This window comes from Melanotaenia boesemani, chromosome 8 (assembly GCF_017639745.1).
Source record: "Melanotaenia boesemani isolate fMelBoe1 chromosome 8, fMelBoe1.pri, whole genome shotgun sequence".
Lineage (NCBI taxonomy): Eukaryota > Metazoa > Chordata > Actinopteri > Atheriniformes > Melanotaeniidae > Melanotaenia > Melanotaenia boesemani.
The window spans coordinates 11,473,050-11,533,997 of record NC_055689.1 but is presented as its reverse complement, the minus strand read 5'-3'; the positions used below and the strand labels follow the sequence as shown (position 1 = coordinate 11,533,997).

Genomic DNA, 60,948 nt, shown 5'->3' with positions numbered 1-60,948 from the left:
CGTATAAACGTAACACTCAGAACAACCTGGACAAATCTTAGGCTTAAACAGTCTGTTTGCCAGTGAGCCAGTAATGCAACTAACTTGTTTACTGTATCTTGTGTTTGTGAAAGTAGTACCATGTACTATAGGCAAAGGTACAAAGGAAGTCAACAGGCTTTGCAGAAGACTTTGAAAACCCTCTTCCTGGAAGATGTTAGCCAGCTAGATCATTTTCACTGTGGCTATATTACAGTCTGTGTGTTTTTGCTTCTGTTTTCAGTGTTCCTTTATGGTTCTGTGCCCCATAATTTCTGTGTTAGGCCTTCAAGTTCATGCTTGGTTTTTCTGTATTGCCTTAATATGTATTGAATTTGTTTTTTTTATCTCTCATGGTTCACCTTGGTTTTGTTAGCTAATTACCACCACCATCATTAGGTCTTGGTGTAAATACTCCCAGTATCAGATTTACCTTGCCTAACATTGTATATCTTCTGCAGCTACCAGCCTTGTCCTATGCATGAGTTCCGATTCTTGTTTTATTAAGTAACTTGATCTCTTGCCGCTGCAGCGCCTTTTTGTTTTCTGAATTCTCTGCTTCCCATATGTTAGTCCTGCATTTTTGTCCTCCACCTCTTATCTTGTGACAAGCTGTTATAGTTATGTTTGTATGTCAGAAATATGTAATAAACTGTTAACACGGAGCATTACAGCATAATGTTGTCTTGTGCCTTTTTGTCAATCTTCCAGAGAGTACAACAAAATAAACAGTTTTGATACATTTCCGTCAGATACAGCAAACAAAGAAAAACTGCTACAAATTTTCATTTTAATGGTATTATAGTAGCTCGGTTGAAGACTTGCTTGTATTATTTAGAGTATCATGAGGTATCTAATCATCTGAATGTAAAAGAAGAAACCAATCTCCATTTTTATCACTAGCATATAGCATCTCATCTAACAGTGAGAGTAAGTCCTAAAATTACTGAGTAAAATAAATAAATAGATCGACAGCAGCTAGCACCTGAAGAGGCTAAGCTAACACAGTATGCATATATACTTTGGGACAGTTGTCTTTTAAAAGCACAACCTGCTGAAGTTTTAGGAAGATTTGTATGCAGACAAATGGTAAATTCTGAAAGTGAAACAATATTTTTCCTATATTTGAAGACAGGGCACAAAATCATTTTACACAAACAAAGAAAATGACTAAATCTGGTTAATGCAAACATGAAACAAATCATGAGCTGGTGTCTCAGAAACAAATCTCTTTATGTTTGCAATTATCTGTCTCACAATATAAGCCATAAATCAAGCTGTCTGCCTGTCCAGATAAATAGTATTATCACCATAAACCAATGATAACACAGATACAGGTGGCACTGGGTTCATCCTATTGTACATAAATGGGGATGTTCTCACCAGCAGATGGGGTTTCTCTTGTGGAGAACAAAGACACACACAATCACGAAGAAACTATTTATTTACAGCAAAACGACTTGTAGGCACATATCAAAATACTAGATTCATTCTTGTTATTTCAAACAGAAGGAAGACCTTGGTGTGAACTTGTTAGAGCTTCATGCTTGTTAATTTCACACACACTTTGGAGGGAGCTACTCACTGGTTGGTTGGCTGATTAACACCAGCTTTCCAGTATTGGAGTGTGTTCCCATTACACTGAGATTGCTGCAGCCTCTTGTTAACCCTCATTGTTTAAAACAACCCAGTGATTCACCTTCAAGCACACTTATAAACCTCTTTGTCCCAAACCTCTTTCACTATCAACAATTATGTATGTGTGTGCGTGTGAGTGAGTGTGTATCTCTGTCCCTCTCACTAGCTAGGAAGTTAGCAGTAGCCGCTCCAAGAGCGTTTCAATATCCTCTCACGCTAACCTGATTATTAATTACAGTCTGCCTCTAGCTGACCGAAGCCCAAACACTGTCTGGCACAGTTTCCAAGGAGACCGACACAAAGTCATTTACAAACAAGATTCAGCAGAAATAGAACTAAGTACCTTCACGGTGCAGCAGTTGCTCAGTTTGCAAGTCTATTCATGCCTTTAGTAACTATGACTTTCAAAGAATTTAATTAACATGCACACCGATCAAATGTATTCAATTGTGTTGCATGTAAGTAAAAAGCATTAATGTCTAGTTAGCCCTCTTCTCAAAAGCCTCATAACTGGCTAAACACACCAGATGAAGCCCATCATCTAGTTGGAAATTTAGAAGTTAATCAAAGTGACACTGAGCCAGGAAGTCAGTCCTGCCTGAGCAGAGCAGCACTCAGCAGTAATGAACCTGGAGCTGTGCCTGCGGCGAAGCTGAGGGACATTATGCTTCAAATGGGCTTCTGGCAATCAGCTCTGTGTGTGCGTGTGTGTGTAGGCGTGTGTGTTTGGGTCTGTACTTGTAGCATACTTTTGTTGAGATGGAGCGTAGATAAGGCACTTGCCAACAGCAAAATATGGTTTTTAATGCTACACAAGTGTTTTATTCCAAAAATCACCATACAAATTTTATTGGCTCACATATTTACACAGTCTACTAAATGTTTACTAGACAATGTCCCAACTGACACACCCATTAAAAGAGGTTTCTGATTTTCTGAATGAAAAAAAGGTTATTAAAAACGCTAAATGTGCCTAACGTACAGAATCTCTTTATATATATATATATATATATATATGTATATATGTGTGTCCCCTACACTAGAGAAACGGCTCTAACAGATGCCTGGAGAAACAGCTCAGTCCAGGAGTGCGCAGTCCTGGGAACAGCTAAGATACTGCGCAAGACCCTCAAGCTCCCAAACCTGGTAGTGGAGCCAAGTCTAAGATGAACAGCCACCCACCACACCCAGGTGGGATAACTCTGTTTTTTTCCCTGCCAATTTAATATTGTGAATCTTATTGAGCTGGTGTTAAGATTTACCCAGTGACACAAAGCAGTCTGAATAATGGTTCAACATAGTGAATGAAATCTAATGCAATATTAACTGTTTTCTATGCATGAAGATTGAATGCTTCGTTCAAGCTTACATTTACAAAACAATCCATATGAAGTGTTCATTAAAATTTAAGCACAATGTTTTTGAGTTGTGTAAACACATTAAAAACATTAAAGGGGAATTAAAGATCTATTTCTTATAAGAAAAACAGAAATTTAATGGATATGAACTATTAAGCTAATTTGATAGTATTAAATAGGTATTTATCTAAATATAATATTAATTTAAAGCTAATAATAGAGCATTTAATAATGGGCATGTTAAAGTGCCACAAGTGGAAAAACACAAGTGTAATTGTATTAAAGTCTTCTGTAGGCTGTCTCTATGAGTAAGCAGCATGGCAGTGTAAAGAGACAGCCTGCTTTAACACAGCTACAACACTGTTTTGGATGTGTTGCAGCCTACCTTTCCAGTTGTTTGATATCACCTTGAAACACTCACACGGGCAAGAAGAGAGTCTCTGACCTTAAGTTTCCACAAGTGAATGGATGTTACAGTGGCTTATATAAGATGCTGCCTTTGATATTGTCACTACAAAGTCATTTTTCTTGTTCCTTGTCAGCCCCCCGATGAGTTTAGAACAGACGATAGTCAAAACCAATATGCTGCTTAACAATGGGGTTGGAATAATTAATGATGGTAGCTGAGTACAATGAAAGGAAAGCAGATTTGGTTAATTTAGCTTCTGTCCACAAGGGGGCATGAATGGAAGTCACTTGTCCAATTGTGTCTGTACATGCGGACAGATGGAGCAGGTGGCAGAAAGGGGGGGTTGAGGGGGTTATTGGGGTCACTCCTTTGGTAAAAGAGATTAAATGGTAGTAACTAGGGAGGCTAATACTAATATACAAAGTGAGAGGAATATGTTGAGTGTGGGATATGGAGCTCATGGCAGCATAGAGCTGACAGGCAATAGAGAGGATTGATAACTCCTGGGAGACAGGTCTGATGAATCACAATTTAATATGTTTTAAGTGTGTCTTGAGGTTTTACTTGATGAAAGAATTAAACTTAAAAAACAGGTGTGAAAGCCTGTAGTGTAGAGTAAGTTAATGTTAGTGTATATGTGGGTGGAAGACTCAAGGTAAATACATGTTAAGTTTTACTGAACATGATGCATTTTATGGATTTCTGTTTAGAGGTCACTGCGTTGGTTTTAATATATACACTACCGTTCAAAAGTTTAGGGTTGCTTTCCTATTACATCCCATGGCAAAGTGACCCCAAATTTTGAACGGTAGTGTATATTAATTTCATTGAGGAAATAATGTTTTACACTCCCATTTCCCAAAAAGTTGGCACACTGTAAAAAATACTAATAAAAACTGAATGCAACGATTCGCAAATCTCTTCAACCCATATTTTATTGCCAGTAAAAACATGAACAGCATATTAGATATTGAAACCGAGACATTTTACCATTTCATAAAAAATGTTGGCTTACTTTGAATTTGATGGCAGCAACACATCTAAAAAAGTTGTAACGGGGTGATTGTTACCATTATGTAGTATCTGCTCTTCTTTTAACATCTGTCTGGAAACATCTGGGAAGTGACGAGACTAGTTGCTGGAGTCTTAGGATTGTTGTCCCATTCCGGTCTGATGCAAGATTGTAGCGGGTCAACAGTCCTGGACCCTCGTTGCTCCAAATGTTCCAAATGTTTTCTATTGATGAGAAGTCTGGTCTGCAGGCAGGCCAGTTCAGCAAACGGCTCTTCTCCTGTGAAGCCATGCTGTTGTGATGGATGCAGTGCGTGGTTTACCACAAGAGACTTGATATGTTGCTCTAAAATTTCTATGTACTTTTAAGGATTGATGGACCCTTCACAGATGTGAAAGGTGCTCACACCATAGGAACTAATAAAACCCCATATTATCAGAGATGCAGGCTTTTAAACTGTGCACTGATAACAAGATGGATGGTCCATTTTATCTAAAGTCTACAGGATATGGGCTATTAACTATTAACATTTTTTTTTTCTTTTTTTTGCTGGTTTGATCTTTTAATGTAAAAATAGAAACAAACTGTTTGGGGATTGTCAGAGTGTGCAGTAAAATAGCTGGCACAGCCCTAAATAACCTCACTGATCTGCACAAGGTGAGGTCAGAGAGAAAAGCCAGACTGATCCTGTCAGATCCAGAGCAGTCACTACAGGACCAGTTCAGATGGCTTCCTTCCGGATGCAGATACCTGTTGCTGAGGTGTAGGACTAACAGACTAAAAGATAAATTTATTCCTGCAGCAATTAGGTTTTTAACTAAAACTTACCGCGAGGCATCATTCCGTCAGTGTGGTCCTCGTCTATGGAACAACCTGCCTGAGGGTCTCAGGACTGCAGAGACTATTGATGTTTTAAAAAGAGGCTCAACACCTACCTTTTTAGCTTATCTTATTAATAATTTTACTTCATTTATTTACTTTTAAATGGATCTATCTTTACTTTTTCCTTAGTTGTTAAACTTTGTATTTTATTTATCTACTTATTTATTTTAATTCCTCTTTTATTGGTCTTATTTGTTGTTACAGTTTTAGGTTGAGTTGAGCTTTTATTTATTTATTTATTTTTTCCACTCCAGTGTTTTCCTCGTAGGGGTTCTCTGCATTGGGAGCTATGTGTGGTTGTTGCCATGGGGACTGTACTTGTCAAGGTAGTTGGAGCCCTGCACTGCAGCCTTATGGCTGTGGTGTGAGCCCAGTCTGCCCCTGATCTGGATCATTCCCAAGGTCACGGCCTTTGTGGTTGAGTTGACTCTTGGTGTGGATGGACTCCAAGAATATCGTTTCCTCACCTGGTTCTAAGACATTGTTTGTTTATACTGTAATCTTTTAGTTAGTGACAGTTTATTTTAGAGTAGGGTCAAGGGGTGGGGTGTGGGACTCCATGTCCGTTTAGCTTGTGTGTGAGAGAATATGATTAAGTGTGTATGCTTTAATTTGTTTTGTGATAAACTTTGGGTGTGCGTGTGTTTTCATTATTTAAACAGTTGATCTCATTATGTAAAGCACTTTGTGCTGCTTTTATGCATTATAAATACTTTATAAATAAAAATTGATTTGATTTGATTTAAATGATCTGTTGTGATACGTGTACCTGTTGTTTTTATTATACATGTTGTTCAACAGGCTGTAAAACTAATTGCCCCCAGAGGATAATAAAGGTTCTTGAACTTGAACTTGAATCCTCAGTTTCCAAAAAGATTTTCAACTGTTCATCTGACATCAGAACAGTTTTCCACTTTGCCTCAGACCACTTAAAAAGAGCTTTGGCTCAGAGAAGACGGCAGTGTTTCTGGCTCATCTTTCTTTATAGCTGCTTCTTTGCATGATAGAGCTTATATTGCATTTGTGAATTGCACAGCAAACTGTGTTCCCAAACTGGTTTCTGGAAGTTTATTTGGTCCCCTACCCATCTTTACATCTTAAAAAATACTCCTTTTTCACCCAGTCGTGTTACTGACCTGTTGCCAGTTAAACTATTTAGTTGTTAAATGATTCTCCAAGTTTTTTTTTTCTTTTATTTGTGCCAGTTACTTTTCCCATTCCATCTTTTTGAGTGTGTTGCCATTAAATTTAAAATTTGTTATTATTTACCATGAAATGGTTTATGTAACACAGTTAGCATAAAAAAAAAACTAGCAAAATTTGTTTTTCATAACTTCTTTTATGTTCATCTCGTTTCATTCTTATTTCATCTCTTTCTGTCATGTTACTGTTTTAATTCCCTCTCTAAGTTGTTTTGGTCTTCCTGACTATGTAGCTGTGGTAGTAGAAGTTACTGAAGAGAACAATGAGGCTGAGAGAATATGCCAACACAACCCCATTCATGGAGTCAGGGAAATCGCAGTCAGCAAACAGGTTGTAGGCGGTGTGAATGGTGACTGTAAAGAACTGCAGCTGGTGAAAGAAAGAAGAAGAGAACAGTAAATGGCACATTGTGTGGGTACTCTGAGGTCTAAGAAATTTTCAATTTAGTGGAAAAAAAATAAAAAAATAAAATAAATAAATGTTCACGTTTACAGAAAACGATTTGAAAAGAAGGTTTTCTTCTGAGACCTCTTCCATTTCAGTCATATTTGTTCCGGTGGGAATATAAAGTGCACCACCTTTCAAGGAGTCTGTTAAATCTTCCAGAAATTTGATTTGCCTTTTTTGTCTAACAGTCCTACAAACAACAAAGTTTTCTTGGTCTTGGTCAATTACTCTTCTGCTTTTTCTCCATCAGTTTTTTATTTTTTTTTTATTTTCACAGTCAGTATAAAAGCCCATGTGACTTTCTGAGACAAAGCTTGAAAAATAGTATGCAAAGCGTTGAGATGTTGTCTAAACCCCTATTTGGGACTGTGTTTTCTTGTTTTTTAATCTCACTCCCACTGGATTTCTGACCATTAGCCTACTGCCTGCCCCAAAGCAAATCCCAGAGACCTGATCCCAATCTAATACCTTCTTGTGTGAGTCAGCTAACAAGCATGCTGCTATTTATAGCAGCAAAATGCAGGAGAAGTAAAGGTACAAAACTATTGATATTTGTTTAATTAAATCCCCTCAACCCAAGCGTACTGCCATTAGCCACAATTAGAAAGCAATATAAATGTCATTAGTTTTCTAAGTCAGGTAACAACAATCAGTAAATAAGGGCTAAACATAAGTCTAAGGTAAACAAGTAGTAAAACAACAATGAACATTGTGCTTACTTTCTTTTATGAATGCATGTAAACATAAGACAAAAAGGTGGCAAAGTCTGAAGTGTTTACAAGATAGCAGAGATGCAACTGTAAGCTAACGCATTTGCTGACTGCTATTGTAAAAGAAGAAAAAGAACAAATGGGGAAATAAAAAAAAAACTCTCCAACTTCTGGTCCACCATCAGCCTACATTTAGTTCTGTTTTAACTAGCATTTTAGCTTAATTTCTTATTCAAACACTGTGGTTTAAGCTAGCTGAAAACCAAGTTGTCACTGCTGGACCTTCAGCTTCCTTTCTGACCATCCATGTCCACTCACAGCAATTTTAAAATTTTCCACTCCTGTGAGATTTGCAGCCCTCTAATCTATTACCTAATATTGACTGAGAATAAGTCATATACCCAAAAAGCTGATTAGTTATTCATTGGCTGGATAGGTTATCTAAGAAATACAGTAAAATGTCATGGGCTGCCTAAACTTTTGCACAACTTACTATTTTTTTCACTGCTGCTAAAATATTGTATAAGAAATTAAGAAATAAAAGGAACACATACAAATACACAGAAACATAATCTCTAATCTCAAGATCAACTCAAGTGTTAACTAAACTGTGGAGCCAAGTTTGTATGGCTTGGGGTCCAGCTGTAAGGTCAGTGAGATTATGGTCACAAAATGCGAGTCAGGCACCACAATGACCTATATATGCTGCACTTATGCTGAAAAGAAAAAAAAGGCTCTCTGTGGGATGCATTGTTTCATCATCCAAGCTATAAAGCTGAAAGCAGATGGTTCTGTTAGCTGAGGAGCATCCGTGCTGCTAATCTGACCAGTTAAACAAGCAGCCAGTCGGAACAATGGCAAACCAACCAGGAGGCTTCCACATTAATCTCATCAACACAACATACTCTGAATACTTGGATATTTATCCAAATTTAACAATAATATAGGATGCTAGACATTACTTTAAAAAAAAAAGTAAACATTTATTTGATTAAACACTTATAGGCTTTCCTGATGGAAAATTTAAGGAGAAACACACAAGGAATAATTATTTTAACCACGTTGTTTTCTATTTCTCATCTTTTTAAGAGTCGTTTCAGCATTACTTCTGTGTGCAGCAATCTTTGCAAAGTTTTGTCAATTAATAGCTCTTTATCATCTAAGTTAATTTTAAAATAAAGCCTTGATGAGCTCAGCGCTCTAATTAGCGCTGTTGTGTTGGACAGAGAAGTCCAGGCTGGGGCTCCACAAAAGAAATATTAATGGTGTAAAGGGTAAAGTAGTCTAATAATCCTCCTCACGCCCACACCCGCTCCCCCTTCCGTTTGCATCACCCTCTCCCAGACAATTGCCCCTACATCCTTTACACAGTCACATACTGACCAGCTGCAGGGAGGTGAGGTATCGTTTCCACCACAGGTATTTAGACACACTCGGCCCCAGAGCTGCCAGCCCGTAGTACAAATACATTACTACATGGACGAGGGAGTTGATCAGACCGATCAGGAAAGCTATGGGTCGACATACAAAATAGAAGTCACATCTTACAATCTTATACTGCATGTTTCAGTTTGTGTTCTTCCAGAGGACGTTATCCACACAATTAGGTTGTACTCACACTGTCCTCCAGCCACATATTTTACTCCAGCCCACCAGTTGAAGATCATAGTGCCATGGTGGTAAACATGAAGGAAGGTCAGCTGGTTGTTCTTCTTTCTCAGGATGAAAAATATCTGCACCACATAAAAGGAAAAAAAGAGCACAGAAAGTGTGTGCAGCCATATTTTTAAATGGAAATAACACATAAAAGAGTCTGGCAATCTTAAAATTTGTGGTTCGATCTTCAGCTTCCCCATCCCTCATGTTAAAATGAGCCCAAGCTTACCTCCAGAATATCCATCAGTGTTTGAATGAGATGCAGAAAAAGAACTGAAAGAATTTGTAGACTAATAAATGCTGTATGAGAGGCTCTTTTCTATGTGTAAAGGTGTTTTAAGTGATTAATGAGAATAGAAAAGCTCCATATCAGTGCACACCCATCAGGTATAAATACCAATATTTGCATTTTTCTTTACTTTTTGCTTCCATTTATTTTTAAATTTAAAATATTACACATTCAAATGTATTTAATTTGTTCAAATGACTTTATATAGGAGTATAAAACAGAAAAGAATTATCAAAAAACACAATTATTTATGCAGATATTTTACTTTTCGACCATTTAGATATTTCCGAAGTAAACCAAATTGGAATTAATTGATCTGAATTAAATTATACTTGTATAAGATGAGGTGGGAAAACGTTTGTTGTAAATTGAAGCAAAATAAATAAAATTTCACTTTTAATGCCAAAAGTGAAACATAAGCAAAATTTGGAGTTCAGAAAATAGCTTGTTCTAAATATTTCTTTCTTCTTTTTTATATACTTACAGTGTCACTGAGCTCTATGACTTTGGAGAAGTAGAACCACCAGCACACTCTGGCCATCTACGAATGCACAACACACAGAAAATTAAAATGAGCCTTGTCCTGGGTCACAATCAGTCATCAACCTCGGCATTTTAACACTTATATTGTATTTTTGCATCTGGTTCTACAGTTCACTCTCAGTTGTTGCATGAAACAATAATCTTTTTAATGTGTTTTAACTAGAAAACCTTAAGTTTATCATTTAAAAGTACACAAACACTGAAACAGAAAGCTGCATGAAGCATTGTGTAGAAATATATGTTAATTCTGTTACAAATGAAATATGAGTGAAGCCATATAAGGAAAGTATTTTTTTATAAGGACAGTGTTTTCCTCATGGGGATCCTTCATGCAGGTGGCTATGCCTGCTCGGTCTACAGGGTCGTTGCCATGGGGATCGCCCTTGTCTGGTTGGCTGGGGGTCCTGCACCGCAGCCCTATGGATGTGGTGCAGACCTCTGCCTGTCCTTAACTGGGTGGTTTCCAGTGGTGGCGGCCTCTGTGGTCTTGAATGGGCTGGCTCCTGGTGTGAAGAGATCCCTAAGATATTGTTTCCTCACACTAGTGTCAAGCTAGATGTTTACTTCCTTAATAATATGCAGTTGAAGAGACAGATGGGTGGGTGGGGGTTGGGGGGGGGGGGGGGGGGGGGGGGGGGTAGATTGCATGTTGGATGAATAAATGTGAGAGAGATTAAGATCAGGAAGGTGTTTTTAAAATTGCTAGTTGTTGTGTGTTTTTATGTAGAGCACTTTGTGCTGCTTTTTGTATGAAAAGTGTTTTATAAATAAAATTTGATTTGATTAGGACCCATGTAGATGAGGACGTACCCTCATGGCCAGTGGGCTGTCACTGTAGTCGACCGGCTGGCACAACAAACTGTATCCAGCTAACCAGGAAGATGCTGTAAACTGCAAATATAAAATGTATTAGCAACAAAAAAGAGAACTTACTTCCTGTTTTAATGGATTATCTCCAAATGGACCAATGCATAAAACCTAAGGTGTACAGCGCTATGAATGATTTTTGTGCCACTTAGGGAACCTGAGCATGCATGAAGTTTTGACTTTTATACTTCATTCATGTTGGGTTTCTAAAAGTCCAAGATACTCTTTGTTTGGCTAGTTTTTGGCTCATTTGGGCTAGTCTTAATCTGTTTCTTTCTTTTTATATGTCAGCTCCTTTCTAACGCAGGTTCCCAAAATGCCAGTACTGGATACCCCTGCAAATATTCTACACAGATTTCCTGCCCATCCAATTCCCTCATTAAAATTCCCTCTGACTGTGCATTAGTTACCTCATAAAACATGTAGGTAGACAGGCAAACCATGGCAAAGTTGTAAACTATCAGGACAGGTTTGAGGTTGATGGGCTGCCTCCTCTCCATCAGCTTTGGCCCCACCCATATAATGATCAAGTAGCACAGGAAAATGCAGATAATTGGCACAGGAGAGTAGACCAGCAGCCAGTTGTCTGTCCTTTTGTCTAGACGGGGAAAAAATATTGAGAAAAGTGAAGTTTTTATTCAATATACAGTTCTAAAAATGAGAATGATGTAAGAGAATAGATAAGTAAAAACTTGCCTCCATTTTCCAAAATATTTTGGTAGAATAACTGGATTTTCTGCCATGTGGTGACAGCCTTGTTACCCTGAGATGAAAACATGAGTAGAAGATACAATCAATAACTACTTTTGATAGTTGCAAAATTTGTATTATGTAACTGATATGTAATCATTTAATTGATATAAACATGAAAATAATAAATAAAATATAAACGTGAACATTAAAAGCTGCATCCGGCACAGAGCACCAGTTATTACCAATATATTGTTCATTTATAAGACAGCCTTCGACACATAGATTGTACCTTTCAGTCTATTCACAGCAGCTAGAGGGAACCCATATCTGCACACAGTGAACCAGCAGGTGCATCTGCAGCCTACTGTGTGCAGCAAACAAATAGCTCCCTCATATTAAACGTTAGCCTACAGTACAGACGAAACACAGATTAAATGCCCCATGCATGGAAAACTGTGTTGCAAGTGTAGAATAGTATCACATGCATGTAGAGCTCAAAGCACTTGCAGTTTATGCACAGCGACCATGAATTAATTTTTCAGGGTACCCTACCAGAGTCCTATGCAAGTGCGGCTGCCCAAAGTACCACACCCCCTAGTAAAATAACACATTTCTGAAGTAGACATGCTTCTGAAAACAGATGTGAATGGAGACAAAGATAAGGGAGGATCTTCACAGGAAAGCCTTTATTAAATAAAACAGGAAGGGAAAAGAGCAAATCCAAGCTCACACATCATGTCAGTCTCTTTAAAGAACTTTTAATCTGCTGAAGTCCCCGCTATGTAGGTGGGTATTTTGATGGAGGAGGCTTGTCAACCCTCAGTTTGAGTAAAGTAAGACTTACTATAAAGTGTGATGGCACTGAGAAGACTGAAGCCTTTGCACCAAATAATGCTGTTCAGGATCAAAATAACCTCAAGATGACAATGAGACGTGACTCTGTTCATCATAGTTTTGCCCTTGCACTGCAGCATTCAGACTGCAGATTGATGTCTCTGGAAAGGGCACCACTTCTACAGGAACAGCTTCTTCAGACTGACACAGAGTCCACATTGGGAAAGAAAGGTTTTGCAGTCAAATTATCTTGTTTTGGGTCAGTAAAATGTCCTATATATGTCATGCGTGCAAAGCAGGATGACATGTCCGCCTGCAACTCATGACTTTACACTTTGTTCTTGAGGGGAGACATCCTGGTGGCTCACTGATGTCCTTAGCTGGATAGATGTTATTTTACATTTTCCTTTGATCATTTTCATTTAAGCAGCATGCCACTGCTGTTCTACATACATCTCATTAAAATGAGTAATTGCCACATTACAATTGTGTTATACTATGTAGGAGCAGGCTAGAGTTTCTACAGTCTTCATCAGAGCCTGCTGACAAGTCAAAAAAAAAAAATTGTATAAGCAGAACAAAGTAAAACAGCATATGTTCCTAAACTGTACCCTTCTTAAAGGTCTTATTGAGGAAATACACCCCACTGCAAATTTGATTAAGCCATCCGGTGATGATCTGGATTATATTTCAGGGATTATATTCACTAATCCTAACGTATCTCTTGATAATGGATAATAACTAATAATCCTCAGGATGAATGGTTGCCTGATGTGGAGGAAAGGGTTATGGCTTTCCAAAGATGAAAACATGCTGTAGTGCTGCCATCTAGTGTCTGCAGATTAGGTCTAAATGCAAACCATGACTGTTATCCTGTCCTCCTAGTTGTTATTAAAATTATTAAAATGCTATTCTTTTTCTGTTTTGGGGAAATATCTGTATGTACACAATCTGGAGACTGACATGATTTAAAAAAAAAATACAATAGAAAATTAAGTAAATCTGCTGTTTCCAAATACCTCGTGTTGCATTTGTTTCAAAGACTGGGTAAAACATTTCACCTTGTTAGTTAACAAGAAGGACACAGTAATGAGAGATCGATCCTGCTCACTCTGCTGATCTCTGGTTATGTCCACTTTAACACAGATTCTGCTTAAGCTCAAATCACAGAGTAAAATCAAACATACAGTATTTTTTCCCCACTGCTCAAGGTAGAATAAACCCCCATTTACTGTATTGCCTGAAGCAACATGCTGTGTGGACAAAGCTAAGTAGTTAAGCCTCACCTGGAGCCTCACAAGGATTTACTGAGGAAAATCCCTAACAGGGCCAGACTCCTGCAACCTGCTCAAGCTTTACATGCAGTAATAATAGATTATAATTCATCAGAAACATTCTCAAGGCCAGAAACACAACAGCAGCGGACACACACAGAAATATACTCTGCATGGTTTAATGCAAGTAACCCTTTAATGGATTGATAACCTGAGCCTACCTCTCACTCAGTTAGCTGGGAGATGCTCCAACTCCCTCCCACAACAATCCAGTACAAGATAAAGGAGGTAAAGCTACAGGACGAATAGCTAAATGAATGCAAATGATCATTACAGTTACAGTGTCAACAGTAATTAACATGAACTATTAGCAAATAGTAATATCTTAAAAGAATTAATTCCACAAGCAGCTGACTAGTACTAAGGAATTATGATCTTCTCTGTGTTTTAGCAACAGTAAATGTTACGTTACCGTCATTCCGTTGGTGTATGGTTATAATTTTTATCCTCAGCTCTCTGCTCAGTCAGAGCACGCTGCATCGCAGCCAGGTCTTAAGCAGCTCTAAGGTTATCGACCTGTTTCCTCTGGGTCCACGTGTATGTGTGTTTGGTTTGACATATGGCTGACCAGCTAAATCCCACCTAAACGTTTATTTACAGTGCACAAACTTGTTCTAACAGGAAGTGAATGGAAATGTAAAGTAGAATTTTGAATAATTTGTTTACAAAATGTTTTTAATTTTAGATAAATTTGACCTTATTGAGTAAAAAGTGAATCTGTCATCCACTGAACTTCAACAGACTACTAGCTTAAGAAAAAAAGCAGTAACTCACATTAGAAATAAAACAAACTGACGTTTATTGAATTTTTTCTGTTGTTTAAAGGGACATTGTTGTTGAGAAGAGGATATATACCCTCCAACACGAATTAAAACCAGGCTACAGAAATTCAGGAAACTCAGTTTAATCATTTTAAAATTGATGTGTAATAAAACCACATTTTACAAGTGTAAAACTGAGACATGAGTTTATATTTAATGAGAAAAAAAGAGAAAGTAAAACTTTATACACAAGAAATGAAACTGAGACCAATAGATTTACAACACTAGACAAGCAAACTTTATTTAAAATGCATAAAATCACATTATTTCCATTGTTTAATGTATTCATACTATTTTAACATCTCAACACAAAGAAAACAGACTAATAGAAACACAAAGTGAATTGACTTGAGAACAGAATCTGCTTTAAATAGAAACCTGACTGAGTTGAGCTTTGCAGCTTCACACAGCGTCTACTGTCTCCATCCTGGTGACTACGACTGCCAGTCCCCTCACACCTCTCCCCACGCATCCATCCACAGCCTCCTGCAGGCAGGTTTTACACTGTAGACTTCATTAATGGGAGAAGATGAAGAGACCTGGATACTTTATCAAAACACAACAGCAGAGTGTGTGAACACTAACAGCAAACCACAACTAGATTCCTGAGTAAAACAGATTCTGGTGATCAGCTATTTATCTGCATATTTAAATCCAAAACTAAGACATTTAAACATTTTATCATCATGAAAACCTAACTACTCACTTTCTGACAAGCTGAAAGTAAATGCTGCCTAATTAAAACTGTTTAAATTCAAATGCTATTTAATTTTCCACTGTCAGTCGCTCAGTGGTGGTGGCCATGCAGAGGGTAGTGATGGTGGAAGGAAGACTGATGAGTTTGTACTCTGGTCAGATTTTTATTGTCCTTGATATGTTGATCAGCGTGGCCATGATGACCATGATAGTGATGGTGGTGGGAATGAGTCCTCACGGGTGTGTCCTCTTCCTCATCATCATCATCATCAACAGTTGTTGGTCTGTCGCTAGGTGAGGTGCCTGATAAAGTAGAATTAGACTGGGAAAGATAAACATAATCAGTCAGCAAGAGCATTTTAAAGCTAAGCAGGCAGAAACCAATTACTGGTAATTTCTGGTTTTTTATTGTTTTACCACTTTCACCATTTTTATTTATATACACATACACTGACTGATAATACAAGATCAGAAATGGTCTCTAACATGAAACTTTCTGAGCTGTCATGAACGTTGAGTAGTTTACATTTAAAGTGAATAAAATTTTTATAGATATGCATTTACACACAGATTTTAGCTGTTTTTATTTATTTATTTTCTTGTCTGCTATTAATTTTAAACTATTTCATTTCTTATGTCCACTGGGGCCTCTAATTTACATCATTTTCATTTAATCTTAGTTATTTATAGTCTCATAATGGACTTTTTTGGATTGTTGACAAAAATTTTAAGCTTTTAAAATCAATTCATCCATCTGTAATGTTTCCTCACTACAGTTTTACCAGATTTATCAGATCTTAATATGACAGTTTCCTAAGTTCTTTAGTCTCTTATATTAAGTTTTTGCTTGTTTTCTTTTCTTTCTATCTTTATTTGTTTTTTTACACACCCACACACAAAAAAGGAGGAAAAAATATTTATTTGTAAAATTTGGAATGCAGATATTTAGTGTTTTAGTTAAACATGATGTGTATTTTTACCAGTTCTGTTTTCATAATAAATTTTGTTTCACTTTGTTATGTGAATGGATCCTGATTGATTGATCAGCTGATCACTAATAGTTTCTAGATACACTGGCTCTCTGAGGCCATGTTACATGTTCATTCAATTACTTTTGACCACTTGGGGGCACCAGATCAAGCTTTGCTATCTTAACAAGTGGCTGGTATATCAAGATCACCAGTTAAAACATCCATCTGTAAGGAGGGGTACGTTGTCTTTAGGCCAGAATTGGTTGGGTGTGTGGGGATTAGTTTAGTTTCCTTACAGAAATATCTGTTTATCTTGCTGCCTAATATTCCTTTGTGCTAACAAGCTAATTGCTAATTATTTATTTCTATTTGGTGTGAATAAAACATTGAAGTATTCAAGCTTTAAAACATGGCTAAATGAAAACAGCAAATCACTTATACATCTGTGTGCAGCCATGTGCATGTACACTGCTGTTCAAAAGTTTGGGGTCACTTTGCCATGGGATTTAATAGGGAAGTGACCCCAAACTTTTGAACGGTAGTGTATGTGTTAAGTGGAGTTACTCACAGAGCAGTTGCAGATGTCTTTATGATAAGCATTTAGGATTGCAGACTCTACAAAAGGGTGATGCAGGAAACTGAAAGGCAACACCAAATGGGAGGTGAGGAGGCCACACCTAAAGGAAAAGAAAAAGAAAATCACTGCTGTAATATGAGCTCCTAAGTTAATATTTTTGTTTCAAACCCACCCAGCTGCGTTTAGCAGCAACGTTTCTGTTTGTGCAGCGGTGGCTGTCGGTGATCAGCTGATCTGCTTTTGTTACGTTTGTTTATCGTTCAGCTGAGAAGAAAGAAACTAGCCATTCATGATTCCCACTGTCACATATTTACTCCAAAGTATTGTTTTTGGCAGGACCCTTCTTTAGTGGTGGTAGACAGGGTTTTTACTTCAGCTATGCAGGGGTGAGTCTAGAAAAGTTCTGATGGGGGGGCAGGCAAACAGGAGAACTAACTCTGGAACAAATGAGAACTATTTTTAGGTCTAGATTTTATGAAATATTGAACTGATTATTACAACTAATGTGATCATCTAATATAAAAAGTGAAGTAAAACTTGTAAAACTAACAGCCAATGATATAGTTTATCAACAGCTGTTTACTTTGGGTTTGTGTACTGTATACGTGTGTGTGTGTGTGTGTGTGTGTGTATACTGTATGGCATACCTGTAGGTGGTTAGACATTTAAAAAAATGCATGGTTGTGCAAATGGTTAGCACTGTTGCCTCATAGCAAAGAAACGTCTTTCTGACCCAACATGTTGGGGGGTTTTTTCTGACTTTTTCAGATTACTCCTAGAGCTGGGGGGAGCAGCCTGCCCTTACCGATCATAGATCAGGAAATCATCTTTGTCTCCATCCAGAACCTCCCACACATCCGTTTGATTAAGAGCCTGCTGGTAAACTGGGACTCCACTGGGCGCCTTTCTCTTCAGCTGCTTGTACATCGCTCTTGATATAGCATCTCGCTCGTTCACTATCATGAAGGACACCTCCGTCACATTTCTGCGGTTCAGTTTGTCACGCAGGCCTCCAATTCTACAGACAAATAGATGGATGAAGACAAAATGTTTGAAATTATACTGCTAGGTCAGACAAGTTGAGGACCCACAGAATAGTTATGGCACCAGCTGTTGACTGAAAACGCAGAGACCGCTTAAAACTGAAATTATCTAAATGCTATGATTGATTTGTATGGTTATGTCAACAGAGGGTGCAGTTCTGTTTTTGGATCAGAGGTTGAAAGTGCACTTGTATAAAAAATACTTGATTTAACACAAAATATTTTGTTTTTCTAATAAAGAAGTTCAAGTGTCAGAGGCAAAAAAAAAGTCTCACGATGTAACTAAAAGTGTTACAAAGCAAACTGCAACAATCTCACCTTAAAACACTGATGTCCAGAAACTTGATATTTATGTGTTAATAAGGCTGAAATAAATATGACTGATGATACATGCTGTACAAATTTGACTGCTATACTTTTTCCTTACTTGGATGCCTGTGTGAGACAGAATGATCAGCTGGCCTTCAGAAGAGCCACCACAACCACATTTCCCAGCAGTCCTTGCATCGGTGCACGCCCCTTGATCTCCCAGTGGGGAGCGGGTTTGCAGATTCTGGAGGCATTTTGGTTGCCCTCCACAAACAGACTGGAATGTGAGGTCCACAGCGGACCTGGCAGGGCAGCACACAGCCACAACATCCACAGGGGGCGCATTGTGACCCCCCACGTCTGCCTGGACAAAATAAAGCTACCTGAAAAAAATAAATAAATAAAATAAAAAAATAAATAAAATAATAATAATAATAATAATAATACTTATATATATATATATATATATAAGTATTATTATTATTATATATATATAATATATATATATATATATATATATATATATATATATATATATATATATATATATATATATATATATATATATATATATATATATATTTGCAATAATCTGTTTATTTTGACTGTGGGACACTGAGTGTTTCACAAACGAGAATTTGGTCTTTATAACACCAATAATTCCACAACTAACTTGGTAAAGAGTGTTTAAACATCTTTATAATGTTTTTTATTTGGACATGATTTCAGTCCGTGGACTATAAAGCAAGGCAGTAAGTGAAAATCTGGACAGTCTGGAATTTAATTATTGGCAATTTTCTGTCAGCTCTGAAACAAACAGCCAGTCAGTCTGATCCCAGAATAATTAAAGAATAAACCCTCATTGTCTCTCTCATCACATGTGGAGATAATCTGCAAAAATTTGTTTATTGTTGGATACCCAGCCAATAGAGAGAGGAATGTCAGGGGGCAAGTGGACCGACAGATTGGCAGACACACAGGGCTGAAGAGACAAAAAGAGGCTGGGACAGAGAAGTTTTCAGCCTCAAACTGTGTTGTTTATACCCATAAGATCTGCATTACAGCTTTTTGATGGTCTACAAACATTGCAAAGACCAAAATGATCTAAATACAGGACACCAGAGTCTGTAAGACAGTCTTGCACCTCAAGTTAACATTAAAAGGAGGTAAAAGCAGTGACTTTCAAATTTGTATTAAATAATTTCAAGTGCAACAATAAAATCTAAGCAATGCTGCATCTAAAAAGTGGACATAATTACATTAGGTTAATATTTTACTAAATATTTTTAAAGACTGAGATATACAGCACTTTGAGGCCAAAGAAAATTCTTACCTCTGTCCCCTCTCAGTCCTAGAGAGACACAGTCAACCCCCGTTGTTTTTCAAGCCTTTGAGGTTGACTGAGCACTTCCACCCAAATTAAACAGAGAGAGAGAAAGAGAAAGAGAGAGAGAGAGAGAGAGAGTGAGAGAGAGAGCGAGAGAGAGATCCTTAATATCAAAGGAGTTCACTTTGAAAGTTTGGAAATCAGCAGTACAAATGGTGACTTGTGCAAATGGTCTAAGAAGTGACCTAACTGCTGACAAAACAATTCCTTTAAGAATTTCTTTTATAAAACTGTGCAGATATGGATTTCTTTTTTTGTTTTTCTAAACCTGCTTTCTTGTTCCTATGTATGATGGCCTGGAAATGTCTGCAGTAGTTCTGATAAGATCTGGTTAAAATGTTTCTGAGCGTTAAAAAATGAGTTGCAGCGTTTCCTTTTCAATCTACTTAACTTTGGAGAAACTAGCCTGCCCTTAATGGAGGTGAGACAATCCTACAATTCCACTGGAGAACAGCTGTCACACAAACAAAATATATTTACTTGTTTGAACAGTGGGATGTAACTGTTACTCATTCAATGAGTAAAATGCCTAAAAAAAAACTCGTGTGGAAAGTTAGTGTAGATTCTTACTTCCAAGGTAAATGATAACGTCAGTGCTTTAATTTTTCATCTTGCAGCATCAAGTTCAGATTTTCTTGGGCCCAGTGGTTCATTTCTATCTTCTTCAAACCCACAAGCAAACAGTCCGCCTCAGCTGTGCTTTGTTAATTGTCAAATGTTAGCATGCTAAGACACTGCAGTAAGCTTGTTAACATGTTGTATACATATTAGCCTAGTGAATGGATCTTTGTCCTCGATCTTTAAGGTATCCATGGGTTAGAGTTTTGGTGGTTGTTGACCCCTTTTCTTGTCCTCCCCACCCCAACTGGTTGAGGCAGATGGCCGCCTTTCCCAATCCTGGTTCTACAGGAAATTTTCCTTCATGTTAAAGAGGAATTTTTCCTCTCCTGTTGCCTAGTACGAGCTCAGGATGGGGGATTGAACCAAAAAGAAAATTCAGTGCAAATAATAGTTTCCTTATCAAGACCATTCTTTTTATGTAAAACACACTTATTATAAATGGAACTAATGTAGCTCATATGATGGATTTCTTTTAGTCTGATTATAAATGAACAATGATTTGGAATAAACTGGACCGTGTCATTAAAAGTACCCTGACATTACTTTTTTTGTGAATTGGCGCTACACAAATAAAGATAAAAATTAATGTCAATGGACACAAATGGGGAAAAAAGGAAACTGGATGTACACTTTGCTTTACCTAAATCTTGGATACAGTACTTGCAGATTGGCGTTTTCTTCACAAACCCACAGGTCACATTAGAGATAACCCACAAACACAACTCTCATCTGTCTCGTTTATTCCTCTGTACATCACATCTGCAGTTTGTTTCAAAGCACAAATGCTACAAACGGACTCTTTTCATTGATACGTTCTCTACCTGCTTTTAGTTTTTATAACTAAACATGTCATTTTAATTTTAGAGTTCTTGTTTGCTTCAGGTTTCGTTCACTTTTGCTTGCTGTGCATTTCTAAAAGCATCTACTTATAGATTAGATTCCATTTGTGAAAGTCTTTGTAAATCTGTTATAAAAAATAAAGTTTTCCATAAATAGTAATGGCTCTTGAATTAACCTTGATTTTGCTTTTGCACAACAGTTCAAACTGGGCTACAAACAACCTCTGAATAAATATCTAATCTGGTCTGAGAGTGATTTGCTCAAAGTCCATCCAGGACTGAAGCAAACAGGTCACCCGATGTTACAACAGAGGTATTTGGACAGATGTGCCAACAGTTTTTGCCAATATTATAAGAGAGAGTCCCCCATTTTTATTTATTTTTTTTCTGCCAACACAGCCCTTCAACTACTGCCTGCATTTACCCACCTCTCCTTTATACACACACACAAAAATACCAGCTATTTGTCCACTTTATTTAGTCAGTGTCAAAGTTTTACATATTGAAAATGATGACTTATTGTGAATGGTTTCTGATAACTATAACTACAAAGCAGATATAACAGGGTCCTGAAAATTTAAATCTATTGAATTCCATTAGTATTTAACAGCATGTAGAGAATTTAATTTCTTTACCCGTAAAATATTTTTCACCTTCCATAAAAAGAAAATGTTTCAGTTCTTTAAAAGGTATGTTTTCAAACTACCTGATTTGTGACCAAAACCCATAAATTGTACTTAAATTGTTATTATTGTACAGTGTAACATGTCTGAATAACACAGCAGATCTCACACTAAGAGAATATGCCTATTCCAATATGGTTATCATGTTCTGTGTTCAGACTAATATCCAAAATAATACCCTTTATTTCAAATGTAAACAGACGCAGTTAAATTCTCAGCTGTGCGGAAAACATCATTTAAACCAGAAAAGTCACAATACTTGTGCCACATATTTGTGTATGTGTCTCACATTTATAGTCTGTAGTGAAATGAGCTACACTACATACAATGGGGTCAGTTTTTTCACCACAGCATAAATCTACATTAATTGCATTAGAGTATTTTACACTGCTTGACCAGAAAAACAAACAAAAAAAAAATAAACAAACAAAAAAACAAACAAACAGGTGTTTCTAATATCTTGCTGGAGTATCGTACTGTGACACCATTTCAATAGCCTTATGTGATATCACAATATTTATAACCTTTCAGTGATGCACATCAAATCTTGCAACAATAGGAAAGTCTTCTCCATGACATCCCAAAGATTCTCAGTGGCGTTTAGGTCTGGACTCTGTGGTGGACAAACCATGTTTGAAAATGGTGTCTAACAACTCTTTTAGAAAACTAACTGAGCCTTATAAAACCATGCATCGTCATCATGCATCCCTGCTGTCAGGTAGAGAAAATCCATTCATGGAGAAACCCTGAAGGTGACTTTTTTTTTTAGGCCAGGTATCACACATCTGCTGAACAAAGGCATCTAATAGTGCAGAATAAACCGCAGCCAGGTGGCATTTCAGATGTCCCAATTTCTGTCAAGACAAGCATATATTTTGCAGATGCTTAACACAGCAAATTCTGTGCTCCCCTTCTTCCCATGGCTAACATCAGCAATTCATGCACAGTGTCGGGATCAGGACAAAACACCTATCAGTTCTTCCTCATCGTTGTCTCCAACACCTTCTGTAGGACTGTCACATGTGGCCATGAGCCCCAAGCCGAGCTCTGCCAGCTCCTCACAGCTCATGTCAGTTGTTACCATGATCTTAGTCTCCAAGCGATTACACAGAGTCCTGTAGGAGGGCAATGGGTAACCGATTTCTCTCAGGTACTCATAGCCTTTGGTTCCAACGGCACAGCGGATCTTTCGGGCCTTCAGGATTGTCTCTGGAGACCACACAGCACGACGTGAGCGCTTGCTGAGGGATAGAGCTCTGATCTGGTCCTCGTACAGGAAATTCTGAAGGCCCCTTTCAATCCGATTGAGCCGATAAAGACGTTTTTTCATCTCTTCTGCCTGCCAATGACAAAGACAAAACTGCTTATTAGGGTTTTCTATCATCAGCTGATATCAGTTTTCAACCTTTGAAATAAAAGTGACAACTGTGAGTAAATACTACACTGCTCAAAAAAATGAAGGGAACACTAAAATAACATCCTAGATCTGAATGAATGAAATATTCTTATTAAACACTTTGTTCTTTACATACTTGAATGTGCTGACAACAAAATTACACAACAATTATCAATGGAAATCAAATTTATTAACACATGGAGGTCTGGATTTGGAGTCACACTCAAGGCTGATCAAACTTTGATGTAATGTCCTTAAAACAAGTCAAAATGAGGCTCAGTAGTGTGTGTGGCCTCCACGTGCCTGTTGGCGTTGGTGATAGAGCGAGACATGATGTCCCAGATGTGCTCAAATGGATTCAGGTCTGGGAAACGGGCGGGCCAGTCCATAGCATCAATGCCTTCGTCTTGCAGGAACTGCTGGCACACTCCAGCCACATGTCTTGCATTATGAGGAACCCAGGGCCAACCGCACCAGCATATGGTCTCTCAAGGGGTCTGATTATCTCATCCTGGTACCTAATGGCAGTCAGGCTACCTCTGGCGAGCACATGGAGGGCTGTGCAGCCGACCAAAGAAATGCCACCCCACACTATTACTGACCCACTGCCAAACTGGTCATGCTGGAGGATGTTGCAGGCAGCAGAACGTTCTCCACGGTGTCTCCAGACTCTGTCGCGTCTGTCACATGTGCTCAGTGTGAACCTGCTTTCACCTGTGAAGAGCACAGGATGCCAGTGGCGAAGTTGCCAATCTCTGTGTTCTCTGGAAAATGCCAAACATCCTGCACGGTGTTGGGCAGTAAGCACGACCCCCACCTGTGGACGTCGGGCCCTCATATCACCGTCATGGAGTCTGTTTCTGACCATTTGAGCAGACACATGCACATTTGTGGCCTGCTGGAGGTCATTTTGCAGGGCTCTGGCAGTGCTACACCTGTTCCTCCTTGCAAAAAGGTGGAGATAGCGGTCCTGCTGCTGGGTTGACTCTTACAGTCTCCTTGATGCCTCCTGATGTTTTAGCCTATCTCCTGGTAGCGCCTCCATGCTCTGGACACTACGCTGACAGACACAGCAAACCTTCTTGCCACAGCTTGCATTGATGTGCCATCCTGGATGAGCTGTACTACCTGAACAACTTGTGTGGGTTATAGACACCGTCTCATGCTACCACTAGAGTGAAAGCACTGCCAGCATTCAAAAGTGACCAAAACATCAGCCAGAAAGCAGAAACTGAGAAGTGGTCTGTGGTCACCACCTGCAGAACCACTCCTTTATTGGGGATGTCTTGCTAATTGCCTATAATTTCCACCTGTTGTCTTTTCCATTAGCACAACAGCATGTGAAATTGATTGTCAATCAGTGTTGCTTCCTAAGTGGACAGTTTGATTTCACAGAAGTGTGATTGACTTGTCGTTACATTGTGTTATTTAAGTGTTCTCTTTATCTTTTTGAGCAGTGTATAACAATTGGGGTATACAAGTTAACCTCCACCTTTATTTTTTTATTAGAGAAAAAATAAAACCAGGACAACAAACTGGGCAGTGACTTGTCACATCAGACAGCAACTGTCCTACCTCCCTCTGTAGTCTTGCAGTGTGTTGCATCTCCTGCTCAAGTTGTTTTTTAAGAAGATGGCAATGTGTGCAGGGCTGTTGGTCTTCAGCTGTATCTGCATCCTCATCCCCCAGGCCAGGCAGAGGGGTGCGTCTGGCATATCCGTGATCCCCAAAGTTTAGCTCCTTTTCCACTAAAAATACAACCTCATTGTTATTGCAACATTGGTATCCAGTGCTTTAAAACTACCTGACAGAATGTTTGCCAAATATCCCGTTAAGTTGCTGCAATTCCACTTCATTGTCAAGATAACTACAGAGTAACATTTTTACTATTCAATCTAAAATAATTCTATTTAATCTAATTATGAAGAGTAAGTAGTACTCAGTAGTTGCTTTCATCTGACTGAAGGCTGTTGTTAGAAGCAACACTTTACATGAAATACCTGGCTCATGCTTCAGCGGTAGCAGGATGTATGGAGTGGTGATAGCAGGGTAAGGAGGGTCCCCCACACTGAACAAAGTAGGAATCGCATTGGGCTTCAGCTTCTTTCCTCCAGCAGGAGACCTGGCTATTTCCTCAAACTGGCTCTGCTCAAAATGGTCCTTGGGGTGAGAAGAGACATACATTTTATCCAGGTTTTACCCCACACACAAGAAGCAAGACTAAATACGTAGATTATACAACAGGACTGTAGCTCTGAATTATATTTGCTGCTGCACTGTCCTGAATTATAAATCTTAAAATCTACTGCTATGTGCACCAATGCATCGTCTATCTGTGTATCTAAAACAAAGTGCTGTAAACTCACTTGGCACAGTCTGGAGTGAGGAGTTGGTTCAAAGTCACGTCGACAGTTCACCACCCATTTCTTCTTACGCACGGGGTCTTTGGGGAACCTAAACAGCTGTTTGCCTATGCTGGTAGAGTTGGAGCAGTTTGGAGCGGAACAGCCACCCATTGCACAAAATTAAAGCACAATTAGCCAAGCCAAATTTAGCAAACTATGAGTTAGCTCAGATGGAATTTGTTATCATTACTTTTTAGCAAACTATTCACGTCGTGCAAAAACAAAACAAATCTACATTTGCATTAAATGTTAGTTCTTGGAAACTACAACGTAGTTTAGATTTTCTTCCACAAAGAATTTCGTGCAAACGATTTTAAAATACTTTATAATAAATAAAACATTCTTGACTTTGTTTGAGCCAAAATGGCGCACGTCTCCACGGTGGCTAAGTACATTGACGCAGGGCTTGCGTGTGTCTATCGTAAGTGCCTGATTGAAAAAAATATTTGAAATAAAAAATAATGATTGAACAAAGAACGACAGTTAAAACAAAAACTATATGGTTTCTATTAAAATGATCATATATTATTTTTTATATTTGATTGAGTGCATTATCCAAAATCACTACATTTTTACTCGTGCAACAGTAAAGCCACTAACAAATATTTTGTCATAGGTCCCCAGAACCACGTTGAAATGTTTATGGTTGAAACGTTGTTAGCTTAAAACGTTATGATTGACTTTCCAAAGATAATACAGCTATTAGTGCACCTACAAGGTCATTGCGTTAATTTAGTTAATATAAAATCCCTAGCGGCGCAATTTCCCAAGCTACCCAAATTTCTATATAGCCGTCGGTAACGTTTCATAAAACGTTTCACCCGCGAAATTTGGGCAAATATGGCATCTTCGCTGATAGTTCCTGTTATTGATGTTCACGCCGATAACTTCAAGGAGCTTTGGCCTGCTTTAGTCATTGCAATTAAAACGTCGTCCTTCATTGCACTAGACACGGTAAGTTTACGTCAGTGTGTGCGCGCATTAATTGTGTAATATGATTTGTGCACGATTCCAGTAACTTTAGATGGTGTCTCAGGAGGCGCACTAAAGTTGTTATAATCGTATCTTGTTGCAGGAACTGAGTGGTCTGGGAAACAGGAAGTCTTTGTTGGCCGAGTGAGTAAAAACATTTGCAGTCCTCTGTGCTTGCCATTCTAATGCATCATCAGCTACAGTAGTATTGAAAAGCTGTTAATTGGTTTTATAGGCATTTGGACTAGTTGTCAATTCTCACAACACACGTTGTTGTGTTTCAGATCTATAGAGGACAGATATAAAGCCATATGTCATGCAGCTCGCTCTCGATCCATCCTTTCCTTGGGGATTGCATGTTACAAGAAACTGGACGACAAGGTACAACATGATAACACCTTTAGCTGTAGTTTGATATATTGTCTGATACCATGTACATGTCCAACAAGAAAATGTGCCAATGTTATACTGTATTCTACCAGTGAAGTGTGTCCTTTGTATCCACCTGCTTTTATCCCTTCCTTAGGCTACGGCCACATACCTGGTCCAGGTGTATAACCTCACCCTGCTGTGTTCGGAAGAGTACATCATAGAGCCACAGTCAGTTCAGTTCCTGGTGCAGCACGGATTTGACTTCAACAGGCAGTACAGCCATGGAATCCCTTACTGCAAGGGCAACAACAAGGTGAAAATGCCTGGATGTTGCTATGTATTTCAGTGGGTTCTTAGTCCTGCCCTGCACCCACTTCTACCAGTCTCTGTCCCTTTGATATGCCCATCTGAACTTTGCTACAATTTGCTTCTGTCCAGCTTGTATTGCAGTATTTTGCTTTCTACAGACATCGTGTATAAAGTGTTCTTTTGTTCTTCCTCTTGTCTGCAAGGGAGGATCAGATGATCGTGGAGTACACATCCGAGCGTTGTTTACTGAACTGCTACGTGCCAGGAAATCCCTGGTGTTACACAATGGCCTCATTGACATGGCCTTCCTTTATCAGGTACAAAGAGTTGTACTTATTTCAGTGTCATTGTTAAAATGTTTGTGTTTGCACATTTCACTTTTTTCCCACATTACCAAAATTACTTCAGAGTCTTTCTCATCTGCTAATTTCATCAACTAGTTACTACATACCAACGGAGGGAAAATTTTAAACTTCCAAAGTAATACCATTTAGTCAAGTTTACATTGTGTATAGGATCATACCTTCAGTCAGCATACTGGATATTTTTTTCATATATACAAAATATTTTATCTTTTTGTGCCAGAGTTTTTATGCTCATCTCCCCGAGCGTTTGGCCACCTTCACAGCCGACCTGTCTGAGATGTTTCCTGCTGGTATTTATGACACCAAATACGTTACTGAGTTTGAGCTCCGGCTGGCTGCATCTTATCTGGAGTACGCCTATAAGAAATGGCAAGTACTGGCTTCATTTGAGGCACTGACTAACCTCAAAATTGCCATTGAGAGACAAAATTTGTCAGGATGCCTCAAAGGGGAATTTTTAAATAAATACCTTAGGAAGAGGATGTGAGCAGGCCCTCTGTTTTGTCTAAATTCATCTCGCTCTCTCTCTCTCCTTCAGTCAGCTGGATAATAGTCGCCGTGTCACTTCTGGAGCAGTTGGACCTCAAGTCCACATAGAATTCTGTCAATATGCTGGTCATATGTCCACCTATGTGGACTACAGGGAATGTCCAGCTGTAACTACCTGTGACGGACAGACTGATATCTGCCAGCGTTTCTCTGTAAGTTCAAGGTTTTTTATTTATTTGTTATTCTTAAGAGCAGTCACTTAGTTAAATAAAATACCCAAACTGAAGAAAAGTAAAATCACTTGGTCTATTAAGTGTCTTTCTGTATCCATCAATGCAGAATGGCCAACAAAAGGCTTTTTCTGTATACCACTGTTTTGTTTGTACTAATTTTAGGCACAAATGTTATAGAAATTATGTATAATTTATAATGTTTATTATAAATTTAAGTATATAATTGCAAATTTATTATAAACATTATAAATTATACATAATTTCTGTATAAATAACTCGTATTACAATTTCCTGTTGGGATTACTAAAATAGTTTTCATTTCATAACTTGGATTTAGTCTTTTTTTTTTTTTAATCATCGCAGGTTAAAAACATGTAACATGATTGGTCAAAAGTACTCAGGGATTATTGTCCTGCTGGATCATCTAATTATGTTTAAGATTTCTTAGACAGTTTTTCTTCATTCTTCCATCCAAATCCACTGGCATCACAACAGAAGGCAACCCCAGATTATGATCCTACCACCACAATGCTTTACTGTTGGTACAGGCGATTGTCATTTAACTCCTTCACACAGATCTTTGGTGATTGTGGCAAAACAGCACGGTCTTTCTCTCTTCTGACCTAACACATTTTCCTGTCTTCATGTATATCTGCCCTGGTTTGAAAAAGGATCCACGTTCCATACTGTTGTCCACAATCTGTTTATTTTGTCTCTGAAGACTCATGAAACACCGTGCAAACTAGAAACATTGAAATGTTTTAATAACAACATATCACGTGTCACCCTTCACAGAATGAAGACAAAAAAAAAATCAATCTTTACTGTGTTTGCCACATAAACCAAGGGTAGATAAGTTTGACAAGCATAAAAGTCCTCTGTCTTGCTCGTGTGATGTCCCTAACCCTAACCCTAACCCGGTCTCCCGCTCGCCACTTCCGGGTCATGTGACCCATGTAAACTTCACAGCTCCAATAAATTTAACCAAGTAATTTTAACAACTTATGTCAGGAACCTCATGAGGTACAGTGCAAGTATTTAATTATAAACATACCATAAAAATGAAAACCCACAACGGTCAATATGAAAGTTCGACATCGTCATGGAAACACATAAACAATCACTCGCGTCAGCACACCATGTGTTCAGCTGCAAACTAAAGTCAACCCTAAAGCTGTTGGTTTAAAAACAGTGTCATGTCTCTTTAAATCCATGATGTAAAACTTCACACAAATCATACATGTTTAGATTTTTTTTTTTTTTTTACCGATTTATTTAAGCCAAAATATCGTGATGGCAGTCATGCCCTCAATGAGTGCTTAGAAATATCTGACGAAAGCTGTCGCTACTAGAAACAACTGCCCCATCTTTGTTTGTGTCTCTTTGTGTAACAGGCTTTCGGCTGGTGTCCAAATGGCACAAAGTGTCCATTATCCCATGACACAGACCTGATCATCCTCCAGGATGAGAAAAGCAAGGAGGATAAGAGGAAAAAGAGGAAGAGACAAAGAGAGAAAAAGAGAGATGGAGGGGAGGCAGCAGAGGGCTCCTCTATCTTTGACGGTGCCCCTGAAAACAAAATGCCAAACATGGACTTGGATCCAAAAGAGAGACCAGCTGACCAACAAGATGCCGAGTCATGCTCAGACAATATGCCTCAATTAGAAAGTGATAGAAATGCCAAACAGGATGAAGAGCAAAGCATGAAAACTGACGGCGAGGGCAACGGAACCTGTGAAGACAAAACGGATCCCAGAAACTCTGCAATGATAACCTCTGTTAGCGAAAGCAGAACAGAAGTAGCTAGTGGTGACAGGTTTACTGATGCCTCTGCTGTGGCTGAAGCTCAGAAGAAAAAAGCCGATACAGGAACACATCGGGCAGGGTTTGATGCTTATATGACGGGATACATCTTTGCTTACTCATGTGCCTTCACCAAAACGGAGGAAACTGGAGCAACGATGGATGAGAAAGAGCAGTCATGGCTTCCCACCTGTCTTAATAAAATCTATCTAAGCGGCAAGGCAGCGCCTCTCAATGTGGTTAAAAGCACCTTCTCTAAATCCTCCAAGGCCCATGTGCAAAAGATGGAGATGTTGTGGGGTGGAAAAAAGTAGTGTGCACACTTCCATACACCAGAGTCGACTATTTTAGCAAAAGCCCAAGTTTCTATTAACTATTAGTTGAACTTCTTTCAGTTTTTATTTAGAGATTTTTTTTTAGGTTGGGCAGTCCTCAAATGTGTGATCTAGCTGTATCATTGGCTAATTCATCAGTTTATGACCAAGTACTTGCAAAACAAATGATCTTCACAGCAGTCTTAAGTTTTAGTTTCTGGTCATTTGATGCTAACTGCTAAACTAAAATAGCAGACAGCTGGATATTCCAATTATTGAGGGCACAATCGCATTCTGAAGTTAGCATTTAACCCACAACACGTCGGTGCTCATGCAAACAGCGAATTTTAACGTTACAGTGCAAATGTTAAAATACAGGAACTTTCATTTATTTGGCAGTTTAGGATATTTGGTCAGATGTTTATCAGATTGCATGTTTTTCCCATTTGAACTGTAAAAAATGAGCAAGAGGTGAATTGAATGTTTTTTTTTTTTTTTTTAATATTACAGATTTTGTATTATTTCCTATTTCTAGTGGAAAATAAAGCTCTTAAAGTCTGTAATCCATATTCATCATGTTTGCCTGAAATTATCACATGAACTATCCAGAGCCTCATTTAGGCAGTTCAATAAAAAAAACAAAAAACTTGACACTCTGTGAATACAGAGATACAAACAGCAAATAAAGTGGAGTTACTATGTTTCCAGTGAACTAGGTGAGAATCAAAGTTTATGCATTTATTACAGTGCACTTTAGACTGGTTAGACTAATCTCATAGCAGGAAGATTTCCAGGTAATCTGGCTTCCTTCCACAGTCTAAAATCCTGTTCGGTTGATTTTTGTGTATAAATTATACACAGAAGGGGGTCAAAGCACAAGTGGTTCATCTCTTTTTGATTGACTGGTGACCTGTCCAGAGTGTGCTACTTCTTATCTAATAGCTGCTGGGTTCGGCTCCAGGGGCATCACTTAACACTACGCCATCTTCATATCTAGCACTCATACATGTATACACACATATTGTTTTATGTCTTTTGTAGTTTATTTCCAGTTTATTATGTTGTCCAGCTGAACTGCGGGTACTTGCATTCCTCAAATCAAAGGGGCAAGTGTGGAATTATGAAGACATTTATCCATAGATATGTGTGAAAAATAAGGAATTTAATACTATCCAAAAACCTATTTGGACCATATCAGAAGTATTCAGAACAAGCAACAGTTCATGCACAATGGCCACTCACACGCAAACTGTCATCACAAACTGCAAGAAAAACAAAACAAAATCAATATACAAAATTAGACCTAACAAAACCAGGAAAATGAGTAAGCTAATGTAACTTCCTTGATTAGACAAGTGCAATTTGCATTAATTTGACAATGGAAATTTCTGTTGGCGTTTACACAAAATTAAAAGTTTCAGCACAATCTTTGTTGTCTCAGACTATCAATAAACTAAGTGTTTTGGGCATTCATTTTCCTCTGGTGCAATGGTCTTTTTTGTTGAGATTTAGTTGATTTTCACCAAAAAATTTAGAAAATAAAAATCACCAGAGTGGCCTAAACATAGTTCACTGTAACTACTAAATCTACATCTAAGAATTACATACATCTGTTATGTTTGGACTTGAATCAACCGTTTTAGAAGTTTTGGGGACCAGCCATAAACAGCGACACAATGTGTAGCTATGGCGACAATCGAACACAAGGGGGCGGTAAAGAAGCATTCGCTTGATTCTGCTTGACAATACAAAGAAGAAGAGACGCTCTGGTCGGTAGGAAGGATTCTGTAGTACCATTGACAGAAAATGGTCGCGTTTGTTGTGTGTTCTATCTTATAATTAGCCTTCATGTAATCCAGCGTTTGCTCGGTAGCTTATTATTATTTTTTTTATAGTTGTTTATAACGGACAGATGAGAGATCGACGGCTAATATTATAGCACTTAAAAATGGCAGCTGATAATATTGACTACAATATTGTGTTTCCAGATGCGGGGACATCGGGTGAGCACCATTTCATTATGCAAGATGCACATGCCTCATTTTCCATAACCTTTGTGATAACTCCATGCATCAAAGACGCCGCGAAAATGTTAGAAGTGTTAGCTTAGCTGGTTTAGCTTAGCTGTAAGTGCTGTGCTAACACGCCGTGGTATCGTTTGCCTTGTTTTCAGAGCGACACTGGCAGGGGACAAAGGAGCCGGTTGTGATACTGTTGGGCTGGGCTGGCTGCAAAGACAAACATCTCTCCAAATACAGCTCCATCTACAATGAGCAGGTCAGAACTACGCAACAAATTTCACAAGCTGCCCTGCTTTGTGTATTGTCCCTTTTGACAGCTCAAAGGTCAGTCAGACCTGTCAACTGCCAATCTCATTAATTATTGTTTGTTTTCTACACTTTCAGGGATGTGTCACCATCCGCTACACAGCTCCACTAAAGACCGTCTTCATCTCTGAGTCGTTTGGCTACAAGGAACTGAGCAGCACAGCTCTGAAGCTGCTGGAGATCCTCTTTGACTACGAGGTGGAGAACAGTCCTATTTTCTTTCACATATTCAGCAACGGTGGCTTCATGCTGTACCGTTACATAGTGGAACTGCTGCACAGTGACAAACAGTTTAGTTCACTGTGTGTAATTGGAGCTGTTGTAGACAGTGCCCCGGGTAGCGGGAACATCCGTGGGGCCCTACGTGCACTGACAACCACATTAGGGCCAAAGATTAGCCCTCTCTTAAGGTACATCCTCCTGGCGCTTTTTGCAGTGAGTGTTTTCCTTTTACGAATCATCCTATACCCCTTGACCAAATTCATTCACAAGAACCATTATGATGCTGTGCAGGACAGGCCACCTGCCTGGCCTCATTTCCACCTGTACTCCAGAGCTGACCAGGTAATCAGACACAGGGACATTGAGCGCTTCATGGAGACTGTGAAGAAGAAAGGCGTCCCCGTGGACAGTTTTGATTTTGTCTCCAGTCCCCATGTCAGTCACTTCCGGGATTTTCCTGAGCAGTACGCTCTCAAGTGCCGCAATTTTCTAGTTGCTTGCATGAAGGACTTGGAACAGACTGGATTAAAAAAGAGACAACATGTTCAAAGTCAGTGAAACTGAAGGAAATTTACAACATTATGCTAAGCAGTCTTCTCCAGAGTTTAATGAGAAGGGAAGAAAATTGGACTATTTAGCCTTGGGGCGAGGGGGGGAGGGCATTTCTGCTCTGAACTACTGCAAAATTTTGCTGAAGCTGAAAGTCTTTGTGCACTTAAAGGGAATGTTCCACTTGTGTGGTGTAGCTGTACTGCACTCAGTATGTCATTAAAACCTTGCATATAAAACACTAACTGCTGGGTAAGGGCATGGACTCTGCCTCCTCAGATATATGTGCAACTGTTAAAAAATACAAAAAAAAAAAACCAGCTGGAAAACTGAGACTTTGATTCTATAGGCTGATTTAAATAGTGCTGTGAAATGTGATGCATTGTAGATTAGTGGTGATTTTAACACTGATGCAGCTGTATATTCTGTATTGTCCATTTATAAAATGTAATTCATGATTTGTTATTAAAATAATATTACAAGGGTGCTGATAAGGAAGGTAACTGTCACATATTAAAGAGATTCATGTGTTTTATTCACTAATGGTGGTCTCAAAGTTGCTGCCTTACAGAAAAAAAAATCCTTTTTTTGTTCTGTCCAAAGCTTGTAGAACAAAGAGCTCTAATAAACAAAACAACTGAGTTTAGTCCAAGGACAAAGTTGATTGACGATGAATGTATGTGTCAAGCACAACTCATGTATTCTCTTTAACGAATGTGCCTTCAATAAACCTGAATGCTCGTAGTAAAGGCAGTCACACTTATTACTTTATAAGATGCTAAGCATCAGATTGTTTGGCTCTGATGCTGCTTCCCCGGCAGACGGCTGCAAAGCTAATTGCACTTTCCATAGCTTATTCAGGATGCAGACATTAAATGATCTCAACTTCCTTGAGAAATAGTCTGCTTTATCCCTTCTTGTAGATGCCTTTGGGTTGCGTTTCCAGGCTAGTGTGTTGTCCAGCTGAAATACCAACCAGTCGTATTCTTCCACCGCTTTCCTTAAACCTGTTCCTCCTGAAATCCCCACTTCTCTTTTTGTTTTGTTTATGTTTAGGATGAGGTGATTGTTTCTACTTCATCTCACACATTGACTTATTATTTATATAAAGGAAGGCGGACATAATTATATGCAGTGTAATATCAACTCTTGTACCAGCTCATGTGAGACATTTGGGTATTTCTTCGTTGTCGCCAAGAAAGAAAAAAAGTTGTAACTTTTGAATATATGGGCTCCCGAGGCATTGCCCAGGCAGTCTTACTGAGCAAAACTTTTCTTTCAGTCAGCTTTTCAAAGCAACTTGTGAATGGTTTTGAAATCCTTTTAAAAGATGGCCTCCAAACAAAATGCAGCTTCAATTGTAAATTAAACATGTTTCTTGATTTCTTTTACTTTGGCTCCCCCTAGTGGAACACATGCACACCTAAAATAGGTCTTTTTAAACCTTTAAAATATTTGGCTCAGCAGCATAACGTAGATGTATGTGATGTAAATGTTCATGTAGCACTTGTGTAGTTAAAACGTAAGTTTTGATTTTTAAATTTATGTTTTTTTTAAGGTGATGTTTATGGGAACCTTTTGGAGGGCAGATTTATTTTAGTTCCAGTTGATTCCATCACTGTTCACTTGCTGAGAAGACCTGACTGTAATAAATTTTATCACTGGAGGGCTAACTGAAGGCAAGACATTAGATAAAATCTAGCCACTTCACCTGCTCTTTTGTCATGAGACGTGGGGACTGTTTGAAGAGCGTGTAGCTCTGAAATGGCCCAGCAGGAATTGTTATTGAATGTCTGCAACATGTCAGATTTGACATTTGGAAGAGCTCTGAGCGGTTGGCATTTGTCTCTGCACCAGGCCTGTCCATGGCACTTCACGTTTCATGAAGAGCTGCTTGGAGGTAAAGGAGAAAGAGGAAAGTTTACATATCGGCACAGACAGGTGAACATCGCTTACTGGAGTGCACATGAGAGGGGTCGCTCTGATCCGGCTTGTGGTCCTTTAGCGATGCAAAAAGTCCTCAGTGGTTGTTTGTGTTTGCACTGAGTCATGGCTGCTAAACAAATTATATTGTCATTGATTTTACCCTTATAAGTTCAGATAAACCATCATCATGGGGGGATTATTGAGATAGCAACATCAAGTCATATAAGACCCTAAAAACCTCAGAAGGATGGAAAATTTAACATTTATAAATAAACAAACTTCAGCAAATAAATAAACTTGCCAAATTATGAAGACAAAACTTATTCTAATGTCTTTTTACTGTGTACATAATTTAGGTGTCATATCAGTGGATTTATACATGCATTTAGTTGAATTTTGACTTTTAAAAATATAAAATAAAACTACAGACTGAACAATTCATAAAGAAGCTAGAGAAACATGGCATGAAAACACAGTATAAAAACAAGGTTGACAACAATCTGTTAATTTTTATGAGTCCAAGTAAAAGAAAAAAAAACATTGTGCTACTCCCATTTATTTCTTTAGGTTCATTCAATCAGCCACACCTGCACTCATAAGATGGAGTCTTGTACAGTTTAGCCAATTTCTATCATAAATTGATGAGAAACTTAACCATAAGAACAGAAAACGAACCCTTGGATGCATTTGGTATTTCTGGATTTATCTGGATTATTGAATTATTATGTGAACACTGATCAGACGGCTGCAGCTCGAGTCCTCACTACCACCAGAAAAGTGGTTTATATTACGCCATTTCTGAGGTCTCTAAACTGTCTGTTTGTCAAAGAGCTGATTTTAAAATACTGATCCTGGTTTAGAAAGCTTTCAGTGGTTTAGGGCCCAACATTATTTTAAATCCTTCAGTATATTATATTCTGAAGAGGTTTGCTTTCTGTCCTCAAAGTTGGAAATAAACACTGAGGAGCTGCTTTCAGTTTTTGTGCACTGCTTGTGTGGAACAAATTCCCAGAAAACTACAGGTCTGTGTCACTCTTCCGTCACAGAACAAGCCTTCTTTATCGGTTTGCTCACTTTCTTGACTGAACTGTCCACCAAAGACTTACAGAAGAATGCAACGTCCTCCTGAAAACACTGGAGAGCACATGGAGGAAGCTGAGTGTTTTCAGTGCTGTACTTCCCAGGTATCCACCTCCACCTAATTTCTCAGGATCAAAATAATCAGGCTTACCTAAAATTCCCAGTAACCTTCTTTGTCTCGCTCACATTCACGTTGTTTCCTCAACTCACCAAAAAGAAGTCAGTTTCCTGTTCTCAGCCTTCTGTCCTCCACTGACACACCCCTCAGCTGCATACCGTGGGTATGGCAATGATGATGCATCTGTACTAAAATTCACACCCATATCATCAGGTGTATACTACATACTACAAAATTTAATTAGCAGAAATCTAATAAACAAAAACAACAGTATGTTAATTTACCTTAATATATCACTGGATTTACTTGCAAACAACACATTAATCATTAATAAGTGTTCATATGTGCCATGTGAAGACTAGTACTGGAAAAGTACTTGTTTTAGCAGCAAGAATAAAGAATAATGTGAGTTAAACACAATATAAATTTAAAATCTATCCATCTATCCACCCATTGTCTGTAATGCTTACTCCAATGCAAGGTTTGCCGAGGCCTGGATCCAGTGGCTATTAGGCAAAAGGTAGGCTGCACCCTGGATAGGTCGCCAGCCTAATGCTGCGCCCGAACCAGATACCTGTATGGTATTCCATTAATACAGGGACACTCGTCTTCCTAAAGAGGGCAGCATTGACACACAGTTCTCCCAATGATACTTCTTGCCGAGGCCTCAATTGTGTATCAGGCCACAGCCATGTTGAGCTGTGGATGTTTTATTTCGGGCGGTTGAGGTATAAAGGCTGTTAAATGCTGCCATCAGAAGCCCTTTATGTTCATGCACTGCTCCAAGAAAAGGCACATCTGCAGATGAAGACTGACGTTAACTTCCTCAAACCCAATGTCTCCCTTGTCATGTAATTTTTCTGTTGTTGCAGGTGATAGTCGGAAAGCAGAAGCCTGCACCATTTCAGGTTAATAGAAGCTGTTTTTAGTTAAAGTTCTAGAAAAGAGACAGAAAAAAGACAATAGCTGGACTGGCTGTATGAGAGGAAAACGTCATAACGCTCCCCTCCTTACCAGAAACGCACTGAAAGAAGAAATTACCCCATGGAAGTTAATGAAGTCTCACAAGTTGATGAGGGGAAAATTGCGGCGAAGAGGGGTCACTGCTTTCTCTTTAGCCTTTCCCTCTTCTGTGGAAAATGGCTGCGGTCAAGATCCATACTTTTAGAGGACGGCAAGCACTCCAACACAGAGATGGAGTGAGAGAGATGAGGGGGAGAGCACCAAGATTAATGGTATTAAGTGGTAGCACTTGGCAATGCGGTAACATATCGTCTATGTTCTCTATTCTGGGCTGATAGTTTCATAGACCTTGGCGTTGCACAGTGACTTTTAGCTGTGATTTACAGGATTCAAATAATCTGCGTGGCTTTTCATCATCACAAGGCCTGCGAGCAGCCTCAGCATGGTGTCACATCAGTGCCAGACTTATCAGAAAATACAATCAACAACTTAAAACAGGTTAATGTTTCCCTTCTGCACTTTGGATTGCTGGTTATCATGCAAAGCCCAAAAAACTGAACTTTGTCTCTGAAATCCATTTATTCTGAGCAACAATTTACCTTCAGTTTAATGTCACTGCGAATTGAAGAGGAATGTTTGTGCTTATGTACATGTTGACATTTCCGATGCTACCCTGTGAACCCCTTTTCTAGATCATTGGAAGGAAATGTGCACTTTATCTGACAGCAACATACACACAGGTAGACAAGCGGCCAAAAATATGATCTAATGGATAATCTCTTTGCCTGCCTCTCTGGTGATTTGCACTGATTTTGTATAATATTTGACATTTTGATTTTATGTCTGACATACTGTGATTTTTGTGGCCAGTGATGGAAGTGGTGTGTCCCTTTAAATGCTGGTTTGCAGCAAGACCAAGTACAGCATTTGCAGTAATAGAGGCTTATGGTTTTCCTATACATATATTTTTCATATTAGGTTTTGTTCTAATTTTATTATCATACTCTTCAACCACTCAGTGCTGTATATTCCCAGGTGTGTCACGCTGTCTTTTACATGTGGCACACACAGCACTGAAGCCTTGCTTTTCTTTCCCACTCAACGGGACCAGCCTTGTGATCAAGTTGAGCAGGGAGCCAACGAGAAGTCACTCAAGTCGCACTCTCCTCCCTCTAATGAGCAAAGTGTCCTGCGGAAGCCATATCCATGACAGCATGGGAGCTTTCCAACACACACACACCAAAGTGAATGCATCATGAGTGCACACGTACGTCTTCAATGGGATGAAATCCAGAGGATTGGAACCAAAGTCCGATCCGCCTTTGAGTAACTTTAAAAGGTCTCATGGTGTTTGGATTGAAGAATGAAGAGAAAACTGATGTGTGTCTGTGGTGTGTGTGAAGGCTTTAAGAGGAGGAATCGGCTTGTTGGACCAGACAGGGAGCCATCATCAAAATCTTCCCTAGTCTATCTCAGTCCCTCAGCCCTCTACTTAAGACCAAAAGCAGAAAAAAAAGCGATGGAATGTTAGATAAAGAGAAAAAAAAGACAAGGAAACAGAGAGCGGAAGATGGAGAGCGAGAGGAAAGGCAGTGTGGAAACCCCTCAGCGTGTGAGCAGCATCTCTCCCATCGTGCAGTGCAGCCGGCTGCCCCTCTCAGCTTATTCAAAGCGAGTGTGTGGTAGCGCAGGAGTGTGTGTGCGTTTCTTCACAGATGTCCTTGAACAGAACCCCCTCAGCTCTGCGGATCCCTGCTGCCACTGGAGAACATTTGACAAGCAGCAGGCTCTTGTTAGAGCGCTGTCAAATTAAAGGTGTGTGTGTAGGTGTGCGGGGGTGTGAGTGTGTGTGTGTGTTTTATAAGCTCTATTCAGAGCGCTGTCAAATTAAAACTACCAAACAAACTGTGTGTGTCACACAGACAGGTCGAGTCCTGTGTGTGATGGCAGTGGTAGGCTTAGTGTTGCTTTGTGTGCTTGTGTGTACGTGTGCATAAGTGTAAGGGGAAAAAAAGAAAGAAATACTTTGCAGCAGGCATCTTTTTTATATGCAACTTTCTGTTTTTTTTTTTTTTTTTTTTTTGCAGGAAACAAATACATGCATTGTTGTGGAGGACAAATCAAATTGGTGTGTATCTCAAAGTAAAACATATTCAGCCTCGGCACACTGAAGACTCCATCCTTGCCCGTTCATACAGCCTTTATACTGAGGCCTTTGAAATATAAACAATCTGTTGTTTTGCACAACTGAAAACAAAAAATGTTCCAATCAGTGAATATCTATTCAGTTCAGTTCAAAAATTCATGAAACACAGAGATAGATGTGATGTGTATCAAATGATAAATGATGATTAAAACACAAGGGAGGGCTGTAGGTCTCCTGCAGGTAGGGGACCGACACAGATATATATGCAGACAGTCTTTATGTATGGACTCTGCATCATTTATAGGATATCCAACTGTGTGTGTGGTGTGTGGGGAGCCCTCACACACTGTGAATAAATATATACAGTATTTTGTAAAAGTCTTGAGCCACCCATTGTGTCTTTGTTTAGTTGGATCTGCAGAAACTGCCAAAGATAATGTAGTTTGAGATACATAAAATAGTTTTTTAGGCGATTCCAAAACAAATTTAACTTGTCACATATCAGAATGGTGTGCTGTGTATTCTTACAACATCAAGGAAGCTTATAGGATGGATGACAAAAGAAATTGCATTCCTAAAAAGATCTATCTAAATTATTTATTTATTTATTTAGATCAGTGGGTGGAAGTGCATTGGATGACTCATGTCCACTGCAGTGGATAATGAGCAAGTACACCATCCTCACCCATGCATATACTAGATTTTGTATAGGTGTCTGTCGTAGTGACCACTATGAGTGAGGATGTTAACAAAGAGGATACAAAAGAAACAAAAACCTGATAGGACCTAAGAGATCTGGATCTTCAGTTGACCCATTTACTGTTCCCTGAAGCCTCATCAGAGAAGGACCCCATGAAGGGTGACTGTCAAGAAGCCATTCATTAGGAAGGTCAACAGGGAGATAAGCTGAGCTCAAGAACTGTTGTCAGTCCATGAGATGATTCGCTGTTATTTATTCATTTGGTAACACAATTTGATTTGTCTTAGTAGCTCATCATATGCCAAGTTAAGCACAGCGTGTGGATGTCTGTTAATGTAGCAGTTCACACTCGGGCTATAAAAGAATATTTCAGATTGGCTGGAAACAGAGTAGCAGCAAAATTTTTCTTTTTTACCTGATTGTCTAGAAAGCACTGCACGCCTCAAATGGGCTTTTTACTTGAGCTTTAAAAGTTTACCAGGTACATTGACATATCATGAAAATAACTAAATTATGAGTGAATATGCAGTTAAAAGTCAAATTTTGTCTTTGAATCATAGATGCTTTTGAAAAAATTGTATTTATCACCTTGAAATGAAAAAAAAGGGAACAAGACCAGACAGGTGATGGGTAGACTTGGATAAGTGGGTTAAAATAAGAAGGGACCTGCACATCAAAATAATCAGCAAGCTTTAGCAAAACATAAACATTTTTTTCTACATATCTTTAATGCTAAGCTAAGCCATGTCTCATTGCTTATTTAGCTACAGAAAAAACAAATTTCTACATTCTAGAGAGGCCGAAACATAGAGTACAGGTCTAAGTTAGGTAAGTTTGTTCAAGTTGTTACCAACTTAGCCTACTATAACCACTCAGTTACACAGCGTTTGTGTGTATGTTTAAATATCATAATAGCATTTCTCTACAGCACCAGTGTTAGAGTTTTAACTTTGCCTTCATTAGCAAAATGTTATGATTTATGCAGTCCCAAGTGGACTAATATCTTTAGAAGTTTTTTTTTTCCTTTATCTTGTAGCTGGGGAGTCGATTCATCTTAAAGAGTGATGAGGGGCGGCTGCTCTCTATGCAAAACGCATTAAAGCTAAATGAGGAGTCTATTACTCAAATCTGGCTGATAATCCGTTAGCTAAAGATCCCTGGCTGCTAACTAAGTAGATTAAGATATGTCATTGCCACCGAGAACAGGATCACAATGGAGCATCTACTTATGTTCTTAGAGGTCCAGTGATACACATACACACAATTAAATTGAGTAGGAACACTGCTTGGTATAATTTACACCTGTATTCAGCCACAGTTCACACATAGACACTCATCAGAATATGTGTTGGTCAATTAGTTACTCACATTTTCCACAGTGAAATACACAGCCTTAGAACACACATACCCCCCCCCCCCCCCCCACACACACATTTCACACCCCCAGCACTTTGCTACATACAGTGTCTTCTTGCCAACTCACTTCATAGAATTAATTCTGTCTGCTCCGCCCACTCTGTTGTGCATGTGTGCGAGGAATGCACTGGGGACTCATGAGTAGTCCGTGTTTGTATGAACACGGACAATTCATCATGGCTTGATTAACATACGAGATTTTATCTCCCTCTCTCACTTTCTGTGTGATAGCCCTGCAGTGATAATTAAAAATTATTTATTCTTACTGGTTAATTAACCTATATCCTTTGCTGAAAACACAAGAAGCACTTTGTGTATCTCAGGCTAAAACCAAATTTGTTGATCTCGCTGTAATTGCTCAAAAACAAGTTCTCGCATGCAGGTTTTATCTTACTACAGCAATCCTTTCAGAAAATATTAATTCCATTTGAAAACCTAATCAAGTCTGAAATACATAAATTAAGTTTTAAATTACACAGTCAACCTATGCAGACCAGAATGGACCATGGACACCCATCAGCAGAAGTTTTAATAAGCAGCTGGTATTTAAAAATAGTTGTCCCATGTTTTAATTCCTCATGATCTTTCCTCCTTTCATTGTACTTTTCTTCTTGTCTCTTTCTTTGGGCTTTTGTTGTAAATAGTGTTCCATCTAAAAATCTGAATCACTTCTAAATGTTAGCTTAATCTTTCTCACCTACTCATCTGTAGCAGTCAATTTGATGTAAACGTTATTTACTGTGATTCTGGCTAGCTAATAAATATTGTTCTCACTTTAAAAAGATATTCTGTTTACTAAATCTGTATTTACACATGAACATCAGACATTTTCAGAAGAATGTGAGGACTGTTTGGTATTCACTTTTTCTACTGTTACTCTTCAGATATGCACTTTAAAGCAGGGACATCTGTCCTGCAAAAATGCTCTTATAACTGGAGAAGCTAATTGTTTTTGTGTTAATATCAACACCACATGTATCTGAATACATCTAGATTATTGTAAGGGAAGTGGAAAGCAACACAAAAGTCAGTGGAAGAATTTGAAGCAAGATTTATTTTATTTATTTATTTATTTTTTAGCCTGTTCTGTCCAACATCATAGCAAGCCAAATGCTAGTCTGGTTGCTGTGTTCTGCCAAACAAATTTGCTTTGCCAGGGGGGAGGTTTATGGATATAAGGCTCCTCTTGATAAAATGATTCATTTATTTATTTACTGTTATTTATTTACTTTGCATTATGGAATCTATGTAATCTTGCTGGACCTGACCAGAGGGGACAGAAAAAGAAGGAACACAGCAAAAAGAAGCAAAAGGGGAAAGCCACACAACAAACTGCTACACCTGTACGACTCAAGCAGCGACCTTCACCGGTAAAATGTAAAGCCTATGCGGAAGTGCAAGAAATTGCAGTTCACCCCTCATCCACTATGGGCTGGCTCCAAAACAGAGTCAATCCCCATAGACTCCCATGTTAAAAAGACCATCTTCACAGCAGAAATAAACATGATTAAAGCCTGGTATAAAAAAAACAAAAAAAACATTTCAGGATTAATAGGTCAAGTTTACCTTCATGACAATTGTGTGTGTGTGTGTGTGTGTGTGGGGGGGGGGGGGGGGGGGGGTGATTGACATATATCCAATATTCGCGGCAAGAATGAAGAATGCAGCACAACTGCGGTTTTTAGCCAGCTAACAGTGCGCCTTAGCTTTAGCCCGCCTACCTCTGTTAGCTGGTTAGCTACCATTAGCTCCGGGTTAGCTCTGTTAGCTCTTAGCTACAGGGAGCTCAGAGTTTGATGGTGTCAATCATCCACCCCCACCTTCACAGTCCCTCTCTCAGCTTCACCTCTTTGCTCATTTTTGGAATATCCGGGAATGACAACACGCGTGACATTGCCAAGATGGCAACGGTGGGAACCGCCCATTGAGCTTCAGTTCAGCTCTTCAGAAATCTATGGGTGACGTCATGGAGGCTTCGTCCATCATACAGTCTACGGTTTGGAGCCGACTCCAAAACATCAACAGCTTAGTGATGGCGAGTGAACCTAAATGAGCAGCAGCTTATTGAATTCAGCCATTTATGTTTGAACCAGACTCCGAGCCTGAGAGTGAAGATACCGAGATGGTGGAAGAAACACGTTTACAACAAAATGTTTACAAAAATTTATGTGGCAGAGCACTTCACCCCACTTATAAAAAAAAAACAAAAAAAAAAAAAACAAAAAAAAAGAAACACGGGGCTCATTTGTACATTGCAAGGGTTAAACTTTTAGGATCGTCCCTTAGCATTAGCATTAGCTTTAGCTGCATTATATCATTCCACATCTAAAGCATAACTTTAAGCATGGAAAAGGGGCTGGCTTATTCACACAGCCTCCTGATGATGAAATCACAGGAGCAAATTAAAATCAGACTTTTGCAAGAGTTTACCCTTGTTAGGAGTTCTGTTGTTAACAAAGGGCCCAGATGGAAAAATTAAACAGTCTTCAAAAGAAAGGAACTTTCTTTAACACTTAACACTTTGGTTCAACACCAATACACATGTTTTAACTTGAAATGTGCAATTTCTGGGTGATGACTCCTTTAAAGCTTATGCCTGTAACAACAATATTAAGCAGTGGAACCAATGGCATCACAATCCATATAGGCAAAGAGTGAACAATTTTCATAACAATGGACTACTCTATTATTCTTAGTCAATCTACCACAATGATTCTTCTATCAAACGGCAGTTAACACCCAGTCATGCATGAAAATAAATAAATAAAAATAACAAAAAACAGTCAAATGTAATGTAATGTGCCATTACTGCTAACCATGGATAGAGCTTTTCTTCCTTGGGAACCTTTTTCCATTTGCTTTACTAGTAAAAAAAAATATTGTTAGAGAAACTGTCCACAAAAACGCAATGGTAAAATCACATCAACAGTCATCCTTAAGCAGGAAAATATATATTTCAAATCTTTGTGATGTATGGTTTTAAAATGCTGACAATTATTAATCACAGCTCATACATGTAAATCAACCTGTTGTGTCATTAATTAATATGTTCTAGGTAAATGTAATACACCTTAATACCATTTGTGGTTTGTAGAACATCACAGAGGCAGTCATCATGCTCTTTGTCTTTTTAAGCCACAAGCAATTTCCTTCACTGGCTATCCAAATAAGTTATTCAAGGCAGGATATGCCCTTTTTTGTGACCATTGTGAATCAGTCAAGAGTCTGTGTGAGGCCCAGCTTCAGACAGTTGATGGCCCAGGGCAGACATCAATGTCCACATCATTCCAGACCTTGCAGCTGGTTGACCTGTGCCAGGCCTGTCGTGTTTCCAATGGCTGTTTGTTACTAATTAATGGACTGAAGCCCATTCTCCAGTGGTGAGTGCAACACAAACCACATGCATTAAACATGACCATGCCTCCATCTGCTGCAGCTGCAAGGAAAACAAAAAGGTGAAGACAGAAAGTGACGCAGACCTGAAACATTTCAGATGACTATGAGAGATAAAACTTGAGAACAACGTAGGCAGATGCTTGCACCTGAAATTGTAAGCATCTACCTACAAAAGGTATTGAGATGCAGACTTGTAGGAGGAAGCATTAAATCATAGTTTCAGGTTCAGTTACATGTTCTACTAATGCCAAGCAGACGGAAAAGATTTAACTACCAGAAACCAGATTTTGTGTCCACTTAGAAGATGTGGTAATGCAGCTTCAAGTGATACTGTGATAGAAGTTAACTTTAAGGGTGTGTAATGGATTTCTGTAAAATAACTCACAAAACACTGGCGTGCTAAACCTAGGAGGGAGCAGTCAGCAGTAAACCCATTCTCTGTATTTAGCATACCTGTCAGAGAGCTTTTCTAAAGATTGGACTTGTCCTTTAAGACTGAATATGCCCTTGGTAGCCATCACGAGACACATGCATACACACACAGACTTGTGCACACACACTGTAGCACACGTTAATGCATAAATTGCCATTATTTGAGCTGCTACTGGTGGCAGAAGCGCCCCCACCGAGATCACCTCGGCTGACAAAAGTTAATTTGCACTAATGATGTTTTACTCCTCTCATTACCTTAAATCATCTCCTTCCCTTCCTTGCCCTCCCTTCACTGCGGAAAGGGAGACAGATGCAAATAGAAAGGTGCAGAAAGAGACGTGCCCGAAGAGAACCACAGAGAGAAAGAGCCAAAGCAGAATAAGTGAGACACAGTTGCAAAGAGAGCAGTCAGCAGTTTGTAATTGTTATTGTTCTGGATGAAGCTCATGCCCATTTGAGCTCTTCCAAACACCTTTCCCACAGTCACTGTTAAATATTTTACACCCTCATATAATTATCAAAGCTACTCGAGTTAGTTTTTGATGGAAACCATGCGCACTCTCAAGTGTCTTAACTCTTCAGCCTGCTGCAGTTGTATTTATGTTGTAGGCTTAAGTGGTGGACTTTGTAATGATAACAGAGTCTAAGCTTAACAAGGCTGGAGTGTTTAATGTGTAAATTAGCTTTTTATAATCCAAGTTTGAGTATTATGGTTTTATGAGTGGATTAATATAATGAGTGTGTTTTTTTTGTGTGTGTGTGTTTCGCCAAACTTCCTCCACATCATACTTACCATTCCTGCTCTAGGACGTTGTTACAGTAATGCTGAGTGCCTGTGTTTTTACTTAGTTTGTTTAATCTCTTCTCTTTACTTCATGTTTGTTTTTTGCTTCCTTCATTAGGCTAAATCTCTTCACTGTTCTTGTTCGGTTGGATAGATTTTGGTTGCTGACCTTTAATGATTAGTCTGTTGCACCATACCTCATACGGATGTTGGGCAAAAGCAAAATCTGCTTTTTGGCAGCTGTGACCAAGGCTATTTCTTACTGTAACCACCTTTTGTCGAGATGTAATATTACATCAGTCCACATCGATATTTAATGACTGACAATCCAATAATATTAAAGCAAGTTGGAGATATCAAACAGTGATCAGTAATCAGGCTTAAGAAGAAAAAAAGTGGAATTGTTTGTGTTTGTTTTGATCTAATAACTTAACCTTGAGTATGATATAGTCAGACTGTACTACTTTGGTTATTTGAATTAAGTTAAACTACATTTGGTTTGAAAATCTGAGTACTATCCTGCTTTAATGTACACAAATAGAAATTTATTCTTTTAGTTTCTTTTCCATTATGTGAAAATTCTAAAGCTTAACAAACAGTGTGGTATTGTCTGATTGAGTTCAGGAATAAAATAACATTTTGATATTTTAGTTGATTTTTGTTACTTGATTTAAATACAAAGTGACTGAGTTGAATTTGCATGCTATAACATATTGTTATATCTGCAAACAGTTCAGAAGACATTTTGTTTTTTGTTTGTTGTGTTTTTATTAATATTTATGTATGTATTGGATATGATAGAGTTTTGTAAAGTCCTTGTAGGAAGTCAGTAGCTTACTTGCAATATACAGCAGTTAGAGCAGTCTCAGTTTGGAGAACCAGGTAGTATTTATGACGGGAAAACAGAACTTGTCTTTAAATTTAACTAATTTTATTTAGATGTTGAAAGTTTTGCTCTTCTGGTGACCCTGTTCTGATTAGCCATTAGCCATTACCTCGGCTCATTTATTGGAAATCCTCTCCTAATCTCCAGCTGAGAGTGTTCTGCAGGTAAGACACTGACAACACACACACATCATGCAATTACATTTAAAAGAAAACAAAAAATCTGGTTCAAGCTATTTTAAATTCTCAATAAAGCATCTACCTGCACAACATTTTAGTTAAACCTTGATGAAATTTACAATATCTAGGGCCATCCAGGAATCCTGGAAGAGTTATCTAATCACTGGTTTTCACAACCTGTGACTGTACACTACTTACAATGGAGGAGGCAAAAGAAAAAATTGGCCATACAATTGATTTTACAGTATGTGTTTTAGGGTAATGCAGGACAAAACCTTCATTCTATTTCATTTTCTTCTATTCCCCATGTCAGCACACACCCCCGACTGCTATTGACTGTCTTTCTACTCTATGACATCACAAATTACAATGCATGCTCTTTGTTCTCGAGATCAGACGGTAAATTAGTAGGAATTGACTAAAGATTCCTGGATCAGGGAATCACATATGTAAACTGTATAGGTTTCTTTTTTACAATAAAGCATCACTCCCCAGAGTTTGCAGACAATGTGCTTCAGAGAAAGTTATGTGCCGCCGACCTTTCCCTCACATCATCTCTGAAACCTCACAGTCATTAGTGGCCGATTGATGAGGGAAATGGTATTAGTCTGAAAACATTTGCAGCTCATCCTGAGAAGGAGCCATTTTTACAATTGGTTTAAGGGGTTATGAATGTGCGTATGTTCTGTTTGAAAAAGGCAATGTTCATTTTTTATCTGTAATTGTTTCTGGAGGAGGCTTTTAGTGAGAGATGAGTTAAGATTCTATTAGAATCTTTGCTTCTTTTTCTTTTTTGAGGAAACATGGCTCTTTTGTCTTTTTGACTCTGCCATGATACTGTTATGAAGGGTAATGTGGATATTGGAGGCAAATTTTATGGCTAAAATGTGAATACACATAAGATTTAAAAAGATATGAAATAAAAGCACTACCATGGTAGATTCTTAGATAAAAAAAAAAACAAAACGAAAAAAAAAACACATTAAAAACAATGATTAAATGCTAAATTGAACATAAAGGTTAGGATTTTTCATATTACAGCTGTTTTCTTAGGTAATGTTCACCACCATCTGCTCTCTTTGATGACACTCCCAGCGGTTAAAGGGTCTCGGTGAGGTTTTCTCTTTGTTGTCTGCATGGATCAGTTTCATCTCCATCATCATTCTTTCTGTAGCCAGGAGCACGATGGATGTCAACCTGAATACAGCACCCTCTTTTTCCATTACTGACACAAACATGTATCCACATGCACACACACACACACACACACATGTATATATATACATGACCAGTGTAAGGTAGGGAGCATGTCATGTGAGTGATGATCAGTAGGTATGAAGGGGGTAAGGGATCAGGAACTGGCTTTCATGATGGATCAAAGGGTTACATGACAACCAGGCGAGGACTTCCTGCTTGACAGGAACATTGGTAAAATGGACAGTGTGACATATTACAGATGATGTTTGTGTGTATGCGCCTGTGTGTAAAAGAGAAAGATGTCTTCCAACAAGATAGCATCGTCTAACATCCAGGCTGATGTGATTTTTTTCACGTCATGTTATGCTTTCTGCCAGTGTCTTCCTTCCCTGGGTCAAAGCACAAAAGTAAATGTTTAAATCAAGTAGATATTGTTTTTTTATTTAATACTTTTGAAGGGCCATGGGCTTTGTTGGTTAAGTGGACATTTCTCAGCCAATCAGTAATACCATAAGTCATGTATAGTTTGTTTTTCTATCCTGGAGTGAAGACTTTCCTGGGGGCTTTTAGTAGAAAACTGCAGCCATGAACTCGTCTCTATGTATCACCACACCCAGATCCCCACGGCCTGTGGGAGGCTGTAGAATCACACGGACCAAACATAATAAAGGTAATTTACTGCCTAGGCAAATTCCATAGCTCAGGGCCTCCATCCCATGTTAAACAGCCTGCTGACCTTTAGCGTCTGATTTCATAAAGCGGGACACAATCCGATTAGGCTCGGACAGGAAAGGTCAAACGCACTGGCAGTCGTGGCAAATATGTAGCCGCTAGCTGGCTGGAGATATACAGAAGGACCACCACTGTGTGAGCCCTGTGCATGCCTCAGTGTGTGTGTGCGTGTGTGTGTCTGCGTGTGCATAGAGGTGGCAAAAGTGGGGGCAGCTATGGTACTTAGCCTCGGTGGCCTCTTGAGCTCTTAGCAAAAAGGGCAGCATATCTGACATGGGTGGCATGCTCCCTTTTTATGTCTCAGTGACCACACACACACACACACACACACACACACACACACACACACACACACACACACACACACACACACACACACACACACAAGCAGATACACACCAGGTGGCATCACAGCAGCTTTAACTGATAGCATCTTCAACTCGACTGAGCCTTGAAGTGCTGCACTGGTTTGTGGTGGTTTTTCTTTGGCTGGTGGGTGATGTAAAGGTGTATTCTCCACTGATGGTTTGAATTTCTGTTTGGCAAGGCTTTGTTGTCTGTGTTAGCTTAAATTTCCTTTAAAACTTTGTCCTATTTTTGCAGTTTTTGCTCATTATTTCTGTTTGGTTTGATATTTTACTCCACAAACTCAATGCTGAGTCACTGCAACAGGAGTGATTGTGCAGTGAAATATCCAGAAAGTCAACCAGTATTCATATTTGTCTGTGTTCAAGCATGGTTTTTGTGTTTGTGATTGTGTATGTTTCTTTATCCTCTGTGTGTGTGTGTATGTTAGCTCAGGTAGTCTTTCCCCCCTGTGGATGTTCTTGGTAGCAGAGCTGTCATCTGTTTTATGAGGTGCCCATTAAGGAGCTCACATGGATAATGCTGATTGCATGCAGCGCTGCCAGGATATGTTTTAGTGTGTGTTTCGGAGAAATGTGTGCTTGAACGTCCACATACATCTACCCTTTCGTACAGTGGGTGCAAATATATGTATGCAAGTTAATCATGGTGACTCACAAAGACATTTGCATGTGTGTGCAATTTAAATGTATTGTTGTACAAATGTACAGTGCGTTGTCATGTTTAATGCTGATTATGTCGGGGCACAGCGAGTGGCTGACAGTGTGGCGTCTGTTGAATGACGGAGATGATGTTAACAAGCACAGGAAGGCGGTCACCACCCTTCTGTTTACAATATGGGGGTGCTAAAGCTGTCGAGACCGTAACTACCACACACTGGTGGGTGTTTGTATGTGTGTATGTGTGTGTGCACTAAAACCTTCTTGTCATCCACCGCTTTGTTGTCACACTCCTCATCTCTGGGTTGCTGTAGAATTGCCTGGTACTCCAGCTCACAGCGACAGAGGAAAAGAAACACCTTTTCAGTAAAGCAAACTATAAACCTACACAGTGAAGCAGCAGCCAAATAAAACTCAGTCAAGATAGAGTTAATAGTAATGATCATTATAACAAGCCTAGAGGGTATCTATTTGACTTGTCTTTGTCTACAGTGTTTTGATTTGTTAAATATAAAATACTTAATAGCAAAAATAATCTAAAATTCAGCTTTCAAATTACTTTGTTTGATCAATTATTATAGCAGCAGGTAGCAGGTTGGAAAGAGGGAAATGTCTGGCATGATTTGGTAATTAAAACAGAAAAGCTTAAATTAACATCAAAATATGCGGTCAACTTATTCATCGGTTAATGAGTGAATAATTTCTGCACCACCTGGTTGCACATTAGTGTACACAGCGCAGTGCTTTTTGTGTAATATATTATAATTATCTTCAAAGAATGTTTTAATGATAACCACACATTTCTACAGTGGAATTCAACAAATCTCTATTTTAATTAAGAAGTCTACCTAGTTACAGGGTGGGTGTAAAAACTTCTGTACAGAGGGAAGAAGGGAAGCACATGCAAATGACCCAGTCTGCAGTGGTTATCATTTTGTGGTCATCTTATGAAAACAGTAAAGAAAGCAAAATTAGTCAAACTATACAGTATAACCAATGGTATTTTTGTAATTAACAGTGGTTTGTGACTGTGCAGCTATGCTCATTATAGGGAAGGGAGGTGTGCTCTCTGAGTACATTATATGCTGCATTCACATGCTTTTATGCAGCTGAAGTACATCTAAATGAAGGTCTGTTTACACTGAATGTTTTTTTTATCATTTCATTGTCTAAACTTCAGAAGCCCATGCCTCCACTTTCACATGACATGATGGACAACAAAGGCACATCAATCCTGATTTAAAAAAAGCACGTGTGAACAGGGCTGCTGATCTTTTTATCAGCCTGTTAAAGGAACTTGATTTAGACTTTCACACATTGGTCATTTTCCCAATAATGTTCCTCACTATTCATTAGACATTCTGTGCCCATGAAAATGTGGCAAAGAGCCATAGTGCATGCATTAAATTTGTGATTCACGTACAATTTGACAGTGCATGAAGCTTGGTATAAGAGTCCTCACAGAGTCACATCTCATTGCTGTAGCCTAGGTGAAAATTTAAAGCAAAATTTAAACAAGTCTGTTATCTGTTTATTTATTAATGCAAACTGTAGAAATCTTACAGGGCTCATTATATGCAAATTCACCGTCTGCCTGTCAATGTGAGTACAGCATTTCACACAGGAGACATATCCAAAGTATCTATATGTTGCTAGGTCCAGTCAGATTTCTGTCTTTAATGTTGCTGAAAAGCACCAGTGAGAGAATTCACACACAACCACTGCACGTTCAGATGCCACCAGTAGAGCATGTGTGAAAAATTGGCTAAAGTCAAAAGCCCAATTGGCAAAATGAAATATTGACATTTACATTTCACACCTCTGCAAACCCTGAAGATTAATTAAGCCCTTTTCAGACATGAGTTATATAATATTAAAGCTTCATCAATTCATGAAAGAGATGAAGGCTGCGTTTTCATTTATGCTCTTCTCAGCTCCGTTCAGAGAAACTACAACTATGAAAGAGAGGACTACAATCTTTCCAGATCACAGCAACTGGACTCTACAGTTCTTACACAGAGGTTTCTGCCTTCTTACAACAACATATAGTATTGCCATAATAATTCATATTAGCATATCAAACATGCTGTGATGGATGAAACACGTCAACCAAAATTTGAGATATCACTTTTGCAAGTTTATGCTGTTGTACTTATAGTTATTGTGATTGTTATTTTGAACATGTTTTTGGATTCACTTACAGTAATGACTGTAGTTAGAATTAAAAATTAACATTATTTTTCACTTCACTTCTCCATAATCATTGTTCTGCTGTCCACTATGTTTGTGAAAGAAAATGATGAAGCAGTGCTGCAGAATATTTGGCATCCCACGTTAATCAATTCCCACCTTAAGAGAGTAGCAAGATGAGACCACCCGAGGACTCCCACCAACATCCTGCGCTCTTTACCTCTTCACAACTTTCTGTTTGTTGCTCCTTGTACCCAGAAGTAAAAACAAAAGAGATCATCTCTTTTATTTCCATGCTTTAAAATGATATTATTAAGTAACTTGTGCTTTTAGTTAGGTGTCATGAGTTTTACATTAAATTTAGTCATTATTATTTTAGTTTTATTGTACTGTGTGTTTCATTCAGTATCCATGGTTTTAACAAGGCTTTGTTATGTTTCGTATTCCTGTCACGGCAAACTTCGAATAAGTGAAACTGCGAGCACATTCACACTGGTGCTGTTTGGTCTGCTTTACACAAATCCTCGTTGGCTTCCATGGATAGTCCAGTCCATGTGGAGCAGTGTGAAAGTGCATACATTGGATAACTCGCTGGCTCTCCTGCTGCTCATACGGGACAGATTTGTATGAAAAACACTTCAAGTTTTATCACCAAAGTAAATCAAGAAACCCCAAGACTGTATAAATTTGTCGTTACTCCATTTTTTACTTGTGGTGAACAAACCAGTTTAATTAATGAGCCGGATTTTCTTCTTTTTCCTTCATGGTCAGTGGTTATTTTGGGGAATACTGCCCCTAGTCAGCAGCTCTTGTTATTGCATGTTATGTTGGTTTGGTCTGCTTGAGTTAAGTGCAGTGTGAAAGTGTGAAAGAGTTTTTCTCCCCATTTTTCTGGGGTCATGCACATTGAAATAAACAAAAATGTTTTCTTTTGAATAAATAATATTAGGAAAATTAGTGTAAAACATGAACAGTGCTGTTATTTAATCATTAATGTAATCGCTTATATTTATGTGACAGTACAACATATGCAAACTAAAATTTCTATGAAGTGCCAACAAGCCTAACATATGCTAATTAAAGGCACTTTGGTTGAGTGGGATACACCAGCTCCCTTTTATTGGAGGAAGCACAAATACCAAAATAATCCATTGTTTACAAGTGTTTGCTTCTATTTTTTTTATCTTTGGTTACGTTTCAGCGCTTAGATCTGTTTTTTAGTTAAGTTTAGTCATAAATATTCAGGTTTAGACAACAGAAATACTTTGTCTGGTTTAGGGAAAAAGAAAAGTTTGTGCTGCCTGGCATTACCTGGAAAACAACAACAACAACAACAAAAAAAAGTCTGCTCAGCTGTGATTAAATTACTTTCTGACCCTTTTCAAAGCAGTGTTGGTGTCAGAGCTGGACTCAGTCTGACAGACTGATGATGTGATGCTACTTTCTGAGACCAGGCTGAATGGATCTGTACTCCAACAAGTTGTGCTGGTCAGATTCAGTTCAGGTCACTAATTAATAGATACTTTTACAGCTCAGGTATTGTGGGCTGCATGTTACTACTAAACTCTAATCAAAGATACATGATTTACTGTATATTGCAATACTAGTTTTACATACTATAAGTAAACCATAGTATAGTCAGTTTTGGACATGCCCACTCTCAAAATTAATGTCTCAAAATTAGAAAATATTATTATTAAAGCAAAACTTTGGCATACAACAGCTATGCTAGGATCTGATGAATTTCATGGTTAACTGTTTGTAAACTCAGTTCTTAAATCCTCAGATGAGTATTTTAAATAAGTCAAAGTAATTCAGCTCCCAGTTGTTCATTTATCAAAATATTACCATAATGGCTCGCTGTCTTGGCTCAACTTTCAGGTTTTTGGAATTCAATAGTTGTAACACGAAGTAAAACTGCAAGATACAAGGTCTTTAATGGGTCCAAGTTAAAAGCTTGGCTCTTGTAGAGCAGCAGAAGTTAAAAGCTTACACAGTGTTATCATAATAGGCCATGCTCAACGTCAGCCAAGTCGTCTTTTTGAAGCAGGCCTAATTTCCCATGATGATGATGATGATCAGCCGGACAACATGTTCAGAAACAATTAGTGCTGGTCGCTGAAGTGGACACTTTCCCCCCAGTCAGGCATCAAGGGCCAGGGCATAAATAAGTCCCCTTGTCAGCCATTGCCAAGCGACAGCTAATGACTCTCATTAATATGCAAAATAGCAGCCATTTTTTCTTCACATGTGTATGTGTGTGTATGTCGTTCCACATATTGTGCGCTTGGTCTGGCCAGTGCAAAGTGACCAGCTCAAGAAAATTTCTAATTGCGAGTCAATTATGTCATTGAGCCCGTTTAGATGTTCATTTGTATGCAAATTTGAAGAGAGCAGAATGTAGTTGGCATCATGCAACATGGAGGGCAGAAATACTGAACGCTGGCCCACACAGAGCTGCCTGGTCTGCATGACATGATTCATCAAAATTCTACAACATGAAGCTTGCTCAAAGCGGTTTGAAGTTCAAGTTTCTGAAAAGTGCTTAAAGTTGAAGCAAAAGTTTGGAAACTAAATTTTTTAAAAGGTATGGATGCAAAACTAACAAGTTTAAGGAACATGCAGGAAACCTACTAGAACATTGTTTTTGAAAGTGTGACCTTTAACATGTCATGAACATCTTTTTACATGTTTGCAGTTGCATTTGTGAGAGTCCTGAATGAACACTTCTGAAACAAACTTGATGTTGTTTGAGATGTTTTAGTGATGACCATGCCACATGTGGCACAGAGTGGCATAAAAAGTAAAGCACAACATAGCAGGTCTAAATACAGTAAAAAAAAAAAAAAAACAGTAAAAATCACAAAATTATTCAGCAACAATAATCGTATCATATTTTATTAATCTTAAAACTGGCTGACATAAGATCATTATGCATGTAGCTGTTTTTTTTTCTTTACCTGAACTGTAATATAACAGATTGTTCCCATCATTAAATGATCATCACCCTGTCAAATTTGAATATTTATTTAAAATATTTATTATTTCTGAAATCTTTTGAATATGTTTTACACATAAATAATAACAGGAACTGGTGTGTCTCTTATGTTTTTGGCCCACAATGTTTCACAAAAATATAAAAACATGTTTTAAAAATATGAACATTTGGTATTTGGTAATGAAAGCAGTAATACACATTAGCACGGCAAAGGCTGTAAATGTCTGTTACGGCCCTCGCCGGTATGGATTCGCTGCTGGACTCGCCCGCCTGCACGCGCCTGCACGACAAGTAGACAGAGAAGAGGTGTGGGCGCTGGGACCCTCCGGGTTGGCTTCCGGACCTGTCACTCAGAGAGGGCTGTCAACGGTCCTCCCCTACGACACACGGATTGGTGGCAGTGCCGGAGCAACAGCTGATCCTCATCAGGATGATTAGGAGTGATTATCTCTTTTGTTGAAAGACGCTTAAATAGGAGGCATTACCGTTCATCGAGAGCGATGTCATTAGGGCATTGGCTCATCCTGTGTGTGGTCCTCTAAGAAAGCTATTTTGGTTGGGTGCAGACTTGGAACTAGTGGGTTCCAGGTTGGTAAGACTAAGTAGAACTTCTGTATTGTTTGTAGTTGTAATCCCGAGTGTCCAACAAAGCGGTTGGTTCTCTTTTCTGTTTATATTGATTAATTCTGTATTAGTTGATTAATTGTGTATTGGGTTTTGTTTATATTTACTTTAGATACAGGGGTTTCCCACTAGGAGAAACTCCCCTCTTCTAGTTGTTTAGCTTTTAAATACTTGCTTAGTTCTTTAGTATGGATAAGTTTCCTTTGTGTTTTCCTTTTGGGTTATAAAGCTCCTCGTTTTTGGTTGTTGTTTGGTACCTGAATAAGGACACTTTATGTTGTAATTGAGTACATTGTAAATAAACTCACATTTTACTTTACCCTTTGTTTGGGTTTGTTGTGTTACGTTCCCCTTCACTCCCCTAGACTAGACGGGGTCGTAACAATGTCTACTGTGTGCTTGATTTGTATGCAATATTTTTGGCAGGAAATGGAAAACATAATGAAATATTTATGCAAATTGACAACATTTTTTTTAACCTTGATTCACTCATATATTTTAGATGACTGAATATTTTATACAGTTGGGATCTATTGCAAACACAATTACAAACATACAGCAAATAAGGTGGCAACAGCATCTATAATGGTAATTTTGCATCAGTGGAAGTTCCCATCAAGGATAGCTAAAATGGCCAGTTTGGTGTACAACTCCTGAAGAACACTTTCACTTTACATTTGTGAATGAAGTGCCAAACTGTATTAACTGACAATAAATTTTAAATACACTTGCAAGATTAAAGGAACTTTGACCTTGTTAATAATTTTCTGATCGGGTATGACAGAAAGTAGTGAGCCTTGTCCTATCCTTGCTTGAACAGACAAAGCTTTTGTGTATCCTCCTTTTATACCCAGTCCTGACACCCTGACCTGTCATTGTGCAATCTTCCAAAAACAGTGATAATTAAACTTTTATTTCCTTTTTGACTCTCTTCCAAAACTTCTCCTGGTTTATTTAGTTCAGGCAGTGGGCTAACAGTGTGGAATGGAGAGCTCATGATTTCATTATGAGTTTGTGAGTTATCTTCTTGAAAATATGTTCCTGTGGTTTAGAAAAGTGGGCCAGTCCTAGTAAATGATTTCCTGATCCATCATCCTGCTGTGATCTGATCTGATACCCTCTGCTGTCGATTAGACGCTTATTGGAGCGAGGAGCAAAGACATCAATAAGAAGAAAGGGAAGGGAGGAGAAAGAGAACAGAAGACAGTAGATAGGTAAGAAGAAGAATAAAGAAATATTTTGAGGATGACAGTAGAAGGGCTACTGATGTATCTGTCCATTTCTACTTGTTGATCATTATCTTCACATGTTTATATTCTTTGCAAACAGCATTGCATGTATGCATGTGTGCATGTTTAAGTGTGTGTACTCTTGCTGTCATCAGTTTGCCAATAGCAGTAGAGTATCCTGGTGACATTGAGCAGTCATTACAGCAGCCTTCAGCAGTTAATGAACAGATGGAGTTCACAGCATTTCCACTAAATTCATTATCCCTGTATTGGACTTGATGGTGCAGATTAATAACTGGTTTGTCACGTAGATATTTTGCATGATTAATATGGGTATTGATTAAGAAGAGAAGGTAGTGCTAGTGTGTATGTGATTGTTGATAGGCTGATGAGAAGAAAAGTTTGCACACCAATAGCAGACTACAGGAAGTCAATGGTCAGTAAGTGAAGATACTGATCAGGACAGTGGAGAGAAAGTCTCTGCAGTCTAACTTAATCAAATTTGTGGTTTTCATCTTGGCAAAGACTACTCTTTGACTCTCTTCTTTTCTCCTTAGTTGTGAATTTTTAAAGTAAAATGTCATTTTTGAATAGCCCTTTATTAAAAACTCATTCATCTTGCAGTGGGCTTGTTACTCCTAAGAAGGTTAACTGCCACAACCTTCTCATTCCCAACATGTCAAATACTGCTCTTCGGTCAAAAGCCTCTCCTGTCACATTTGAAACAAATGGGGTAATATTGGGGAAACTTTGAAGAGGGCAATACTCTATAACTACATCTTGCCAGTTATCTTTCTTTGGTAGTAGGTGACGCACAGGTTGCAGGGATAGTAAACTAACAGGAAAACATAATTCTGTTGCTAGGTTATCTTACATTGAAAAGCTTAGGGCTAATTTATGCTCACTTGTAGAAATAGGTACGTCCTTTTCAAATGTTGTCAAAAGTCACTGCCCACATACTGTCCATGTGCAAACAGCAAACATGGCAACAATGAAGGAGATCGTGATCACGCACATTCTCAGGAAAAGACATAAAAAAGAGGCATCGATGGTGTGTATGGTCATTAGATACGTTGTGGGTAATTCTTCCTCTTTGGTCCCTTCTCTGGGTGCATGTGAGCTATACTGCACAACACTGCCCCCATGGTTTCCAGTCGGTACTGCCCCATTTGCAATTTCTGAAAATGGGCTGAAACGTGCATGAAATAAACTGCAAATTTGAATTTGTGTTTAAATAAGGCCTTAATAATAATAATAATAATAATAATAATAATTAGATTTTTATAGCCTTTTAAGGCACCCAAATTACTCTAAAATCAGTCCATTATTCATTCACACTTGATGGTGATAAGCTATATGTGTAGTCACAACCCTGAGGCAGACTGATGGAAATGTGGCAACCAATCTGCACCAAGAGCCTCTCTGACCATCACCAAACATTCATACACATTTATACAGCCAAGGAGGAGGAAGGAGGAGGAAGATTGATACCAGTCTCGGAAGCAAGTGACTCTTTTAGCCTAAGCATGACGATGCTGTTTTTCACTTTCTGCCCTTTGTCTTTACATTTACTTCTTGTCTGTATTGTGACTTTCCTTGTTCTATCACAGCAGCCTAGTTTAAGAAACATTAAGAATATTTGGTCATGGTTAGACAAAAAAGACTACCTTTATATGGTTGGGAAAACCTCATATTTAAGTTTTAAATAACACAATAAAATACATTTCATAACAGAAGTCTCTAAAGTCGCCAACATTTTCCACATTGTTCTGGAGATGTCTAGTTTCCAAGATGTGAAACTGTTTATATTAAATTTTATGTTTTGGGACACCTTTTGCTTTTAAAACCAACACAGAAGGTTGCTGAACAACCTAGAGAAGCTGTAAATGAGAACTGGTTGTAACTGCAGCACAGTCAGACACGTTAACATGCACTGATATGTGATAAGCAGATTGGCCATTATTATGTGTTTATTTTGAAAGCACTGAGATGGAAGAACAATGTTGGTCGTGATCTTTCAGAGATTAGAATCAAACCAGACTTTCTTTGTATTAATTTCAGCTCAGCGTTGAAGGAGTTGCTGCTTCCCTCAAAGCAACATCCTGCACAGCTTCAAATCTACTGACTCTTTTTTTCCAAATTTCTAATACTAGGACACTCAACCCTCCAACAGATAAGTGGATTTAGGAATGAATTAATACCTATATCAGAAAAAAAAAAATAGTAAAGACATCAAATTGTCCTCTGTGTTTCTGCTTCTGTCCCTGACTTTATATATTAATGTGCCTTTGTGCCCCAATAGCTTTACCCTCAGAGGAGACACCTCGTTGTCTATCCTCTGAGCTTAGATTCATTGCTATCGATCAACCATGTACTGGATGTATGGATCCACCAAGTATATAGATAAGTCATTTATAATGGAAGATCTTTGTCCACATATATAGATTCACCATGTAAGAGTATAGATCCACGACAGACAAGTTTACAGCATGTGAGTCTTTACTTATTTACTTCTTTATGCCTTCAGATGAAATCTTCATAAAACTAAGGGCATATTTTGTTCTTTTCTTTTAAAATAATGGTCAAATGTCTGTGCTATTTTTGTTGTTCATTCATCCGATGGAAGCAACTGTAAAATACATAAATAAATAAATAAATAAAGAGTGATGTTAGATAAGAAAATCAAAGCTGTAATGTATTCACACAATCCCAGATGTTTGAATAGATGGATTTACAACTATAAAACCAAAATACCTTTATCGCACAGGATTGATTTCTCACAATTGGACTTAAGACGGTGAAATTGTTAAAAGTTATCTTTTACGGGACGGTAAGTGTTTGAAATAATATCCAGTATGAAGCTATCATTACATTCACCATGCCCTTCTCCTCCCACCATTATTCTAGTAACAATTCTCCCACCTATTCTCCTTTTTCATTTACACACACACAAAACAGGTTCCTCTGATATATCCATCCAGACGTCACCAGGCACCCATCGTCATCATAGCATCTGTGCAGATGATAAAGTGATGCTGGGCTTCGTTTCAACAGAGAGAGTGAGAGCAGGCCTCCCTCACAGATTAAAGAAAACCATGGTTTTCCACAGGGACAATGGGGATGAATTACCATATGAATATGACCACAGCACCCCAGCCTCTTAAGACCATCAATCTCCCCACGCCGAGCACAGCGATGCCAGATAACCCCCCGGATATCCCCTCTTAACCTCAATTTCTCAGGATGTATTAAGAGATGGTCGCCACAGAGAGGAGGGGAGAGAAGAGAGAGCTGGGAAGGAGGAAGGGGCTTTAGGTTGGATCGGCAGACA

General features: G+C 38.6%; 5 protein-coding genes across 7 annotated transcripts; 2 read left to right on the top strand and 3 right to left on the bottom strand.

Annotated features, from left to right (window-relative positions):
• Nucleotides 1-6,675: 6,675 nt before the first annotated feature.
• elovl8a (ELOVL fatty acid elongase 8a) lies at nucleotides 6,676-14,320 on the bottom strand. Its single transcript, XM_041992653.1, has 8 exons — nucleotides 14,306-14,320; nucleotides 11,729-11,795; nucleotides 11,443-11,630; nucleotides 10,976-11,056; nucleotides 10,107-10,163; nucleotides 9,296-9,410; nucleotides 9,061-9,188; nucleotides 6,676-6,889 (listed from the first exon to the last, which is right to left on the bottom strand). The coding sequence occupies exons 1-8, from the start codon at nucleotides 14,309-14,311 to the stop codon at nucleotides 6,722-6,724; spliced, it is 810 nt and encodes a 269-aa protein (XP_041848587.1). The 5' UTR covers nucleotides 14,312-14,320; the 3' UTR covers nucleotides 6,676-6,721.
• Nucleotides 14,321-14,929: 609 nt separating this feature from the next.
• selenop2 (selenoprotein P2) lies at nucleotides 14,930-19,723 on the bottom strand. 2 transcript variants are annotated; one of them, XM_041992599.1, is made up of 5 exons: nucleotides 19,644-19,723; nucleotides 18,429-18,693; nucleotides 17,764-17,976; nucleotides 16,950-17,058; nucleotides 14,930-15,732 (listed from the first exon to the last, which is right to left on the bottom strand). In XM_041992599.1, exons 2-5 carry the CDS (start codon nucleotides 18,653-18,655, stop codon nucleotides 15,502-15,504), a joined length of 780 nt encoding a protein of 259 aa, XP_041848533.1. In that variant the 5' UTR covers nucleotides 18,656-18,693; nucleotides 19,644-19,723; the 3' UTR covers nucleotides 14,930-15,501. The 2 variants fall into 2 exon arrangements, with proteins under 2 accessions (XP_041848533.1, XP_041848534.1); XM_041992600.1 differs by having other exon boundaries at nucleotides 14,930-15,729.
• Nucleotides 19,724-22,272: 2,549 nt separating this feature from the next.
• On the bottom strand, nucleotides 22,273-27,229 carry si:ch73-382f3.1 (uncharacterized protein LOC100151273 homolog). 2 transcript variants are annotated; one of them, XM_041992168.1, is made up of 5 exons: nucleotides 27,155-27,229; nucleotides 25,603-25,711; nucleotides 25,237-25,396; nucleotides 24,812-24,984; nucleotides 22,273-23,179 (listed from the first exon to the last, which is right to left on the bottom strand). In XM_041992168.1, exons 1-5 carry the CDS (start codon nucleotides 27,202-27,204, stop codon nucleotides 22,796-22,798), a joined length of 876 nt encoding a protein of 291 aa, XP_041848102.1. In that variant the 5' UTR covers nucleotides 27,205-27,229; the 3' UTR covers nucleotides 22,273-22,795. The 2 variants fall into 2 exon arrangements, with proteins under 2 accessions (XP_041848102.1, XP_041848103.1); XM_041992169.1 differs by lacking the exon at nucleotides 27,155-27,229 and having other exon boundaries at nucleotides 25,603-26,250.
• Nucleotides 26,279-31,072, top strand: toe1 (target of EGR1, exonuclease). The gene is made up of 8 exons (XM_041992167.1): nucleotides 26,279-26,595; nucleotides 26,717-26,757; nucleotides 26,898-26,994; nucleotides 27,140-27,298; nucleotides 27,498-27,611; nucleotides 27,880-28,028; nucleotides 28,198-28,360; nucleotides 29,776-31,072. Exons 1-8 carry the CDS (start codon nucleotides 26,482-26,484, stop codon nucleotides 30,496-30,498), a joined length of 1,560 nt encoding a protein of 519 aa, XP_041848101.1. The 5' UTR covers nucleotides 26,279-26,481; the 3' UTR covers nucleotides 30,499-31,072.
• A 1,205-nt stretch (nucleotides 31,073-32,277) lies between these two features.
• Nucleotides 32,278-34,114, top strand: tmem53 (transmembrane protein 53). The gene is made up of 3 exons (XM_041992170.1): nucleotides 32,278-32,501; nucleotides 32,672-32,775; nucleotides 32,904-34,114. The coding sequence occupies exons 1-3, from the start codon at nucleotides 32,447-32,449 to the stop codon at nucleotides 33,603-33,605; spliced, it is 861 nt and encodes a 286-aa protein (XP_041848104.1). The 5' UTR covers nucleotides 32,278-32,446; the 3' UTR covers nucleotides 33,606-34,114.
• Nucleotides 34,115-60,948: the final 26,834 nt, after the last annotated feature.

Excerpts from the sequence above, each read along its gene's own strand:
- elovl8a (XM_041992653.1), bottom strand. Across the intron at positions 11,631-11,728 it reads AAATATTTTGGAAAATGGAG|ACAAAAGGACAGACAACTGG; the intron begins GCAAGTTTTTAC and ends TTCCCCGTCTAG. Across the intron at positions 9,411-10,106 it reads TCATAGAGCTCAGTGACACT|ATATTTTTCATCCTGAGAAA; the intron begins GTAAGTATATAA and ends TATGTGGTGCAG.
- toe1 (XM_041992167.1), top strand. The coding sequence starts at position 26,482 with ATGGCATCTTCGCTGATAGTTCCTGTTATTGATGTTCACGCCGATAAC. Across the intron at positions 26,596-26,716 it reads CCTTCATTGCACTAGACACG|GAACTGAGTGGTCTGGGAAA; the intron begins GTAAGTTTACGT and ends ATCTTGTTGCAG. Across the intron at positions 26,995-27,139 it reads ACAAGAAACTGGACGACAAG|GCTACGGCCACATACCTGGT; the intron begins GTACAACATGAT and ends TCCCTTCCTTAG.
- si:ch73-382f3.1 (XM_041992168.1), bottom strand. The coding sequence starts at position 27,204 with ATGATGTACTCTTCCGAACACAGCAGGGTGAGGTTATACACCTGGACC. Across the intron at positions 25,712-27,154 it reads AGGTTATACACCTGGACCAG|CATAGGCAAACAGCTGTTTA; the intron begins GTATGTGGCCGT and ends CAACTCTACCAG. Across the intron at positions 25,397-25,602 it reads CTCACTCCAGACTGTGCCAA|GACCATTTTGAGCAGAGCCA; the intron begins GTGAGTTTACAG and ends TCTCACCCCAAG.
- tmem53 (XM_041992170.1), top strand. The coding sequence starts at position 32,447 with ATGGCAGCTGATAATATTGACTACAATATTGTGTTTCCAGATGCGGGG. Across the intron at positions 32,502-32,671 it reads TCCAGATGCGGGGACATCGG|AGCGACACTGGCAGGGGACA; the intron begins GTGAGCACCATT and ends CCTTGTTTTCAG. Across the intron at positions 32,776-32,903 it reads GCTCCATCTACAATGAGCAG|GGATGTGTCACCATCCGCTA; the intron begins GTCAGAACTACG and ends CTACACTTTCAG.